The sequence below is a fragment of the Glycine soja genome, chromosome 7, assembly GCF_004193775.1.
Source record: "Glycine soja cultivar W05 chromosome 7, ASM419377v2, whole genome shotgun sequence".
Classification (NCBI taxonomy): Eukaryota; Viridiplantae; Streptophyta; class Magnoliopsida; order Fabales; family Fabaceae; genus Glycine; species Glycine soja.
In genome coordinates this window covers 11,121,664-11,193,752 of record NC_041008.1, presented here as the reverse complement: position 1 = coordinate 11,193,752, position 72,089 = coordinate 11,121,664, and the positions used below count along the sequence as shown (strand labels likewise).

The window sequence follows — 72,089 nt, the reverse complement described above, 5'->3', positions numbered from 1 at the left end:
TCTTGAGACGGGAACTGATCTCTATCGTCTTACCAACCTTATTTAGGCCCCTAATGTTCCAAGAAATCATCATGGCACTTTCTCCTGCACTACTAGAGAGTCATTCACAACTCCTAGTAGGCCAAATCCATTAGAGCAATTCAATTCAGAGGTACCTGTATCAGTAATTATCTTCTTTCCAGCTTTCTGCATTGTACCTGTATCAGTAACTGTCTTTTTTCCTGCCTTCTGTACTGTAGTCCACTCTGAAACCAGGTCCTCAGTATTAGTAGTGTTGATCATCTGTGTCTCCTTATTGCTAGGCCCCCCTTCCTCTTGCTCATTACTTTTCAGAGTAGGTTTTGGTACCCAAACTTTCTCTTTTCTGACTTTAGGTTTTTCACACACATGTCCAAACTTTTTACACTTTCCACAGTACTTCGGTTTCCATTCATACTCCACAGCTTGAATTAACTCATGCCCTTCATTATCAGCAATAGTGACTTCCTTTGGCATTTCTTGGGTGATATCAATCTCCACTAACATTCTAGCATAAGAGATTCTCAGCCTTTGAGCTGTGCATTCATCTGTAACTATCGGTTTTCCCAGTATACTACCAATTTTCCCCATGGTTTTCGCACCCCAAAGGTATAAAGGTAATTGAGGAAGCTTAATCCAGATAGGGATTGTTTTCGCACCCCAATAGGGATTCTTTTTCATAATTATTATTATTATAATTATGTGTCTTATAAAATTAGATTCATATTTTTAATTATTTTAGAATTAAATTAATTATTTTATATTTTTCTCTTACTTAAATATTAATTAATATGAAATATATAATTAATAAGAAAATATTTAATAAGTTACTTTAATAAACTATATAAAATTTCATATATTTTATTTTATAATGATAACCTCATGAAAAATTAACAATCAATATGTTTAATTTAAAAAAAAATACACATAATACTTTAAAATACCATTTACAATTAATTGTTAATAAGATATTATAACATGGTAACTTTAATAGGCTTAATACCTTTGAAGATAGTATTTTCTCAATTAAAAATATAATTAATCTTTTTACTCAATTTTAATGTAATTATATTTAATATAATGATAAGGAGTTAAAAAATGATATATTTATTTATTTATTTTCATATATTTGTAAATAATATTAAATACAATGTACAAATTTAAAAATTTAAGATAGTGAAAACTTTAATCAAACTAGTGCATGGTATATGTATAAATCTAGTATATACAGTATGAAAGTAATCAAAGTTTTTGTTTATAATCTTTTTAAATTAAATTAAAATAGTGAAAGCTGGTTGGATGAAATGGTAAATTTCATTTAGGTTTTCATATATAGATCACCCACCAATTAACCATTGTGTGCAGAAGCTACCTAATAACTAAGTTTCCCTTAAACTCTCACACAACACATACTCACTAATCACATCCTTTTAGCAATAGGCAGAGTCTTAAACCCTAAAATGATAGATCAAGAGAAACAGAGGAGGGAAAGCTACAACAACATAAAAAAAAAAGACTTTAGTATGCACCCTATAAAACCAAATTTCACAAGTGAGGTTGAATTGTAGTTTTAGAAATTTTAAAACATTTTTCTTAAATAATAAGGTTATTGTTTGATGATAAAACCTATAAATACAAATATCAGATGAAAGCCTTATACTTTGTAAAACAAACAGAGTCTTTCAAAAACAAAAATCAAATTCGACCGTGGGTTAGTTTAAAGTACAAAGGGGAAGATGAGAAAAGATAAGACACAGGAAGTTATACAGGTTCTTCTCATCCACCAAGGTTATGTCCAGTTCTTGACAAACCACCAAATTTTACTAACTTCACAACAAATTACAAGTATTAATCATTGTCACTTCTAGCTCTACAACTCAAGATCTATTCCAAATTTGTTACAACCAATATTCTTTGTCCTATCAAGTCACTGGTGACTCTAGTGCAAATCAAAGGATTTGTTGTTTAGCTTCCACACTAATTAATACCCAATCGTCTTACAGACATATATAAAATTTTAGTAATTACTTTTTTTCTCTCAAGGTGTTCAAGGTGATTTCAGAGCTCTTCAAGAATTTACAAAAATATAGTTTTTTTACAAAAAGAATTTGAACATAAACGTGTAGGTTAGTTTTTCATGTCTTCAAAACTTCTGGTATTTATAAGCCTTCTTCAACAAGTCTATGTTGTCTTTAAATGGATGGGTTTCTTCACTTTAGTTTGTGTCTGAAGAATGTGACTGTTAAAACATTTAATGCTTGCAATAAAATGCATGTACTTCTTCATGCTGGAAAACCATTCTTCTTAGCTATTGTGTTGAACACTTCAGTAGGAAACCACTTCCTTTTGTGTCAAAGCATATTTTCCTAGTAGAGCACATCTTTTGATGAAGATTGATAATTTTCATATCTTGAACTTCATTTACTCTTCATAGGATTTGACAAATCTTAGGAGATTGTCTTTGCAAAATAGATCTCTGACACAAAGTATTAAATGAAGTCTTAAATGTCATCTTTAAAATGCTATATCAGATCATGACTTTAGCTAACTATCACTTGATACTCATAGATAGTGATGCAATCCTACCCCGCAATGGCATTGGATAGAAGACTCCAAGTAGATTAGGCCAGAGATGCAAGCGAAGGCCCTAAGGCTCAGAGAGAGGAGACGCCACTTCAAGGAGAAGATGAGTCTAGAAGAAACTCACCATCATAGGAGGCCATGGATAAGAACTTGGAGGAAGAAGGAGATGAATGAAAAGAGAGGAAGAGAATAGCACAAAATTTTGTGCTCTAAAAGAGCTCTAAAATCTGAAGTTTAATTTTCAAATGATCAAAGTTTAAAAAAATGCACACACGTGACCTCTATTTATAGCCTAAGTGTCACACAAAATTGGAGGGAAATTTGAATTTCTATTCAAATTTCAATTGGATTTGAAATTGAATTTGTGGAGCCAAATTTTGGAGCCAAAATTTCACTAATTATGATTAGTGAATTTCAGTTATGGTTCAGCCCACTAATCCAAGATCAAGTCCAAGATTCTCCACTAATTGTGCTTAGGTGTCATGAGGCATGTAAAGCATGAAGGACATGCACAAAATGTGACTATATGATGTGGCAATGGGGTGTAGCAAGCAAATGCTCACCCCCTCTAAAATTTAATTGGATTGAGCTTCTCTCAATTCAATTAAATTTATTTTCCAACACACACATCAAATATTCACTTAATGCATGTGAAATTACAAAACTTCCCGTAATACAAAAACTAGTCTAGATGCCCTAATTAAAATATAAGGGCTGAAAAATCCTACATTTCTAGGGTACCCTATCTACATTATGGAGCCCTAAATACAAGGCCCGAAAATAATAAAACCTTAATCTAATATGTATAAAGATAAGTGGGCTCATACTTAGTCCATGGGCCCGAAATCTGCCCTAAGGCTTATGAGAACCCTAGGGCTTCTCTTGCATCTCTGGCCCAATCTACTTGGAGTCTTCTATCCAATGCCCTTGCGGGGTAGGATTGCATCAGATAGACTCGCGAAGCATGTTCTAATATCGTATAAGACATAAATTTTAACATTTGTAGTTGCATCTAATCAAAATAATTATGGGTTGTAATTCATCTTAAGACACAAATATCTTTTGACTTAACAATTTCTCCCTTTTTATGATGCTAAACAAACACAAATGTAAAAGTTGAAGGCAGGCTTATAAGATTGTTCATTAAACAGTTAGTCGGTCTTACAAAATGCAGAGAATATATATTATAATCCAAGCACAAATCATCATAAGACTTTGAGGAAAAGTCTAAACAGATAGTAGAAAACATCTCATTTTATTCTTTTAAGAGTTTTGACATCAAGAAGATGTGTCTTGAGTACAAAATAAAATACTTCGGGGCAAAAATAATAAAGACTTTAAACATAAAGCTCCCCCTGAATCGATACTTTCTTCAAACTTTGGCTCTCCCTCACATGATGAAATTAGCTTCAACTTTTACTTTTTCTCTCCCTTTTGTTTGGCAGCTTCTTCATCAAGGTTCCTCACAAACTCATCACCATAATCATCAAATGAGAAATTAATAGGAAAGATATGACTTCCTAGAGGCATAGGGGTTCTAGGAGGCTCTCATCCAATGATTTTTGTAAAGTAGTCCCCAATAACAAACCCTTTTTTAGCCTCTTTCTCACCATGAGCACAATCTTCCAAAGCTTGAGCAAGTAATTCCTTTGACTTTAATAGTTGAGCCTCTTCCAAACAAATATACTACATTAAGGGTGAAGGATCATACACTTCAGCAACCATGACATCAAGAGCAGCTTCAACTTCAACATCAGAATCTACTTCTTCAATGATAAGTTGTACATGATGAGTGAAAGTGAATCTAGAGTAGGGCAAAAGCAACATAAAGGAGAAGGTACAATTAGACACAATAGAGAACTCCCTTGTCCATGGGCAAACCATGTTGAAAAGAGTTTCTTGAGTGAAGCTTGAATGGTTCAAGGTCTAATAACAACGCCCTATCTCATGATGAATTGCATCTGCATGAGGCTTCGCATCAGGTTCCAGACCAGAGAAATGATATACCTTTCTTATTGTTAGCCTATGCTCAAGTATAAATTTTTTGGAATTGGAAGCAGTAGTCTGCCTGATGGGAAACTCTTGAAAAGCTAGTTCCTTTGCCCCATAACACCCTAAAGCATCAACTTCTTCATTAGGATTTACTTCCCTAGTGTAGCTGTAGGGATAATGGAAGGGATCTATCTCAAGGAAGTCTTGTTTCCATAGGTTCAATAGGCTAAGCTTAGCAAGCTCTACCTCTTGGATTTTTGGATAAAGAATGTAAGAACCAACTCCACTTTTCTCATTCAAGAACTTTGTATCCTCTAAAACCAGGATACAATCTTGAATGAAGATTGGGATGCACAATAATGTTTGGTTGCTTCTAAACAAGTGGTCTTGATGATAAGATCCACTCTATCACTCGTTTTATCTAGCCTCATCAGTCTTCTGTCAAGCCTATTGAAAAGTTTTGTCACTCTAATAGGCTTTTTAATTAGCATCATTAACTTCCTTTAATCCAAATACTCAGTCATGATTGCTATGGAGACAGATTCTGGCGCTCCATATATCTACTCTAAGCGTTTGAGTCTATCAGCATCCACTATATCAGGCTGAGCAACATCAATAACTTTTTCATCAGCATCAGACATTGGCTATGGTCGAACAGGTTCAGTTATAGAGTCTATTTCAATAATATTTGTAAGAGATGCTTCAATAATAGTCTGAAGCATGGCCTCCTTAAGAGCTTCCTTTTCTACAGGATCTATGTCTTCAAGAACAATGACATATTCCATCTCTGCTTGTCTTTGAGCAACATCCAAAGACAAGATCTTAGTTGCATATTCTGCTATAGATTGAACTCTCTCCAATTCATTCATCTCAACTTTCTTCATCCCTTGTTCTGACCGTGCTTGTATTAAATCAACAACAAATTCAAAAACCAGTTCACCATCTATGTTCATCATGGTAGCCTTTTCAGCATTTTGCCTATAAACTTCTGCAACAGACAATGTCTTTAGAGATTCTAGAATAACTTCATCGGAAATTTCTTCAAATAACTTGCCCACCAATGCAGCAATCATTGCATCTTCAGCCAGCTTCCTTTTCCGCTCCTTAGATGATAAAGCTTTGTTACATGCAAGGACACCTTCTTCCAACTTCAAAGCCTACTTTCTTTTAAGAGTATTATCTATCTTGGCCTTCTTGCATGCTTCAGCCAAAGACATCTTCTTAGCCTTAGCAAAGGCAAAAGCTTCCTTTCTGATGATGGGAGAAAGACCAATTTTAGGTTGGGTATAAGAGGGTGGATAAGGTGGTGAGAGCTATAGAGGATGAGGGTTAAGGAGTAGAAGTCTCAAAAATATCAACATCAAATTCTTTGTCCTTTAGAAGTGATGTTGTTGAGGATTGGGAGATATAGAAATATAAGATGCATATTCTTGCGGTTTGGGTGGTGAGCGAGATGTAGCCTAAGGTTGAGGTTGGTGGTGTTTGATTTTGATGGTTGGTCTTTTGGTTATTGGTTGTGACTCAAGTTCAGACTTAAAGTCTGGGGTTAGGTTTTGAGGGTGATTGTTTCTTTGGATTTTTGGCTTGGTCTAAAGGTTGGGTTTAGATGATGGTTGAGGGATTTTTTCTTGTTTTTCTTAGGTAGTTTGGGTCTTGGTTGGTGGGGTTTAGGTTGGGCTTGCTCCCCCTGTATTTGTCGAGATGTAGATCTAGACTCAAGATCTACAAGTTAATCCTGAGCACCCATCGCTAGACCAACCATAGACTCTGGTTCCTCTTTCGGCTCCATCTTGAACTTTCACTATATATGATTCTAAGAATACTTTGGTGTTTTAATTATGACAGACCTTCTAAACATAAATCATAAGCCTTCTAAGGTTATGCCAACTGATGAGTTTGCTTAAGTATATCTAGAAAAAAACAAGTTCTGTAAAGAACAACAATTGAAGTAAACTCAGAGTTATTTGAGTCACTCAAAAAGGATGACAAGCTTGAAAACTCAAAAGAAGACTCAAAGTGTCCTTGGTTGTGTACTACAATGAAGAAGTCGACATGTTCATTGGATGAAGAGAAAAATTTCAAGCCATAAGAAGTAATCAACAACTAAAGGACAAGAAAAATGTTGTAGACATGAAGATTTGCATAACGAACATGACATGAAGAACAACATTGTTGCAACACACTCAGATTTGAATTTCATCAATAGGATGAGTTCATTCAAGAGTTTGTATCCGAAGTTCCAGAAATGAAATTGAGTTGTTCTTTGTGGCTATGGAAATATTGAAAAAAACTCTTCAACTTTCATAAACAAGTTATGGTCTAATACAAGTTGGATCATGGACAAAATTGAGCCTAAAGTTGTAGGCATTGGTTTGCCTAGATAGTTTGATATGTGTGCAATAATTTGAATATACATCTTTCATTTAGAAGTTGTGGGATAAGGCTTGGATCTTAGAATAAAGTGATCATGAAGATAAAGATGTCATTTTGTCCTACAAGATAACACAGATGCAATACTTTGAAGATTTCCTATGTTGTACTTGTTCAAATTACACGAGACTAGTGCCTAAATACCAAGGATAAAATTTTCTATAGCTTTCATGAAGACATAAAAAGCTAGTTTGGTCATTCAAAGGGTCGTAGAAATCAAAACAATAGCAAGCATAACATGCTACAACAAGCTTACACCAAAATGTTTGGGATACAAGTCTATCATGTCATCTCATCAAAGTATTCCTATAAGAAGAACATTCAATGCCTTTCCATCTATATCAAAGAACTATCTCTATGCAAAAAAGTTATGCAACATATATGCAAATGATACACATACAAAGAGTAAAACATAACAAATGTTCTGATGAGTTTAGAACAAGCTCATAATAGATATCTCAACTATGCTTTCAAGTGAGAAGCTTCAGAAGATTTAAAAGAAGCCCATATGTTGATGAAGCCAATGCTTCCCTCTGAAGATCTCAATCTTATCATGTTGCAAGGATATCAAGAAGGTTTTACTCAGAAGATATATCAAAGGTTACATTAAGCATACAATATTAAAATGAAGATGTACCAAAGTCAACATCATAATGGTGTAATTGAGGACTCTAAGAATGAGAACACTAGAATACTACTTTGGTGAAAAACCAAAATCAAGACAACATATATTATGAGATGACTACATCACAATGATGTATTGTAGTCAAGATCATCCAATATCTATGCATCAAAATGAAGCTACACCAAAGTTTATATCAAAATGATGAAGATTTTAACTCAAAAGACTGAACTTCAAAATGGCCCAGAATGTACCTTAAAGACAACATTAGTTATTCCATATGTTGCCGCACAATAGAGGGCACAATAGAAAACTTAGGTTAGAAGCATCTCACTTTCCAAATGTTTCCACACACATTGAGAGCACATCAAAAAGTGAATGCTACCTAGATTAAAAGGTGCACAGGTGGAAAACTGAGAATGTCCTTGAGATGATCTGGTGTGCAATATTAGAATGAAGATTGAAGAGACTTTGTGAAGTTTGGACCAAGGACATAACACTAACACAACAACAACCTTCACATGTTACTTATGTTGAAGTATGCTACTTCAAAATGATCTGTGTTGCAATGTGTTTGGATTCATACACCTGAGCTATTTGCATTGTCATATCATGTTATCTTTATTAGAATGAACCTATATCATAATAGGTCATTCCTCAACAACATCATCATATATTTCTGAGAGACAATAAAAAATCTGCTCAAAAACTAATCTTAGAATGGCAACATCTTTATAGACTGATCAGAAAGGAGCTGACAACTATAAAGTTAAAAGTAGTCTATCTACTTAAAAAATAAGTCACATAATTGTCATAAAAATTAGATAATGACTAGTTTGACATGTTGGGGTTTATAAAAGGATAGAAGATAGCTGCAAAATAGAAGAGAAATGGTAGGAAACAACTTACACTATGCATAAACAAAATTCATTTCCTCTTTCCACCCCCAAATGGGTTCCGAGCTCATAATGGTTGCAACAGAAGTGTATACAACTTAGAGCGTCAAAGAAGATTCACCCCAATGAGTGTTTTAAAGTTGTAAAAACCCCTCAAACACATTCTCCTTGTTTATAATTTCTGTATCCCAAATTAACCATGTGGGCTAAGTTTGGATATGAGAGAAATGATAAGGAGAACCCATGGAAGGTGGGTAGCTTAGATAGAGTCTCTAAGATGGCAGCCTAAAAAGGCTAGAGTGAAATAATACTTGGGTAGCCTTAGGTGAAAGAAATACTTGTATTGTCTCTCACATGACCAAGTTGATGTCGTGGTTGAGTGGGTTTTTCTTCCCAACAATAAGGAGAATCATTCTATGGGTTAAGCCCACCTGAAGAGGTGAAGAATGCTTGAATTATCTCTTCCATGGTGTTGTGGTTGAGAAAGGTTATCTTCAAGTTAAGACCAAGTGTGGTGCTATGGTGAGGGAGATGTTAGTGAAGTCAAACAAGTAGCAGTTGTAAAAATCCAGCATGTTGTTGGTTGTGTTAGTGGAAATCTCATCAGTTTGGGAGAGAATTGGATGTAGCCCAAGTTTGGGGTGAGCCAGTATAAAAATCTATGTGTTGAATCTCCTCTTCCCTTCCTCTTTCCATTATGTTATTTGTTGTCTTATATGTTGTATCTGGATCAAAACATTCTCAGCATCAAAATGACATATATCATAATGCATACATAAGAAGGTTTTCATAACAAGCTTAACTATTTTGTTAAATGACATATCTAAACTAAATCATCTTTGTGATAACAAGATCCATTTTAAACTAGTTCAATCATATGTATCAAAGTATGAAAATTTTCAGAAAACATGAAAATGATATTGTGCATGAAAAGCTTTAAACAGTATTTTCAATAATGTCTTTCTGAGTACAACATTCTAAGTAATAGAATTCTAAGTATTGCAGTCAGCACAACAACTTTATAAGTGTTGAATCATTATTACATAATATTTGTTTTCATAACAACTAAGATATATTTATCTATATAATGATCTTTTTAACATGAGCAAATGCATATTGACATTAGGTTCTCATAATCATATCAAACATTTAATAATGAGTGTTGTGACTAACCACTTAGAAAGTTGAACTCTCTAAGTGCTTGAATCTTTGTGTCAAGACCTTCTAAACACCAAGGTTATCTTGAGTAAACGTTTAGAGAGATTACAATTTTAGGAAAATTTGGCAAAGTCACAATTCAACCATTCTTCTTGTGACATTCTTATCACTTCAATCCCTTTAAGTTGTGTTGCCCCTCCAGACAGTGCCATACCAAACATGTCAACACTAACATCCCTCATAATTTGGGTGAAAAGCATACCATAAGGAACAAGGTTCTTATTCACTTTGGGGTTGAATTTGTCTTTGAAGGCTGGCATCCAGTAGTAGAAAATGACTTTAGGCAGATTCACCTTCTCCCCCACCATTACTTTATACATGCAAAACCTATCATGTCACTGACATAGTCTTTAGACCCTAGTAAGGGCATGACCATGTTGAACAGAAAGTTATGGATAAGTCTGCACATATAGGTTAGGTTTCTGTGCTTAGGAAGATGATCATTTCCTTCCTATCATATTTTTCTAGCCTAGGTTTTCCATATAGCATAAAATCAACAGTTTTTTTTAGAGATATCCTTTTCCTAATCTTTGTCAAAAGTAAGACCCTTTTCAAGACATCCAGATGTAGTGGTGATGGTTGCTAGAGATATCACTACCTATGTTCCTCTAACAGTGCCCCTAATACTAACTCTTTCTTGACAAGTAGTCCCCCAGAATAAAGTGTAGGGACCATAGTGCAAAGCACTAGACTTTTGCAGAAAACTTGTCCATCCAACATGATCAATGAGACCTTTGACAGTAAATCCCTCTTCTTCTAGAATTTGGAAGTTCAGCCATCGTCCAGGGATGAAAGAGTCTTTTAGAAATGCATTCTTGGCATATTCTTCATTGGTGATTGTTGGAATCACAACAACTTTGTTCCTCTTGGGTGTCATTGTTCACAAAGATTGAAACTTTTTAAGTGAAAAGATGAAATTTTTTAATTTCAACTTCTCAAACCTTTTAGTTACAATCTTTGAGAACATGTTTCCCCTTCCATCTATACACTTGAGTGCCCATTAGTCAAAATAGGTTAACAAAAATATATAAGATGATACAACCATATGAGAATAATAAAGATGTATCATTACTTTGATAGACCAATCATATTTAAATGTTCCCTAATACAGATGAAACAATCTACAGACAAAGGTTTAGTTCAGATATCAGCCCATTAGTGATATGTGTCTACAAACTTTTTGTTAAAAACACCATTTTGCACATATCACGAATGAAATGATATCTTATCTCAATATGCTTGAGATGTGACTACTAGATAGCATAAGATCCTTTTAACAACCTTGAGATGTGACTTTCGAGGATCAAATTGAAATCTAGCACACAAATATACACTATAAATAATATCATGTCTACTAGCAATCAGACACAGAAGTGAGCCAATCATACCTCTGTAGATCGTATGATTTACTAGTTTACCTAATTCGTCTTTGCTTGGAGGATTGGAAGCATGCATAGGTGCTTTAATTAGTTGTGCACACTTCATCTTGAACTTCTTCAAAAGCTCTTTAGTGTAGTCTTATTGATGAATATACATACATACATATACCTATTGTCTTGCTTGATCTGAAGTCCTATAAAGTATTTAAGTTCTCCCATCATGCTTATTTCAAACTCAATTTTCATTAGATCAGAGAAATCCTTGCATAAACTTGAACTATAATGAAATCTTTGCAAATTTCTCTTCTGAAAAGAGTTATATCTACTTTGCCTCTTATAAAACCATTTTCATATAAAATAATTTTCAAACCATACAAAACCTTTTTAAGTTTGAAAACATGGTCTAGAAGAGTATGATCTTCAAACCCATGGGATTGTTTGACATACACTTCCTCTTCAATAAAGCCATTTAAAAAACACTTTTATCATCCATTTGAAAAAAGCTTTATGTTTTTAGGAGTAGCAAAGACAAGCATGATTATTATAGCTTCAAGTCTAGCAATAAGAGCAAAGATTTATGTGAAATCTATACCTTCTTGTTGGTTATAGCCTTGAGCTGCCAACCTAGCTTTGTTTCTGTAGAAGCAAGATATCATGATGTTTTGATGATGCCAAAGAAAGGTGCTTCTCAAGTTTAATTCATGACAAGACTTCAAGAGATTCAAGATAAATGATCAAGTTGATCTCTAGAATCTTAGGAAGAAGTTTCCAAATTGAAAAAGCAAAAGGTTTGGCCAAAGAATTTCATCTAAATCATTTTAAATTGGGATTTACTCTCTGGTAATCGATTACCAGAGGATGTAATCGATTACCAGTGGCCAATATGCTTTCTGAAAAGGTTTTAAAAGGTTTTAAATATTTTCGAAATCATGTAATCGATTACACAAGGCTTGTAATCGATTACTAAAGGTTTTGAACATTTTAAAACAACCATAAGAAATTTGAATTTAAATTTCAAGTTGTGTAATCAATTATAGTAAGTTGGTAATCGGTTACCAGTGTTTAAATATTCAAATTTCAAATGAGAAGAGTCATAACTCTTCAGAAGTAACTGTGCAATCGATTACACCATTATGATAATTGATTACCAGTGAGGAATTTTCTAAAATAACTCCCAACAGTCACATCTTTTCAAATGATTTTGAATGACCATCAAAGGCCTATAAATATGTGACTTGGGACACGAAATTCCTAAAAGAGTTTTTCTGAACTGAAATGTCTTATCCTCTCAAAAAGATTCCTTGGTCAAACACTTGCATATTCAATAAGGAATCTTGATTGATCTTCAATTGTAATATCCTTCTCTTAAAGAGAGAAATTTCTTCTTCTTCTTTTTATTCAAAGGAAATTGTTTAAGAGACTGAGAGTGTCTTAAGTTGTAAGGATTCCTGAATACAACGGAAGGGTTATCCCTGTGTGGTTCAAACTTTGTAAAAGGAGTTTTACAAAGAGAGTGGAAAATCTCAAGTGGGTTGCTTGAGGACTAGACGTAGGCACGGGAAGTGGCTGAACCAATATAAATCAAGTTTGCATTTCTCTCTTCCCTTAAACTTATTTTATTTATTTCTATTTATCTTTTGCTTTAAAGAAGTTTATTTTGAATTGTCTTTTGAGTAATTCATATTAAGGGTGCATTGTTAATCCAAAAAGAGAGAGTGAAATTTTAATTGGGGAATAGTTTTTGTATCTTAATTCAACCCCCCTTTCTTAAGATAACTGAGACCATTTGTCTAACAGTTTCTAACCACTTTACCTTGTTCATCTAGTTTGTTTTTGAACATTCATCTTGTTCCAATGATGCTTTTGTTTTCATGCTTGGGAACAAGTGTCCAACCATCATTTTTGGTGAACTAGTGAAGTTCTTCTTCCATTACAATGATCCAACCATCATTTGTTAGTGTTTCATCTATCATCTTAGGTTCTATTTCAAACATGAGAGCGTAAGACATAAGATATTCGAATGATGATCTGGTTCTAACTCCTTTAATCTAACCTCCAATTACCTAATCTTGAGGGTGATAGTTAACAAATTTTTAGTCCTCCGTCTGAGGTTGTTGGCAAGATGAAAATCTAGTTTAAGGAAGAATTTCATTAGACTATTTCACTTCGTCTACCTTGGGTGCAACAGACAGACCAATATGCGTATCTACAAAATCATCCTCAAGATCTGATAGCTTTCTATCAGTTGTTAGACCATCATTGAACTTAACATGGATGGATTCTTCCACGACTAAAGTTCTTGAGTTAAAAACTTTGTAAGCCTTAGATGTGTCAAAATACCTTAGGAAGATTCCTTTATCCACCTTTGAATAGAATTTTGCAAGTTGATCTTTGGTGTTAAGGAAAAAACACTTACATCCGAAAGGATGAAAGTATGAAATATTTAGCTTTTTCCTTTCCATAGTTCATAAGGAGTCTCTTTGATCAACGGTCTTATCAACATTCTATTTTGAACATAGCAAGTTGTGTTCACTGCTTCTACCTAAAAGTACTTAAGAAGTGGGTTTTTGCAAAGCATGGTCCTAGCCATTTCTTGTAGAGTTCTATTTTTTTTAACTACCCAATTCTGTTGAGGTGTTCTCAATGAAAAGAAGTTGTGAAAAATATCATTCCTTTCACAGAATGATTTGAACTCGGCATTCTCAAACTTAGTTCCATGATCACTTTTGATGAAAGAAATACAAAAATCTTTTTTCATTTTTAACCTTTTATAGAATATTTCAAAGACCTTGAAAGACTCATGTTTATGTGCTAGGAAGTATACCCATATATATCTTGAATAGTCATTGACTATGACAAAGCCATATTTCTTTCCTCCCAAACTTATTGTTCAAGTTGGTCCAAACAAATCTATGTGCAACAGTTGTAACAGTCTTGTGGTGGAAATAACATCTTTAAATTTAAAAGAAGTTTTGATTTGTTTCCCTTGTTGACATGTTTCACAAAGAATATGGGGTTTCAAAAATCTTAGAAAATCTTTTTAGATAGTTTTCAAATGTGTTTCAAATTGACATGCCAAGTTTTTTTTTGCCAAATCCATCTCCCATCTTCTCTAGAAAGCAAACACAATACATTTTGTTTACTTAGATCTATCAAATTAATCTCATATAGATTGTTGTATTGTCTGGTAGAAAAGGACTTGCATCTTATGTCTTGACTATACATTGGTCTTTGTTGAATGACACAATATAACCACTGTCACAAAATTGACTTATGCTCAATAGCTTATAATTAAGACCTTCAACATATAAGACATTGTCTATGGAGGCTAGAAAAGGAATACCAATTTTACCTATACTAGTGATCTTCTCTTTACTCATGCCTCCAAAGGCAAATACTCCTCCTTCATTTGGCTTTAGGTTGAGTAACATAGACTTTTCCTCTGTCATGTGTCATGAGCAGTCACTGCCAGGTACTAGCTTAAATCCTATCTTTTTCCTACCAAGATGTGTGCACTGGAGGCTACGGATACCTGACGTGACTAGAGGCGTGGATCACTTTTTTGGGTATATCTGTTATGCGCAGATGCTTTGATGCAATCCTACCCCCCAAGGGTATTGGATAGAAGACTCAAAGAGGCTTGGGCTAGAGCTACTAAAGAAGGCCCTAGGGTTCTCATGAACCTTAGGGTAGATTTTTGAGCCCATGGGTCAAGGTTGGATCCATTCTTCTTTGTAAATGTTAGAATTGGTTTTTCCTTCTTTTGGGCCTTGTATTTTGGCCATTCTAGTAGTATAGGGTTTTAGCCTTGTATTTCAAGACATTTTGAGTAGTCTTTGTAATAGGGATTTTTTTTTTATATTTTCATGTATTTTGGCATGGGGGTGAGCTTAGCTATTATACGGGGTGTGTGTAGCTAAGCTCTAGCTTCTTTAGGAATCTTCTCAAGGAAGCTTATCAAGGAGGTGAGCTTAGTTATTAGAGGGGTGTGTGTAGCTAAGCTCTAGCTTCTCAAGGAAGTTTTCTCAAAGAAGCTTTTCAAGGAAGTTTTCTCAAGAAAGCTTCTCAAGGAAGCTACCTAGTCTATAAATAGAAGTATGTGTAACACTTGTTGTAACTTTGATGAATAAGAGTCTTGTGAGACACAACTCAAAGTTCAACTTCTCTCCCTTTTTCTTCCTTCAATTTCGTGTTCCCCCCTCTCTCTTTCTCTCCCTCTTTCTTTTCCTTCATTGAAGCATTCTCTCCAAGCTTCTTATCCAAGGCTCATCTTGGTGGTGAAGCTCCTTCTTCCATGGCTTATTCCTTAATGGATGACGCCTCCTCTCACCTCTTTTCCTTTGTCTTCCGCTGCATCTCCATGGTGGAAAATCACCATTAAAGGACCCCATTGAAGCTCAAAGATCCAGCCTCCATAGAAGCCCCACAAGCAAGCTTCCAACAAGTGGTAATCAGAGCACAAGAGCTTCAAGTAGGTGCTCCTTAAACCTCCATTAATTTTTTGCTTTACCTTCTCTTCCATTGTTGTTTCTTCATTTTTTCTCCATGTATCTCCTCACATGTCTTGTGCTAAATGTTTTTAACATGATTATTTAGAGTTTCCACCGATTAAACTTGCTATAGAAGCTAGATTTGATTTTCGATGGTTCAAATTTCTTGTTCTTGTTCTTGAACCATGAATTGTGTTGAGTTTAGGTTCCTTTGAGTTTTGTCTTGTTATTTTTTGTGGCTGAAACCTAAATCATAAAATTCTTACAAAAATATTAAAGTAGAAGAAAACCTCAAAAATCTAGAGTGACTTGTTCACCTATTGTAGTTTTGTCATAGAAGTCATGTCTAGTCATGAAACTTGTCACATAAGATTTTTTATGTTGTGCTGAATTTTATTTTCTTGTTTCTTTGTCTAACTCATTTGTTCATGAGTGTATGAAATTCTTTTAGCCTATTATTTGATTTGATTCAAATCTTTCATGTTAATTAGTCCTTAACATGTTCATGCAAAATTCTTAGAGAGTCTTTGATTGTGAACCTTTTCTTGAACTTTTAGGTTTCCTTATGATTGTGTCTATTGTGAATTTGAGTTTTCGTGATTGAATTGCTGGCTGAAATGTTGATCCTAAGTGAACATTGAACTCCTAAAACTGTGGTAAACAATACTAGTGAGTTCAACATACATAGGAAGGTTGAAAGTAAGCCCAAGGCAATCAATATACCATGCTTAAAAAAAAAAAATCGTTGGTGCTAGCAGCATGGACATACAAACTTGTAAAAATTACTGAGAATTGGTTACTTCGAATTTTGAGCTGAAATTTTTACTGAATTTTCTAGACATATGGAAAAAATTTAGAAAAAAAGAAACAAGTGATTTGGATAAAAGGAAAAAATACGAAAAATCACACAAGTTGGCAGGAAAATCAATATCCAGAAAAGAAAAAAAAGGTGAAAGGGAAGTGTGCTTGTTGTTTTGGCTCAAAATTTATTCTATAATTGGAAATTTCAATTGAAAATTAGTGTGAAGACAAGTGCCAAAGCTACACGTTTGTTGAGTCTTTTTTTTTTTAGTTTTTTTACTCTACTCTAGAGCCATTCTAAGTTTCTCTTTGAGTCCTAGCTTGCTTCTATGTCCTTTTCATTGCTTTAATTGTTGAATAATCCTTGAAAAATTGTCTTGTTAAAACTCCATTGGTTTAGCTTTCATTTCATTTTTTTTGGTCTTTGGTTATTGCTTGTCTCTTTGTTTCCTTGTTTGTGAGTTGCCATATAGGGAATTGGAAAGGAGGATTGGTGTCATCCCTTGAAGAATTTGAGTCAAGAAGCAAGGGGCCAACCACTTTAAGAGCTATTGGACTAAGAAGTACTCCAAATTGAGTGAATCACCAAAGAGAGAACAACCACCAAAATTGAGGACATTTTGTAATTTTTTAATTTGCAATTTACTTACCTTCATTGCTTTCAAGTTTTGTAACAAAAAGGCCTTTCATTGGAAGTGTGTTGGGAGCCTCCAATAGGTTACCAAACTTTCATTTGTGTGTAATAATTTTAGGCAATTTTTCCTTAGGATAGTGAGTGTTTTGTTGGGAACCTTGAATGTGGTCATCCAAACACTCTTAGGATTCACCTAGTTTACTTTTCTTGCTTACTTTCATAACTTATTTCCTTTACCTTCCATTGTCAAACCGCCTAGATAGCTTGCATTTTACCAATTAGTTTTTTCCCTTATCTTTCACACCTCTTTTAGTGTTTATTTTGGCTAGTTTCAACCATAGTTTCTTTTACCTTTTGTTTTCAAACCTCCAACAAGAAAGAACCACAACTTAGGAACCAACATGAGTCATCATTCATCTAGTGTTAATGGCAAGGGTACTAGTCATAAAGACCCTTTATCTAGAATCTTAGATGAGTTGAGTTCCCTGAAGTTATGGAAAGAAAAACAAGAAAGAAAATAAAAAGGAAAAAAAAGAGTTGAAGAAATAAGTTGAGGTGAAAGAAAGAAAATAAGAGAGGAAGAAAGAAGAAAAATAATGAAAGAAATGAAAAGAGAAAAACATGCCTCCTATAGTAGTCATAACTCTTGCAAGAGCCTAAGTGAAGAACTTCGTGACTATTACGAAGGAAGGCATAGGTCACATCTTAGACCTCACTCCCATAGAAGAGAAAAGGAAAGAAAGCCTCAAGAGGCTAACATTAACCTCTCATACTTCCATGGGAAGGACAATGTAGAGGCTAACTTAGATTGGGAAATAAGGGTAGAACAACAACTTAAAAAGAAGTCTACTTCAAAATCTTATGGCTCTCACTCTTATCCAAAGAAAGACCAAGGTCAAGGCATCTTAGGGGTGACACCTTTTAAGCCCAAAGATGATAAGGGGAAGACAATAGAAAAGCAAGCCCCTAAGGCTAGTATGCAAGAGAAAACTAGCTTTACAAAGTGCTTTAAATGTCTTGGAAGAGGACACATTACTTCTCAATGCCCCACCACAAAAACCATGATTATGAGGGGCCAAGACATTTATAGTAGCCAAGATGAGGCTACTACTTCACCTTCCTCTAGTGAAAGTGAAGAAGCAAAAGGGGAAGAATCTGGTGAAGAAATCTACCCCCAAGAAGATGGACAACCATTAGTGGTTAAAGAGAAATGTAAGGAGGTAAGTATCTCCTCCAAGAGGTTAGCTAAGAAGGAAACTCATTTTACAATAAATACAAACATTAAAGAAACTTTCCCTCTTAGACAACCTCCACATTTTCTCTTTTGTAAAAAGACACTTGTTAGCACTGCCACACCTCTTGGGCTTGAGGTTATTCCTCAAGTAAAGGAGTTGTTGGATGAGGGTTTGGTTCGTAAGAGCTTAAATCCTTGTGCTTTGTTGGTGCCCAAAATAGGTATTATTAGGCACCAAATCCCTACAATAAGTGATATAATGAATGTGTTGAGTGTTGCAACCCTCTTTTGTAAAATCAGTCATGCACCCAACGTCTTCATGATTGATGTACATAGGGACTCATTAGGTAGGTTTGTTCTTATTTTTGGTTTTAATACAAACTTAGGTGCTCATATGGGACACCTTAGGTTTGTCGTATTTTTTTGTAGGAATAATCAACATAAAAATACAGAAAAAGGTACGCTTTATTGCATTACTTTCCTTAATTTTTTAAATAGTGATCAAGGGGTTCCCACGGACCCTAAGAGAATAAAGGTCATTCTTGATTGGCCCCCTCCACCAAGTATAAGGGAAATCTGGAGCTTCCATGACTTAACAAACTTTTACAAAAGGTTTGCCCCATATTTTTCTATACTTGTAGCACCACTCATTGAGTTGGTGAGGAACCATGTTCCCTCATGGGAAGATGTCCATGAAAGGGATTTTCAGACCTTACCCTACTCTAACATACCCAACACCACTAATACATATGTTTTTTTTTACAGGTGTCGAGTGAAGGAGCCTAGAGTATGAAGAACCTCGGGATTTGAGGTCAAATCCTTTCCAAGGTGGAGGGGATGATGCAATCCTACCCCCCAAGGGTATTGGATAGAAGACTCCAAGAGGCTTGGGCTAGAGCTACTAAAGAAGGCCCTAGGGTTCTCATGAACCTTAGGGTAGATTTTTGAGCCCATGGGTCAAGGTTGGATCCATTCTTCTTTGTAAATGTTAGAATTGGTTTTTCCTTCTTTTGGGCCTTGTATTTTGGCCATTCTAGTAGTATAGGGTTTTAGCCTTGTATTTCAAGACATTTTGAGTAGTCTTTGTAACAGGGACTTTTTTTATATTTTCATGTATTTTGGCATGGGGGTGAGCTTAGCTATTATAGGGGGTGTGTGTAGCTAAGCTCTAGCTTCTTTAGGAATCTTCTCAAGGAAGCTTCTCAAGGAGGTGAGCTTAGTTATTAGAGGGGTGTGTGTAGCTAAGCTCTAGCTTCTCAAGGAAGTTTTCTCAAAGAAGCTTCTCAAGGAAGTTTTCTCAAGAAAGCTTCTAAAGGAAGCTACCTAGTCTATAAATAGAAGCATGTGTAACACTTGTTGTAACTATGATGAATGAGCGTCTTGTGAGACACAACTCAAAGTTCAACTTCTCTCCCTTTTTCTTCCTTCAATTTCGTGCTCCCCCCTCTCTCTTTCTCTCCCTCTTTCTTTTCCTCCATTGAAGCATCCTCTCCAAGCTTCTTATCCAAGGCTCATCTTGGTGGTGAAGCTCCTTCTTCTATGGCTTATTCCTTAATGGATGGCGCCTCCTCTCACCTCTTTTCCTTTGTCTTCCACTGCATCTCCATGGTGGAAAATCACACCATTAAAGGACCCCATTGAAGCTCAAAGATCCAGCCTCCATAGAAGCCCCACAAGCAAGCTTCCATCATGCTTGTTGATTTTTGCTTTTGTGTAGTTTTCACACTAAGTTAAGTGTTAGAGATGATTGCTCTGAGTTTATGACCTCTTCTTGTATATGTATTCAATTTGGGTAGGCCTAGGTTTCAATACTTTTGCTTATGTGTATATTTAGTCATCTACCTTGTTATCATATACAATTGTACCTAGAGGTTATACTTATTATTTTACTCAGGGAAAACACTTATGCATATTTATATATTTTGAATTTCGAATATATTTCATTTTTATTATTTGGCTTTAATTATATGAGTAGTAAGCTTCTAAGCGAAACTACACTATGCTTTCTTTTCGAAAATATGAATGTGTCATCTTATTTATTACACGATATCAACTTTAGAAAGTAACTAATGAAATGTTTTAAAAATTTACTAAAATTCGAGTTCATGTTTACCTCCATTTTACATAATTGTGAAATTAAATGGATTAACACATTTTACAAAATAAAGAAATAAAATAATTAAGGTATAATTACAATCTTAAAAATTAGGGTATTACAAATAAACTTTTGACTTTTTAGCATAAATTATAAAATGAATGTAATTGGGTTACAAGACAATGTTAACCTCGTATGGGATAAGATGTTTAAGAAGACCAGGAAAGTTGCTAAAAGAGAATTGGACGAATTAAAAGGTTTTGGTTTGAGAGATAAGGAATCTTGCTGGTGGGATGAAGAGGTTCAAGATAAGGTTAAAAACAAAAAAAAAATGCTTTAAAATCTTGCAATGGTACAATAATGCTGAAAATTGGTTAGGAATGAGACAAAAAATGTAATAAGTGAAACACGATCAATTTTATTTTTAATTGTATTAAATGACATTGTATCATTCATATAATCGACCTTACATGATAAAATAAGAATTTATTGTTGTTACTATAATATACTCGAGTCTATTAAAAGAAGAAAATCATCCTATATTCTAGGAACAACAATGTAAAACTTATGAGATATATGCATATAGTGAAGTTACTAAAAAAAAGGCCAATGGTTTTTCTTTGTTTTTCTAAAGTTATGTATTTGATTAACATTATAACCTAAGGCCGTAATTAAGAATGTATAATGAAGAAACAATTAAATAGAGTATTTATTATATAAAAATGTTATATATATATATATAAAAGTTACCAAAAATATTTATATAAACTATTAAATTTATTTTAATTTCTTAAATAAATTTTCTAATAAAAATTTAAAATGTCGTTTGAAATGACTTTATTTGTAAAATATTAATAAAATATATATTCAACGTTAACTTAATTTGAAATCTATTGTGTATACCAAAAATTATTATTGAAGTGTTTTTTAATTAATTTATTTTAAGAAAATAAATATCATTACTTTTTTTAGAGACATGCAAATTCATTTAGAAAAATTATTGTATTAATATATATATATATATATAATTTAATCAATTCCCATTGACATGGAACGGATTTGCAATCTGTTCCTCGTTGTCGTTCATGTTAAAACCTCGCTAGCTTGTTCTGAATCTGATCATCTGTTCAAGCTAATCTTCTGAATCTGAGATTTATTGATGTAATAAATAATTTTTTGTTCCAGGCATTTTATATTTATATACTTTATTAGTTTATATATGTGTGTTGACTAGTAAATAGAATGTTTCAACTTTGAGTAACATATTATTTTTGAATTTCAGAAAATTATAATCTGTTTGATATCAAATCCATGGTTGAGGACCTAAAATATATTTGCAAGGAAGCATTACAAGTGCTAGAATTACAATTAATTTTCTTATAATTTCAAGTTCTAGAATTTTGAACTTGTTTATATTTTAATATAAGTTTCTAATATAATATTAATGACAGAAGTAAGCATTATTAATTAAAAATGACATGCATTGATGTAAACAATAGTTTGTCTCTAACTTGTTAAAAAAGACATGCATTGAGTAAGTTCATGAGTTATTTATTTTTATTCATATAAAGTTATAAGAATTGTTACAAAGAAATTAAAATGACATAATATAAGGAGTAAGAACTTGTAACATTTACTTACATAGTTAAATGGTAATAGTAAGTACGATAAAAAAAAATGATAATAGTAAGTTTAGATATAAAGTCTATATAATTCGTGTATCAGCTTTCATGTATTAAAAGGCAATTGTTGAAACAAAACTCCTTGAAGGAGAATCAGCAGATCATAGAAGGGGTTCTTCTAAATTGGTTTTTCAATATGCCTTTACAGAAGAAGATTCCTTAATCAATATTTTCACATCCTCTGTGGGATTAATCATCGATTTTGGATCGGTTGATTTCACATTCAACTCAGGAACATTTTCAGCTTTACCCCAAAGCACCACATATAAGCCAATGATCACTCCAGTTGAGCCTATCAAGCTAACATATATATATATAGAGAGAGAGAGAGATAAAACCGTAGCGTCTGTTAAATAGAATATAGTATATGAATTTGATTCCTGCAAAATAAGAAATTTATTTTAAAAAATAAAGTAAAGAGTTTACAATTATTTATCAAAAATAAGTTTAATTTTTGTGCACGGTTAGTATAAAAAATACATTATCAACCAATCATAAATAATCATTAATATAAAATTTAATAAATTTATGATTTATAATTAGATCATAATATAAAAAAATTCATTTACATTACGGTGCATAGACTATTTACTAAAAATAATTGAGTTTTAACTGAATCTCAATTATTAATTTTTTAATCAATTGTTATAATTCGTTGTTTTATTTCCTGAATGTATTGCGCATATGATCTTAGTTTCTTGACACTCAAGTTAATTGTGTGCAAGTCTTTCAACATTACCTTCCGAAGTATATTTCCTCATGAAGTAATAAAAGCAGCCAATACATGACAATGACTATGAAAAGAGGATTGAACATTGCACAGAAGAGAGGACCTCTCAGCGAAATGCACCATGCTTGGATAAATAATAATACTACAGATCCGATAACTCCCTGCATACATATTATTAATTATATATAGTTGCAATATGAATTAATAAATTAATTAGGACACTATATCTATATATATACATATAAAAGTTTTGTCTCTTGTTATGGGAAAGAAATTAATCATCCACGTTCTGGATATAAGGTGCAACCAAATTCCAGTAGAGAATTAATCTTCCATGCATGTGGGTCTGGGTGTCACTAATGTTGTTGATTGTAATGTTGCCATGAAACACAACCAGGCTGAGAACGATAAGTGATCAGAGTGGATTGCAAAGGCTGGAACATGAAGAATACGTAAAGGTAAATTATATTTGGGTCATATATATATATATATATATATATATATATATATATATATATATATATATATATATATATATATATATATATCATAATTGAATGAATTAAGGACATTATATAATTAATTAAAATGATCTAATCAATATAAAAGTATGACTAAAAATATATATGTCATAAAAAACTAATTACGTAGATATCTGATATTATAATTTAATGAGAGACCAAATTATAATTATTAAGTTTGAGATAAGTGATGAAAGTTATCAACATAACCGGACATGAATATTACATTGCATAAGACTAAAATTGAAAGATATTGATTAAAAAAACAAACTCTTTGGATTTTATTAATCAAATTAAATAGTTTATGTATTGAATTGAAGTGCTTACATCGTGATCCAATAAAATAGTTTATATATACGGGAAATTTTTTACTTTTATAAGAATTACTTTAAATTAGTTGATAATGTAAATATTTTTACTAAAAATTAAATTATTGTAATTAAATTTATATATTTTTGGATGAATCAAGAATATCTCACATTTAAAAATTTAAGGACTAATCTCTCAATTGATACATATTAAGTCGGGAAACAAACAAATCACTTCATTCATAAAAGATAATTTTATCAGTTAATCATATCACATCATATTAATAATTGATAATATGTGATTTTATCGAAGATTTTGAATTGTTTAACTTCGTTTTGATTTAAATTGAATAATTTGTCAATGGAATAAGATATTATTATTATTATTATTTAATTTTAATTTCATTACTTGCTATATATTAAAGTTATTAATCAATAATTAATTCAAAAATAATTTTTACCTACAAAGATTATTATGTGATGCAAATTTTATATCTTATAATTTAATTGTTATAAGTATTGTTTCTATACAAAATATTAAAAAGTAAAAATAAAAAGAATTGGACGGGATCCACCGCTAGAAAAAGCATAACACTTCAGAAATTTCTCACATAGGGTTTGGATTTTTCGAGCAATATTCTCTCTCTGTCACTTCACCTCACACGATCTCGTTCCGATTGCACGCGTTTTAATGATCTTCGTCTTCCACGGCCTCTGATTTGGCTTTGATCTCTCTTGTCGCACCTCTCTGCCAGAACCATCATCTCCGTGCAGGGCGACCACCACCACTACCACCACGAGATTGGGTTTTCAATTAGGGTTTTTGTTGAATCGTTTCTTTGGGTTTTGATTCTGGAATTTGAAAATTGAAGGGAAAATGATGGAAAGAAGAGAGGAAGAAGAGGGAGAGCGTATGTAGTTGTTTTGGGGGACATTGGAAGAAGCCCTCGAATGCAGTACCACGCTCTTTCACTCGCTAATTAGGTTTTTCTTTCTTTCAATTTCTATAATTTCCTTCAGTAATTTAATTTTTGCTTAATTTTATTTGATTATCCCTTTTTTATGTCGGAATTCACGTGAGCATTTTGAGTTAGTTGTAAGTTTTCCAGGACATGGATAGTGACAAAAGTAGTAGTAGTTAATGGCTTTTGAATAATTCTTCTGTTTCTAGTTTTGGTTTGAGAAAAGTTGTGAATGGTGATGTTTTTTTTTTTTTTTTTTTTTTTTTTTTATGTTTGGGAGTAGGATCATACCAAAATTATAATGTTTGGGATTCTGCACTGGGTGTAATAGATGTTCTCTTTTTATGAGCATGATTCTTGAATTTTAATGCAGGCTTGATCAGGTTATGTATTTCTTCAAGTTTTTATGTAATCAATTGAGAGCTCCTAACCTGGTAGCTGTTGCTGTTAGATGTTTTTGAGATTCAGTTGATGCTCATGATTTCATTTTTTTCCTTTTCTTTTTTTGGTAATTTAATGTTTGGGAAGTGCATGATGTTGTCAAATATGGTCATGACTTGAGTATTAATTTAATCACGGTGGCTAACTGGTTATTTGTTTTCTGGAACCTTGTTGGTATTGCCATGCAATATTGAATTATGTTGTTAAATATATGTGTACAATATTGTTTGGAATTTTAATTTCCTCATCTGGGAATAAATGGTCGTTCTTTCCCGTGTAGGCATGATCATTAGGTATTTTGCACATTTAATCATGATTCATGAGCTCCTCGTAATGTTTAAAATTCCTACTCAATTTACTTTTTTTGTGGGATTTTGTGGGATGAATCAATGCCTTACATTAGAGCCCAACCATCAACAAGCATTGACCAATCTTGGAAATATATACATGGAATGGTATGTGATCCCTTGTATCATCATGTTAATGGTAGTAATTTGTGTTGTACATGTAGGAATGAGTTTTCTTGGTTAAATGCAGGAACATGGTAGTTGTTGTTGTTGCTGCTGCTCAATATTATAAAGCTACACTGAATGTAACAACTAGGTTGTCTGCTCCTTATAACAACCTTGTCATAATCTATAAGCATCAGGATTACATACGGGCTATCCAGGATGTTATCCAGGATTACATATGGGCAATTGTTGTCAGGCCCACCATGGCAGAAGCCCATGCTAATTTTGGCTTCTGCTTATAAAGATAGGAACGCTAATTTTTAGTTTTGCTTCATGGTAGTGAAGCCCGCAACATACTCTTAAACTTTACAGAATAAGTCAAACTACACTCTTAGCAGCACGAGCTTAAAATATAGGTATCCTTTAGTCGGATATTGAATTTGAGCCTAGAACTTGCATCTTCTACTTGGCTGCATTATTAGTTAAGTTCCTTGTGTTTTCTAGACTTCATATCGTTGCATTGCACTTGCAAAACCTTTATGTGGCTTGTGTAAACAATGTGATCTCTCTAGATACTTGGTTATAGTTGTAAGCTAATCTAAATTATGTCACCTATTTCAGTGGACATGTAGAGGATGCTGTGAAGAGCTATAAACAAGCATTGATTCTTCGTCCAGACTTCTCTGAACTAACTTACAATCTCCTTCATACACTTCAGGTTTTGTCCATTCTTTATTATAATATTATTTATTATTTTCAGTGAGTTTGGCAGAGAACCTTTTGATATCATCATGTTCCTTATGTGTTACATGAATTCATTATCCTATATCCCAATGTACCACCCATATGATTAAATGGCTATTGCATTTATTGGCTTCAAATAGATGATGTTGGTCAGGTCATGTGGTTAGAATGAATAATAAGTATAGCTTTCTGTATGTTAGAGCTGGTTGGACTATATCATAAACTTGGGTTTTTAAAAGCAAAGTGCAATTACTATAAATAATTGAAAGCTTGAAACTGGACCGTAAGTCATGATCCAACAAGCAAATAAATATTGCAAAATCATTCATATAGGCACGACAATGATAAAAATGAACATCATATACACTTATCACAGAGTCGTTCCCAAGAAGTTATTGGTCTAACCTTATATTTGTGTTTGTCCCCGGATAATTTCTTATTGCAGCAGAAACACAACAAAGATACCAACAAAATTAATCACATCAGAATCACCTCTACACAATATATATAATCACAACAGAAACAAAATTTGTAGCTTTTATATTGTTGGAGCCCCTAAACAAGTTAGCTTAAAGTAGTTTAAATATTTTTCTCTTTATTTTTTATTTTTAATTTTACGTGGCACTATGACAATTGATTCCTCCCTTGCCAATGTAAGTGGTTATATCTGTTGTTCAGACTAAGAAGCTATTTACAACTAAGTTATTGTTTGATTTTCTTAATTATTGTTCCTGTTGTAGCTTGAACAAATAGAATGCAGAGTTAATAGTGCTGAGAGAGAAGCGAAGTTGCTAACCGAACAACTGAAACATCTTATATGAGGATCAGCATGATGAGGTTTGGGAGTCTAATTAGCTACTAGTTGAATTTTATTATTCCTTTAAGAATGTCATGTGAACAACTCTACAATATGAAATTTGATTTGGTGTTAAGCCTTTGAAATTCATATGTATGGACCTTTTTCCGGTAGATTAATGTATTGTACTTGCTTCATTTCATTGTTGTATTCCATTTTCGAGTAGGGTTATTGACTTATATAATGTTTCTATAGCGAGTAATGTTTTAGTTTAACATTTGCAACAGAAGCTTCAAAACTATCTTATATATCCTGTCAAGTTTATTTTTTGTTACTGTGCTTCATAGATACTACTTGTTTAACTGCTTTTACTGTAAAAATATCTTAGTTACTATAATAATGCTAATTTCTAATAATTGGTTGAGTATAAACTTTTACAGTGTAGCCAATTTAGATTCATTTGAGATTGTTATTCCCTACTCTTAAAATGCATTTGTTTATTTTCAATGGAATTAAAACTTCACAGTTTGTGATTCTAAAGTCCTTATATCTAGACTTTTTACCTTAATGAAATTGAGAATAAGATTATATTTGTATCTTTTTAGGTTTAGCTTTCCAATTATTTTTCTTTCCTAGCACCAAGAATGACACCTGTATACTAATAGGTCAGGCACTGCATTTTGTGCCATAATTGATTTTAACTGAAGTCAGAAGTTTTTTTATTTCCTCTCTATCCCTTTTGTTGGTTTGGAGAAAAGATTCTCCAAAAGTGAGAATGCATTTCCCTTTTTGTTTTAATTATTAGTTCTTTGCTGGTCAGACTGAAAAAAATGTATTATTGCTCTTTGGATCGATCTTAGATTAGTTTTTCTCAGACATGTTCACTTTAACAATTTATTTATTCATCTCCAGATTAAGAAAGGAAAAGGTTTATACATGCTTAACTTCATTGCACTTCTACATTGTTTTTGCAGCCTGCAAAACTAACATTGCTGATTACATGCTAGCTGCCGTTGAAAATTAAGAGACACATATCAGACCTCTGTTTTCCAAGGTAACTTGTAATTGCATTTTTTTAGCATTTTTATTATTTACTTTTCGTGTTTCTAGTTATTTCTCTAGTTATGGTTTGTTTGTAAGTTTGAATGTTTTGTATTCATTGACATTTCACTGTGTGAGAGAGATCGATATATTAGATTGATAATTGCTGGTTTATACATTTTGAGGCTTTAGCTTTAGGTATAAGAGAAATCACCCTATGGTTGAGTTTAGGTGATGAAAGTCTTGTGGCGAAATGATCTCTTACTACTACTAGAAGTCTAGAACATATCCTTGCCTAAGAAGTCCCAACATAGGTATCTTCCCCTTTGGCTGCATTCATTATTGAGAATAACTATCAGTTTTCTCTATGATTTATTCACTAGAAATGCATCTGTTAGGCTCAGCATTCATTTTATCTGGGGTCACTAAGTGATAGAAATGAAGTACTAGAAAACTAAGCCACCTTAATCTGCATCTTTTCTCTGTTTGCTTTAATCGTGATTCATAAAATGGAAAGGAAATTAATCAGAATAAGCATGAGAATTGATAAAAATAAAATAAAACTACAAGGTAGCCTTTCATTTATGTATTTAACTTGTGTTGTTGTCAAGTTAACTGGGAATTCAAGGGTGGGAAAAGGAAGTGGAAGGGAACACTTGTTCAACTTGCTGGTTTCCCTATTCAGCTCCTTTTTTCTTCATTTCAGCACCCAAAAATCTCACCACAAATAGTAGCATTCATCGAAAACAACCATCTGCTATGTCTCAATTGGCCTACTTGTGGCATTAAATTGTTATTTATATTCGGTTGGTCTATGGTACCGTCCTGTCTCTACCTATTCACTCATTTGCTCTTCACAGATGGCCTTAAATGCTTTCTTCTCCTACTTAGCCACATTTGCTTTAAGTGTGGCAAAGTAATGCACACATGGAAATTATGCTATGGATGGCTAAAGCTGTCTATTTCCTTATATTCACTTATTAGGCCTATTAAGCTCAGGTACTGATTGATATAGACAGCTATATACCTTCACAAAAAGAGAGTGCAACCACCCACAATTTGTTTTTTTCCTTTCTATTTCTCTTCCTTTTATCTCAAAATGAACAAATTATATTTTTAGGGAACAACGCACCAAAATCTTGTGTTCCTTAAAATCTTGGTGCAACATATTCCAACAAATTATATTTTTCCAGTTCTCTTAATATGAAAGTAGGGAATGCAGAGCTAGAAACTTCTATTGAATAACTATCTCTAGTGCCTTAGGAGTTATGATAGGACATGATTTTGAATTTTATGTAACAAGGAGACTGTCTAGTATTTTTATTATAAAAAATACTATGATCCACCGCTGCCATGCCCCCCCCCCCCCCCCCGCTCCTGGTCCGATCCCATCTCCACCTACGTCTCCAGTGTTCTTTTAGGTTGTGGTTGTTTGTTAAAAGGGTTAGGTTTGGAAAGAACTTATATTTCCCAAAACGAACCCTTGTGTTGTGCCATGTGTGTGCGGGTCCATTACGCTACGCTTCACTCACATTGCGGTGCTCAATGAATTGTAAGTAACACTGGTTTGTAGACTATTCCTTCATCCTTATATTTGGTTTTCAGTTCCATTTCATAGTTCATTTTTTTTTTTATCAACAAATGTTAGTTGTGAATTGTTAGTTTTTTGTTAGTGGAGGGAATTGAACCCATGAGTCCATGACCTTTCCCTCCCTCCCTTGTCCTTTTCTTAGTTCATATATAAACAAATAGCATTATTTTTCCCTTTGGATTCAACTGAATGCTTGTTGTTGCTGACAATACTTTGTGCAAATTTCTCTAGATAATATTTTCTTTACAATTTTACAGGAGTTTCTTTTCTTCAAATATGGATGAGAACATGAAACAGTTCCAAAAGAAATTAACAGAACTGGAAGTGGAAGCTGAGCATCTTCTTTTAGCCCGACATCAGGTAATTCAAATTGATGGTGATTAACGCTTTTACAAAGACTTGGAAACATAATAAGTAAAAAATTCATTAAAAAAGAGTAAATTCTAGCTTCTATTGCTACATTGAGGACTATAGTTGGTGACGTAACTAGAAAGCACATGGTCAAGTTTATAATTATTATTTGGTTCAGCTGTAACTTTTTGCTTGGTTGGTATGAAGTATGTGTGTTAGAATAATAGAATCTATTGCTGCATTCAAATATTCTCTTGGGAACATGATAAGGCTGAATTTGACACACCTTCCTCTCATCTAATATCTCCACTTTTCCATTCCTTATCGCCCATGTTCTTCCAATATATTTCTTTTACACCTGTTTTTATGGTGAAAATATCCTGTTCATCTCATTAGTGAATCAATATAACCAGAGTCTGTTACGCAGTTCTTCACATTTCAATGATGTCTAATGTCTTCAAGATGAAATAGTTTTGTAGCATGTTAATCAAGGAAAAGTATGAACCTGGAGATTTGCGTCCTGTACAACTTAGTCTCGAAACATTAAAAAGGTGTATTTTGACCCTTAAGTTTTTTCAATGGGTTCAAAACAACCTCTATGATAATTTTTCCATTAAAATTTGACAAACTCGCAGCTAACTTATGACTAATTTGTTTTCAAAATTACCCAAGAAAAAAATGTAAATTAGCACCTTGATGTTTGAATCATGTAACTTAATCTTAATTATAGGACTTTAAAATGGTGTATTTCTGCTAAGTCACACATGATTCAAACTATAGGGTGCCAATTTGTATTTTTTTTCTAGGGTTAATGTTGGAAACATATTACTCACATTACATGTTATATGTGTGACTGAATCTGTCAAATTTTGATGGAAAATTAATAGAGGAGTTATTCTGCACATACCTTTTTAAAGTTCAGTGACTGAGTCGCTGACCCAAACCTTATGTTAAGTTGCATTTTCCCCTTTTAATCATACAATTTAAGTTTATAAACTTGAATGGACCAAATCTAAATCCTGTGAAAACATCTAATTCTACTATAAAAAAATACCAATGTTTCTTAACATTTTAAAATGTGAATATAACCTCCTTAGAATGCCAAATCCATTCACAAATATTGTGTCAAAAAAACTAGTATGGTGACTGTTGTCACCTTTCTTGAATGATAAGATTTTTTAGGGGTAGACAGCTGGGGAAGTTGGGGGGAGGAGAGGGACTCAGCAAATTACTTAGAATGGCTCACTTGCACTTTTGCACAAGACTCTTATGCCCTTAACCTCGAATTATATGTATTTAATTACATGACCTGCTAGTACTTTTCATTTAACTATGTTCTTATCCCTCCCCCTCCTCCCTCCATGTTGAAAGCTTGCTAAGCTTTCAGCTTGTCCGGAAAGGAAACCCAAACTTACAACCCATTCATTTGTACACTTTTTAAGAAAATGGTGCATTTTAAATGTAAAAATGTTTTGTTATTTGAAAATATTTTTTTTTAAAATCCCGGTAAGTATACATGTAGGTGGTTTGGGTATGTATGGAGAAAAACTGCAGGCAAAACAATTAATGAAGATTCAAAGGTTAACCGTTTGTCTATATCAAACAAGATTTACTGCAAAACATAACATTGTTTGATCAATGTATGTAGCCAACCCCACCTAGTGGTAAAAAGGCTGAATTGTTGTTTAAAGATTTTATGGTAATTATAATTTTTTTAAAAGATAAAGCTAGTCTAAAAAAAACCCTGTTCTAGTGCCTCTCTATAAAGTTAGAAAGAGTAGCTTACTAGCTTTTGAAAAACTAAATTATAATAGTTTTTTTTTCCTTTCAAAAAAGCTTATTTAAACTCACCCTTGAATGACAAAAACTATTTAATCTCGACCTATCAACCAAAGTAGTTGGGCCACTAACACTCCTAAACTATGAAACTTTGGCTTTGTCCGTGGTAGATAGTACTCTTAGATTAGATATCTTTTATTGATTTGAACTACAGCAGAATTGTAATCTGTAATTTGTACCTTTAGTACCTCTGGTACTCAATTAATTCAAATAGATTATTTTGGCTGATAAAAAAAAAAGATTAGATGTCTTTGGTGTTATATATATATTTTTTTCCCCATTATCTTTGCTATAGTGCCCATCCTACTAGCAACTATCTTACTATGGCATTTTTGGTGTATGCTGCCCTGTGTTTCTACTAGGATTAATAACTATAAATCAAACCTGAACTCAATCAATTCCATACCAAAAGCTACAAAGAAGCAACCAAAGTGCCTAATGACTAATGCATTCAGTTTGGATACACAAAGTAATTAATTACTTAATCCCAAAGTAATTTCCTGATTAATATGCTATGCCCTAAAGAGCAATCAATTCAATACCATAGTTTCAATGAAAAAATCGTGTTTATTATGCCAATAAAGCCTTTTTTTTTTCCTACTGGATGTTTTTAATATCTTTTCTATGAAATTAAGTTGCTATGCAATTGTCCCTTTTGGTAAAAGTACAGCTGGTTGAGAACGATAGATTGAGAAATGGGAATAGAGAAGCACTTACTGCATTAAGGAAAAGGGCTCGAACAACAAAGAGCAGTGTTCCATCTCCTTTTGAATCAATAATGAAGGGAGTTGCAGGGTCCAGCTCAAGACCTTTGGTGCAAGAGGTTTGCACCACCTGTGGCAAACATGACTCTTCTGAGCAGACGTGGATGATGTTTCCAGGAACTGATCTGTTTGCCAGAATTCCATTTCATGCGGCTCATACTATATTGGAAACAGGTTTTTTCATTGTTGTCCTTCCTATCATGTAAAGATTAAAAAGAAAATACTAATTTGAAAAAAAAGCAAGAAAATGTATTTAAATGTTTACCCATGTTTGTTATTTTTTTCATGTGCTGGGGCATAATGCTTGCTTAGCTATTGCTTATTACTCCTGTATTTGTGGGGTCATTCTATGGTAGTAATGTTTGACCATAACCCCTAAATCCTACCATATTTTCTACAGTGCAATGGGAATACTTGTGAGATAAATGTTTTCCCTCTCTTATATGTTTTCCATATTATAGTGGATCAAATAAAAAGTTTGGAGTCTTGGTTATCAACAATTTTGGTATTTGATGTGAGAAACGATATGCAATGCAATCATGTCTCGCTGGTGCTTTTGACTGTGTCACTTTTCTTGTTCGTAAATCTTTGTAAGATATTTAAATTGTCTGCCTGTCATACTATTTATTTGTTCTACCTGATTGTGAGAGGCAATTTCTTTGTGATTGCAAACCCTGCTACACTGAAATGAATTTAATTTTACCTAAATGTGGCCTTATCTAGAACTAAATCTGAATTGTTGACAGAGGAACTTTCTGATGATTTTTATAACTGATTTTTCATCCTGGAAGGCTGGAACAAAGAATATGTACTTAGTTAGATAAGCAAATGATTTAGTATGGATGATCATTATTATGCACCAACTTTATAGTTTGGGTAGAAGTTCTGATGAGACTGACTATCTGCATTCCTATTCTTTAATGATCGTTATTATTAATATTGGGACTGTCCTCAGTTTGAATATAGCTATGCTATGAGTTCTTGCTTTATTGAAAAACTAATTTCTGATAACAATTAGTTGATATTTCCTTTTTACTGACCATGTAATTATGTACAGATCAAACGCAGCTTGACTTCGAGTCAAAGAGACTACAGAGCATTGTGAAGGAAAAATCTTACATTATATCAGAGGCAGGTGTTCTTGCAGACAAGATAAGTCCTGGAGTGCTCAAATCACTTGTATCCTTAAACGACAAGCCAAAGTAAGATGCTTTGAGCTGACTATTTAGTGAGAAACCTTGTGGTGGCAGTATCAACTGGGTGGAAAATGGCAAGTGTTTTCTGGAAGTCTTTCATGAGGCATTTAGGCTGAGGTTTATCTATTCTGTTGCTGTGATTGTGTAAAAAAGTTCCCATGTTTATACTATGGCTGCTACATTCAATCCTAGAAATGGAGCAATTGTTACACATTCAGAGCATGGTTGGTTTTAACTTTTTTTTTAAAGAAATAACCATTTATTTTTACAAACTCATATTATTTTTTTTTCAAAAATAAGCTATACCAAACTTGGGCCTTATTCTTTAAATGTTATGTGGGCCATGCATTTCCTCTAAACTTCCTGAGCCTAATGTGATGTCTTTATTATCCAATGGTGTTAAACCCAACCTCACCTCCAACCTTCCGACCAAGTACTTAATTTAGAATCAATGGATAAGAATGTTCATGCTCGGGGGCTTATGTAGTTATTGCTTGGTTTATGCAAATCTAATAGTAGTGATGGTAGTTGGAGTGTGTAGGTGGGGACTAACACGAATTGGGTCGAGTAGAAGGGACTAATTTATGATCATGTGGCAAATTAAGGTTTAAATCTCTACGAGAGATGTTTACTTTTAGTTTTCAGTTGTATCTCCAACATAATTCTCTCTGAAATTGGATACCTAAGGGAAACAAAAAGGGGGTAGGGGTTTGTTAAATTAAGCTTAACCATTGACTTTGATAAGCTAAGACGATCTGGCATTCAGCAACCATGTGCTTTCCACGTTCACATTTCTTTGTGGTCCCCTTGTGAGAAAATGAGTAGAACAATTGCATTGGTACGCATGTTTCACCAAGAAAGATTTTGTTGGACAGTCTGGAAAGGATAGCAATATAACCAAAGGGATTGTGATCTTACAAAGTGTTTCCAGAAAAGTAAGGTGTGGTAGAAAAGAGAGGAAAAATTAAAGTGTTGGCATAATTCCAACACTTCATGCAATTGAAGTTTTAGGGGGTGACTGGCTTTTCCTGTTACTTTATTTCCCGGTGAGGTGGTCCAAACCTGTATCTTAAGTTAGGGATAAAGATATGTGGGAACTAAACTAGTTTGGTTGTACGAACGAGGCAAATAACCCTGTTCATAATAAACCGATTTAGGGAATAATTAATGCTATATCCTTTTCGTCCACTTTCTCTTACTAATCTTCCAATTACCTTAAGAGAGTTGTAAATGAAAAAAAAATTGTATTTAATGTCTTAAAAATATGAAATGCATTTAGTATTTGTCATACAAAGGAAGTAGGGAACCGGTAACAGGATATTGTAGGATTTAGAATTAGTTTTAGGGAACTCAAAGTGTTCAAGTGCTTATCAAGATTTGTGTTTGTTTGGTAAGTAAATATGAAGTGAAATTGTAATGATTCACACTAACATTCTATTTTGAGAAAATATTTAATTTTAATAAGACTAATTAATTTTTTTGGCAAAAAAATAATTGAATTGTTCTGTAATAATTAAAATTTGTGTAATTTTCATTTCCTATGTAAATTATGTAATATTTTTCTTATGTAAAATATTTAGATTGTAGTATTCTAGTTTATTCTAAGTGATTTTATATGGATTTTTTATAGAAATTTATAAGGCTAATATATAATAAAATGGATTTATACAAATAATAAATTTGTAAATAATTTATTATAACATTTTTATATGTAAAATAAGATATATTTGAAAATTGATTTTGTCAAATTATAGGTTTGGATAAGTTTTGTTGTAAAAATAATTTTTTTGTAAATTTTTAAATAATAAAGTATATTTTTATTATTAAAATTTTTTATTTACTTTTAACATCATATTTTAAAGTCTCTCTACTTTGGACCTTTTTTTTTCCAATTTTTACTTGAATGCGCTATAATAATATTTATGCCTTGAAAAATTTTAAAGAAGAAAAAACAAAAACATTTAAAATTATTGCGTTTAATATATTAAAAAATTAGTAAAATATGTTATAAAACGTTTTTATTTTTAAAATTATAATAACCGTACTAAGCATATTTATCAGTACCTCCTATTCTAAAATTTAATTATTTATCTCATTTAACAAGAGAATATTTTCAAAACTTTATATAATCATATTGAATGGGTAAATGGAAGGTATTGTGTTCTTTTTCATCATTAAAACTTAAAAAAAAAACCCTGTAGGAAACAGCGTTTATGTGATTTTTTTTAATATCAAATATGAGAAACTAACATTCTCAACTTTAAATTCTTGTGAAACTAAAAACTTTTCTTCTACCAAATGCCACCAATCAGAAAGGAGGAAAAACACTACTTTCAACTAAAAAATTATCATTTTAGAAAAAAATGAAATACTAGTACGTGAACATAGCTAAATCTCAAACTGCATTTAGTTTAATTGGAATCATATCTATATTTAGTAAACGTCTTTTTTTTTATAATTAATTTCGATACCACGAATCCAATGTCTATCTATATCCGATATGGGAATGAAGTGTCCATGCTTAAGATTTTGTTAATGCATGTCTTAACTAGATCAATGAAATGCTAAAACATTTTTTTTCTTCTTCTTTTTTGGTACATAAGAAAGAACTTATTCTACACATGAGAAATCATAAAAGATTACAAAGTAGAGGGAATCCTTGTACAACTTTCCCAGAAAAAGGAAAACAACCAAATGAATGAGTTATATTTAATGTTTAGTCAATACTTTAGACATTTCAAAATCACGTCCGTGGCAAATTTTGATTACACAGTAACTCATTAGTATGGTTAAAAGCTTATATTCTTTAAATAAAATTAATTCTCGGTATAAAAACTGAAGCTTCTTTTAGATGAGTTCTATTTACCCATAACCTTTTAATTTTTCTAGCTCGACCCCTTTACACAGAGTAGAAAAACGCAAAATTGGGTCAAGAGACATACCTATGGTCCATAAAAGAAATTGGGCTTACCTTATATTCAAGAAAGCCTAAGCTCAGCCCTTCTTTACTTGTCTCATGGGCTAGGTCATTCTTGTGTTAATATCTAATGGGTGTTGCTAGGTGCAACCAGTACCATTGCTTGTGCACCCTTCATTTAAGTGAAGTGACAAAAATGCCCTTCAATTAAATCTTATAAACCCTCCATCTTGTGTGTTCGTTCATTCGTCCCAACAGCCCACGTTCTTCCTTTGTTCTCCGTTTGGCGTCATGTCGCCGCCATCCTCCACTTCCATTGCCGCCATTAAGGTCGTGTCCACCACCGTCGTGCCATTTCCGCCATCAAGTTAAGCTTTTTGATTGATTTTAATGGCTGAATGTGGGGGTTTGGAATCCGTATAACGCATACAAATATGTTAATCCGCATGAGTTATATGAATTAATCAATCCGTATGTTTTTTTAATTATTAATATATTAATTTTAATTCTGCTTTTAATTAGTTATGGTTTATTTTTAAATAAAAATAGATTATTTTGAATTTTTTTAAAATAGTTATTGTTTTTCTAATTGTAAACATATTAATTTTCTTTTTGTTTTTAAATCGTTATTGTTTATTTTTTAAATAAAATAGATTATTTTGAATAATGTTTTTACATAGTGATTGTTTTTTTTAATTGTAAATATATTAATTTTATTTTTGTTTTGAAGTAGTTATTATTTATTTTTAAAATAAAAATAGATTATTTTGAATAATGTTTTTAAATAGTGATTGTTTTTTAATTATAAATATATTAATTTTTTTTTGAAATAGCTATTGTTTATATTTTAAAAAAATAGATTATTTTGAATAATTTTTTGAAATAGTGATTTCTTTAATTGTAAATATATTATTTTTATTTTTGTTTTGAAATAGTTATTGTTTATTTTTTAAATAAAAATGGATTATTTTGATTTATGTTTTGAAATATTTATTTTTTTAATTTTAAATATATTAATTTTTATTTTTTTGAAATATTTATTGTTTATTCTTTAAAATAAAAATATATTATTTTGAATAATTTTTTTAAATAGTTATTGTACTTTTAATAGTAAATGTATTAATTTTATTTATGTTTTTAAATAGTTATTTTTTAATTTATAATATATTATTTTGAATTATGTTTTGAAATAGTTATTGTTTTATTTTTAATTATAAATATATTTATAATTATTATATATTAATTTTTTGTAAAAAAGAATAGGCAAGGAGACATAGTTTTTGTTTTTTTATGTAATTAATTAATTGTAGTTTTTTTAAGTTTTTTATACAAAATTAATTAAAAGTACATTTTGAATATATATATATATATATATATATATATATATATATAATTATTTTCTTATTTATGAATTATTTTATAGTAATTGATTGAAGTATTGTTTGAATTTTGACATAAATTTTTATGTATGTTGAAATTTGCAAATTATTGTTAGAACCAGAGGTTTGAGTTGTGCTTTAGGCAGAGTTATTGGAAGAGTCATGGGGAGTGAAAATAATCGTGACTCAGATGAAGCTCCACAGCAGCGAAGACCCACAACATCCGCATGTTGGCAACGAGAAGCTGCCCCTATTGCTGAGGATGCTCATCATGTGGATGAACATGATGAACATCCCGGGGATCCAGTCCCTATTGTTGAGGAAGACCTTGTCTCAAGAAGCAGCTATTGATGCCCAGGGTTTTCTAGATGGGTTGCATGACACATCAAATATGACTGCTATTCTGATCATGTTGTAGTCATTGTTTGAAATGGACAAATATTTATATTTCTAAATAAATTATATTTCAATAAGCATTTGTTATTATTGTTAAAATTATTTAATTTTTTATAGGAATGTCCTAAATTGAAGTTATCCTCCAATGGAAGGAAGATTCAGAAATTCGAGAGACCTGTTGTAGAGATTGAAGGGTTAGTTGTTGCCACAAAATTAAGTTCTCTGGTCACATGTTCATTGGACACTGACGATCGGGGACTCATATCAACTTTTACGGAGATGTTGCATAAAGAAACTAGTAGTTTCCATCTTCCTGTAAGAGAGGTTACCATCACCCTCGATGATGTGGTCTCTTTGCTTCATCTGCCCATTACAGGCACCTTCCATAGCTTTGAGACTGTGCATGTTGACGAAGCGGTGTTGTTGTTAGTGGAATTACTTGAAGTCAATGCAGATGAAGCCAAAGTTGAGACAGTACAGTGTCATGAGGCATATGCACGACTATCATGACTACGAGACATTTATCGTAGCAAATGTGATGTCACACACTGGACTATAGCAACTCGAGCTTATCTACTACATTTGTTAGGTTGCACTCTTTCTTCTAACAAGAGTGCAACACACGTGCATGTGGTGTTCTTGGACACCTTCCAAGACCTCAGTTAGAGTGAAAGCTACGCATGGGGAGCTGCCTCCCTAGTGCATATGTACGATAATTTGAATAACGCGTCTAAGAGTGGGCAGACAACTTGCTGGATATATCACACTAGTACAAATAATTGTAATTGAATTTGATTTTTTTTTGTTTTTTGATTTTTTTTTATGTATTGATTTGATAATCTTTTTTTGTTTTGAAAAATTGTGTAGTGTTGGATTTATGAGCATTTTCCATCTGTTGATGAGGCTATTACTACTGAAGACTATCATAGGAGACTTGCCAAACAATAGCTAAAAGGTTGGAGCGGTTGCTCAACCTAAGGATAGTGAGTGAAGGCACAGAAACATACGATGTCATGCAAGACTGCCTAAAGATTACTAGAGGTGTGACTGCAGATTGCAATGTATATGTGCGGTCGCGACGAAGGCGACACATGAAAATTTGTAGATAATGTTTATCATTTTATTTTATTTGACAACATTTTTATTTTACCAATTTTATTTGAAATGTTTTTTATATTACTATTGAACCGCTTATATCAACACATATGAATTAAACCATAAACCCTATATTCCACATGTAACAATTTTTTTAATAAGTTTTGAATTAACCCTAAACCGTAACACTAAACCCTAGTTGGCAAAACCCTTACTTTTTGATGTTCTACTAAACCCTGGTTTTCACGTAAGAATTAACCCTAACAACGCACATAACACTAAACACTACGTATTATAGTAACCCTAAACCGTTTGAACGTAAGGTATAATACATAATTATGTGAATTTCCAATGAAACAGTTGCATATTATTGTAGTACATGACAATGACATAAGTACCTAAATGTTCACTCTTCACTTAAATCAACATAGTTTATTTTGAACACCATCAAATTTTTATACTGCTGCATTCTACTAACATATGAAGTTGGCCACTGCTTTGCCTAAGGATGACAATTCCTAGACCATAACAAATTTAGAGGTGGTAATGGACAACGGTCTCTTAAATAAACCTGTTACACATGCACAGGCAATTTCAAGTTATTATAACACAATTAATTTCATGAATCAAAAAATAGGATTATGATGAATCTACCTGAACAAAATGATTGTCATACACGTGACCGATACATATTATGAAATGCAAAGAAGAATCTGTTAGTGGTTGACTTCTAAGAGGAAAAATGTCATGCTTTGTTGTAGAGACAGAGATACAAGAATGACATTATACCTTGAAGCAATGACATATCCCATATCGATTATATTCATTCACTTATCCATGATAACCTACATGTTACAGTTATACGGATAACATTTATTTAAATTAAATTTTAAACAAAAAATAAAACATAAATTACATATCGTGGATAATCTATCAACAAGTAAGGACCTCTTTAATTCCTCAAATCTGTCTATGCCACCGAGGATGCTGATATATACTCATCAGACCATTTGACAAGTTCTTTAAGAAAATGGTTGCACACCAAAGACCATAAATCTTCACCCATACCTAATAAGTCAACAATTACACAATATCCATAGTTACCATCAGCTTTGACATCGACAATGTTTTCAATGGAATCGTGAATGCACGGATGAAATTGATCCAACATCGGCATAATCCTTGTTGGAATTTCCTGGTCAAATGATGATGCACTATGTTTGACTGAAGAATTACTATTTTGCAATAAATATAAGGCATCAACTTACTCCCAGTATGATGGATCACGCTTTGTTGATCTTTGATGTTTGGTCATCGATTTCTTTTGATCACCTTTGTTGTTGACCTTTTCTGGAGGAGGACACATATAGTTTAGATTAGGGTAGACAATTTCCCAGAGTTTACTCTTTAGAGTAACTTTGCCACAAACATCAAGCTCTTCAAATCGCTTGGATATGATTTCCATCTCTTTGGTTATGCTCACTTAGGGCTCAGATAACCTTGGTTTGAAAAATTTAGTCTCCGCCAAAACATATGGATTATCTCAAGTGGTATGATACCAACAACATATTTGGATAACTCACATGCCCATGGAAGACCGTGAGTAGTTCTCATGATTCATTCACAATGAGAAGGGTTTTTGTCAGCATAATGTACACATTCAAACTCAACAACAATCTGATTTAAAGCATACCTTGATACCATGTCAAGTAGTTTTTTGTATAAGGTAACTTTAAAAACATGTCCAACCACATGTATACTTGTCTCAAATGATGCCTTAATTTCAGTGTGTTGCAGCGTGATCATGTTGTTCATGACTTCCCAAACACTACATAAGTCTTCAAGGCTATTTTGTAATAGTTTTTTTAAAGCCCAATGAGCAGATTCAACCCTGCATATGAAATATACAAAAAACAATAAACAAATACAAGTATTTGTATCCATTAATTCCTAAACCCTAATAAAAAAATGACAATTTTCATACCTGTTTGTTGTTGTGTTTCCTAAGTGCATCATCTTATTCGTCCAGGCTTTAACAAATTTTTCTTTGTGGGGAACTATCCATGTTTGGTTGACATAGTCAACAAACATTGGTTATGGTGAACAAACAATTTCAAACTTCTTAAGACAATCATCTAATTGATGCTCGGAAAGACAATTAACCAAACTCTCTTGGGCATCCATCACATAATCCCATGCATTTTTTGACCAATTATGGATTTATATTTTACCTTGACATTCTTGTCAATGTGAAACCTACACAACAAGTTGATACACTCAGGGAATACAGTTTTCACTGCATTCATCAATGTTAGGTCTCTATCAACGACAATAACTTCAAGGAGGGCATCACGTCTTAGAAAAAGACCCTGAAATCGTTCTAGAGTCCATACGACATTATTTAGACGTTCTCCCTCCAAATAGACAAAACTAGCAGAGAACACCAACAAAGTCAAGTAGAAGGAGCCTGTACCTGTTTGTTTTGTAGGTACTATCTATAAAAAAATACCAAATTATAGGCATTGCATAACTTCACTACATCAGGATGACACCAGAAGATATCACGTATAACATCTTCATCCTTTAATCTATACCAATGAATATACTGATCTCGTTCAAGCAACTTCATTAGTTGTTGCAATTCAGTATCAATGCCTCTTACAGAAGAATGATATGCACTTCTTACATGGTATATTTGTTTGATTGTTGTATAATTATTGACATTGTGCTCGTTTAGCGTTAACAAAATATTTCTTGGTTTCACCATTGACTTTGTCATATCAGCAATAACTATTTTTTCATCCTTAGTCTATCGACCAGCGTATGGACTCCAACCAATGACTTTTTCATTTCATGATTATGACTCCCACACATTAACTTCACCATCTATCATTTCCCTCCAACCACTGGTTTCCCACAAAGCTTAAAGGGACACTCATATTTCTTACTGTCAGTATCTCTTCTTACAAAATCTTTCTTTCTAGACCTATACTAACCACTCCTTTGACAATCAATTAAGACAAATGAAGTCTTTCCTTTCATACCAATGTTTGTGTTTGACCTCATAATCACCGTCATAAATCCAATTTCATATGCAACAGATCGAGCCCAATGCAAAACATCATCTAGGGTAACAAACACATACAATGCAATCCACACAAGTTTAGTCTTCAAGGGAAATTCATTTAATAACAATAAATCATATTAATATCTGAGAAATATTGAATGCATTGGAACAATTAGCATGTTCTTCATTCATACCACTTTTGTCTTCATTTTGTTCATTCATATCAACTTCTTCAGACATTATACTGTCATACATTCATTGATCTTCGTCCATCTTAATAAGACAATTAAAATTTTCAACATCACAAACAAACAACCCCTAACTGCACCATACATACTATCACACAAAATGCTACATAATTTTTTACTGCATATAATATTATAAAACATTAAAGTTGATAACCCTACATATTAAAAACCAATAACATCAACTTTTTCAACTTAAAATTGATAATCATATAATAGATAAAAATTATAACCTAACCATATGTGGTAAAATAAATTATATTATTCAACTTAATTCTAATTAAGGAAAATATAACCACAAAAAACAATCAATTTTAAACCACAACAATTCAAATAAATTATACATAAATTAAAAAGTGTAAATTATTTTACAATTAATATGATTTCCAAAATATAAAAATAAATACTTACATTTAAAAATATTTAAAATAATAATACAAATCACATTTCAAATAAAAAAATAAACAAATAATTTTTTTATACACATTAATTTTTGTAACAATCATATTAATATATTTATAATTTAATAAAAATTTCAAAATTTTAATATTTCTTTAGTTAAAAAAATTAAAAATCTATATAACTCATGTAGATTAACCAATCTGTATGAGTTATACGAATTATTCAATTTGTATAATTTATACAGATTAACAATTCGTATAACTTATACGGATTTACGGATTGACAATTCGTAAGTTATATGAAACTTACGAATTCTTTAATTCATATTTTACGTAAAAAAAATCAAATAACATCAACATACCTCCGTTAATAATCAAATCAATCATTATTACAACCATCACCGACATACTTTTATAAAACTTATATCTTGACCAAAGTGGCATAATAAACCTCTCACCACAATTAAAAAAAACTAGAATAAACCAAGAAAACAAAAAATGAATACACTACCATACAAAAAAACTTTAAAAAAATACTACATTTTTAAAATTTTGTTTTATTATTAGGTGCCCAAGCAATATAATCACCCATACCTAATTTAATAATTTATGCAGTGAGATGAGTAATGAAGAATAACATAATAGCATGATGTAAAAAAAAAAAAAAATGTTGATGTAAAGCAGCTAGCAGACATTCCGTACAGAGGGTCAACGTCTGTGTCAGGCTTTTTCTTAAGATAAACACTTTCTCTCTCTTCATCTCATCTGCCACTACTCTGCTCAATTTTGGACTCTCATGCACACTCTCTCATCGACACACAACACAACACAACCATTTCATTTCCACTACGCAAAAAATTTAATGTACTTTGCCAAGTTGTTGAGGCAGGAAGTGGTTACCCTTTGACACATGTTCAAAGCCTGAGGCGAGTGAATGGGTTGTGCGAGTGGGATTGTCATATTAATTTGGACAAACTATAATACTAGAAGCTTATTTTGTAGTGAGTGAATCTTTTATATGAGATTTTCACTCATGTAATAATCTTTTGATTTTTAAATTAAATTTAAATATTTACGAAAAATAATTTAAATAATAAATATAATCAGGCAATTTCAATATTATAATTTATAAGTGTAAATGCTATATAGTTTGCCAATAAGTTAAGCGAATCGGTAACTAACGTGATAATTTCAATCAAATTGAATTTGAATCTTTTAAACAAGCTTTCACCTTTAAGTTTTATAGGTGAAAAAAACATTAAAGAACAAATCTAAAAAAAAAAATTAATCAAGTTTTTTTTAGCAAAGACGAATCTTTGATAAAGCTGATATATATTTTACATCAAAATGGTTAAAAAAATGACCGCTACGACTAAAAAAATAGCATTTTAGTTCAATTTTTAATTTTAAAGATAATTTTTTAAAAGCTACCAAAATAAACGAATGATCTTAATTTCATAATTTGAATACCTATCCATTTAATATCTATGTAAAATTATAAAAAAAGAGCATGATTAATATATAATTACATATTTACTTTATTATATTTAATTCAAACTTTATATTTTAATTTTTCATCAACAACTTGCTTAACTCAAATTTATTTTATTTTTTATCAACTTTATTTAGTTGCATAATTATTCATTTTTTGGGCAAAATGTATTTTTTTTAATCAAATCAACAGCTATGGAGAAGGTAAGAATTTAAATTAGGACATTAATCCCTTATGCCACTCAGCATTTGCATTAAAATAATTTTTAGAAACTATAGTAATTGTGAAGCTTATTGAATGATTTTTTTAGTAATAGTTTTTTGGTTTAAAACTATAGATATTTTTCGTAGCAAACAATTATTTTCAGGTAGAATCATTATAAACGAATAAATATTTCTTTTTTGGTATTTAATGTAACTAATTATTATCTAGGATTCGAACTAAAAATCACTCTTATAAGTTGAAGCAAACTCAGGACAATTGATTCATGCGTTCGGTGATTCACATTGTTTCATAAGCTATAAACAAAAATTAGAGTAATTCATGTGTTCTACACAGATATGTGGAAGAACAAGAAATCAAAATAGTAGAGCCTGGACCCGTGCAAGAGAGAGAGAAAAGTGCAAAGCAATAAAATATTATAAAAACGATGTGCCAACATGTGATAAGCAAATTGAAAATTGGATGATTTTTATAATTCTATTGATTAGAATTTAATTAAAATATGCTCACAATTTAAATTACTTGATAATCATTGATATGTATGTATAATCTTCTCAAAAAAGAAATTCATACATATAGTAAACTTATTCAATTTTTTCCAGTAATTATCCTAAGAGTTGTTGCAAAGATGATTTACGTTAAGAACATAATGAGTGATGGTATATAAATACCTATTCATTACAAACACTCTATTACCACTCATAATTTTTCTCTTTTAATTATATTACATCACCTATCATACTTAGAAGTAACATAGATCCACTTATTATTTACATCAAAGTATTATATATAATTATATATGACGTAGATTCATATATATCGGATGCTACATGTGAACGAGGGATGTAAAAAAAAAAAATGTAAAAAGGAAGTCACACTCACATAAAATATACAGAAAAATAAAATTATATATTCTTAATATACCTTTTCTTTCTTTAACTACTGAGTTCAAATCTTGTTCCTGCTAGCTATAGTTGCAGTACATTGTCACATCTCTAAACAGGTTTGGCATTTTGCGTGGTTTACCTGGGGTAACCAACTTATCCCGCACTTTCGCGCCCTTCATCAGCCACAGAGTTTTCATCCTGCAGGACCTTGGAACCAAGTTAAGGTTGCATATCCTTGTAGGGCATGTCCAGCATAAATTCAGGATCAATATAACCCACACAGTATAAATATAAATATATATCTCTAAATTGATCTTATCACTTTATTACTTTTATTAGAATATATATATATATATATATATATATATATATATATATATTAATTGATTCATTATTTGAATTTGATCATCTAATTTTGTTGAAAGATTTATTGTATGTGTGGTTCTGTGGTGGCACAGCGGAAATCAACAAGTTATGGTGTCTTTCAACAAGTAAAAAAATATTTTCACCACACCATGGAACCTAAAACTATTATTTTTTTACATGATGATACTTCATAATAGTAATTAGATGATACATGTACAGTATTTCATAATAGGAACATGCAATTGTGTGATTCATTTGACTTTTTTGAGGAATGATAAATGTCTAATGGAGGCAAGTTTGATCTGATTGTTGTTTTAGATCTAATCAAAGTTCGATCTTGGAATTGGTTATCAAGGAATTTGAAGGGACTGCTTTGTTTTTCAATGAGTAGTGTATTGATACTTTTTCTTATTTCACTATAGTTGAAAAACCTTGATGGCTTAACTTTGTACTCCCTTTTAATGTTAATTTTGCCTATAAAAAAAACTCTAAACACTTCATTACTAAATAGTGATAAGAAGTATTTAAAAAAATTTAAAATGTAAGAACTAACTAAAATTAATGGGAAAAAAATTGAGGGATTGAAACTAAATAAAGTCATTTATAAAGACTACACACATCTATGTAAGTCTTTTTGGTTGTGCATCGAATATGTTTAACATTGGAGAGATTTTACCAATAGACTACAATCAATTACATAAGTCAATTGATATTATACTTTAATAAAAAAATTTAAAGTTTTCATCCAATGTAAGATTTTACCCCATATTTATAATCAATATTTTTTATAATATATTGATTTACGCAATTAAGCTTTTAAACAGAATAATAAAATGTCTGTCTTTTTTAATATAAAGAGATAATCGATACCAACAAGATTTGGTTTAGCGAGAAGATAATTGAGTTCTTTATGCGTATTGGTTACGATTTAATTTTTGATTGAGTAGGAAAAAAAAAATTTAATGGGTGAATTAAAATTTACTTTATATTTGAATAAACTTCTCTATATTGTTTATAGGAAAATCAAGAAAATAAGAAGGTAAAATATATTAACTTCTCTACAAGATAAAAGTAACTTAAAATATACAATTTAACTTTTGGAGAAGTATTTCTAAAAAATAACTTTTGGAGAAGTAAAATGAAAAAGACTTCTATATAACTTCTCTGTTCTTTTTTACCTGTCTTATTTTCTAGAAATTAAGAAATGTAATAATTTTTTTTATTTTAATAAAATAATTGAAGAGTTTTCTATCTTATTCCTTTTTCATTTCATAATAAATATATGTATAAATTAATTAAAAATTATGAGATAAATAAGAGTATAATTAATAAAGGAATAATTAGTATGCTATTGAACTTTGTGAATGATAAATAAATAATTTTAAAAAAAATCAGACGATTAAAAACGAACTAGGGAGTAATTACATAAGTGGATTTTAGTTTACGCAACTCATTTTTTTTTTTTTACCTTTTTTCCCTTTTATTAATATTTATGAAAAAAATTATCAAAATTGGATCTTAATAATCTTTACGGTTTAAAAGACATTAATCTTAACTACGTTGAAGTGTATTTTTAGTGACAGAAAAAATTACAGGAGACCATTTTTGGTTTTCAAAACTCTAATTAATCGCATTATTGCAATAATTTAATTTAAAATTATCATTGATCGAAGAGGGGTAGGATGGGTCATAGACTACACTTACAGCTTTTAAATATTTCTCTAGGGACAGATTTAGGTTTTCAATTTTTCATACCCCCAAAACTTTTGAAGTGGGTTTAATTAGATCCAGAAAAAATAAACTACATTTAGAAGCCTACCTCCCAGTCCCAACCCTAACTCAATTATAAAGAGTTTGGCAATCAAAATTCAGGTGAGGCATACTTTCCCTAACTTCAACATGATCACTGATTACCAGCCTTTTTGTCAAGTTGTTATTTTCTTACCATAATGCTGTCAATTAGGATGTCCAATGCCAGGACTGCACCAGTACTTTGCACACATTTTCTTAGGCATCATTTTCCGTCTTCTCAAAGTGATCAAACATTATTGTAAGATCAATGTGATTCGGCCCACGGAAGGTTCCTTATATAACTAGTTTCCCCAGAAGCCTATGAGTACAACTACCATTTAACTTTGGCCTCAACCATTTTTCACCTTCTCAATTTTAAATCCCCCTTACCCAACAATGTTCCTAGCCTCTCACATTAATTTGGTGTATATTTAGGAGAATTATTTCTCACAAGTATTGGTATTAGCTAGCTTAATGTTCCAACATGAACATTCCAAATAATTAAGAAGGACCACTTTGGTTTGGTATAGATTTGTTCATCTCCACATAAAATATGAAGAATGGAGTAATTGCTAGTACATGGCAAGTAATTTGGAATTCTATATAGGAAATTAACATTGACGTAAGATATATTGCAAGGGAGATTAACAAATAAGGACTAGGGAACCCTACTTACTTGACCTTTTCCTTTTCTTTTTCATCTTGTTCTTTGTTCTCATCTTTTTTGATTTGGCATTTTAGTTTCTGCAATTGGGTGACTTATGCTTTGGAGTGGTACTTAGCAGTGAGGCTTGCCCTATTTCATGTTATAGCTTGTTACAATAATGTGATCCAAAGGACAAAAGAATATGTATCCATAGTTGCATATAATTTACAAATTACGGAATACGGAGAATAGATAGCATCCAAGACATCGAATCTTGCTAATAGCTACGGATTAATTAACCAAGTGGGCAAGCTATAGAGTAATGATACATGAATCACTCTTTATTTTAAATATTCTATCAATCTCTCTCTCTCTCTCTCTCTCTCTCTCTCTCTCTCTCTCTCTCTCTCTCTCTCTCTCTCTCTCTCTCTCTCTCTCTCTCTCTCTCTCTCTCTCTCTCTCTCTCTCTCTCTCTCTCTCTCTCTCTCTCTATATATATATATATATATATATATATATATATAAAAATAAAGAGAAAGAGTATATGAGAATGATCATAGAAAGAAAATGATTAATATCAACTGTTAGTTTGAAATAAAAAGTCAAGATTAAAAATATTTTAAATTCAAATTAAAATTTTGTTTAATGATAAAAATTTTCATAAAATTTATCAAACAAAAAATTAAATATTTTAAAGATTTAATTTATGATGTCGTAAAATATCTTAAACCTATCATCACTTTAACCACCACAACCGTCATGACTGTTTTCACCATAATTGTCATGACCGCTACCCTAACTACCATCACGATTGTCAACTGTCTCCACCACTATCAGCATGATTGTTGTTACCTTTATTATCGCCATCATTACTGTGATCGTCATCATGGCCATTATCATCGTCACCAACATGATTGTTAACTGTGATGATCACAACGGTGATGATGAATACAATAGTAGTTATTTTATTTTGTAAATCTTATGAAGATTTATGGTTAATGAAGTTTTAATTTAAATTTAAAATATTTTAATCTTGATCTTTCATTTTAATTTAACGGTTAAGATTAATCATTCTTATTTTTTCACATAAAATAAAATGATAATTCTCATATTATATATATATATATATATATATATATATATATATATATATATATATATATATATCCCATAACTTGAAATTTTTAGATGGGTCCCTGTGTATAGTTACAATATTATTTATAGTAAAAGTTTAATCTGTATTAGATAAAAATTACATCAATAGGTTATATATATTTTAATTTTTTTATCATCAATAAATCATTTGTATAAATAATATATTATATGTTAAGTCTTATTATATTTATTCATTATTCAGTTTTGTAATAAAACTAATTATTACTTTCAATATACTACACTACGATCGAGTTTATAAGAAAATAAATGCATTAGTATAACTGCATTGAATGGTAAAAGAATTTGCACCAACTCGATCTCTCTCGATCGGTCTCATGTGATTTGGCTAGGCCACGTGATAATTTCTGAAATTCCAGCTGAATTCTGTTCGCATGGTGTGCTTTGGGCCATAGAAGGTCCCGACATTTGACTCCATGCATAGAATAGTCCTGAATTGACACTTTTTTCCCCTTCTTAATGTGGAAGCATCATCACCACAAAATGCGAAACTACGTCCACAACCCTCTAATGATACTATTTTTTGACACATTCAACATCATACATCTTTTTCTTTCTTTCTCTCTCTCACTCACATCCAAGGTTTTCTTCTTAGTTTGATAAATTTCCTTTTGAGATAAGTGAGCACGCCTTGTTCTCCGCTCAGGCTTCAAAAATGGCCTCTTCCAACACAACACTAATGAGTAGTAGTGGTAGTGTATGGTACAACAGATGCAATGAAGAGCAATATTGCTAGCTAGCTGAGTGAGTGAGAGAGAAATAGAATAATATTTTGGTGCATGTTTTGTTTAATAAAATAGTACTATATATTCTAGCTATTCCAATATTGGCATGATACCATTTTGTTTCTTGCTGGAGTTAAAGATAGCTTCATCTGCATGCACCCTTGTATAGCACATTGTCAACTGACCAGTACTGAAGATACGCCCCTTTGTTTTTGTACAAAATCAAAGTGCACAGCACAGATATATAATTACTGCTATTCATTGCTATACACACTTAACCCTCCAAGGTAAACGGTAAGTCAACCAACACACATATTGTGCTCCTCGATCCAATGCCTTTTGTGTATTGGAGTTTGTGCATAGATAAGAAGAATTTCAGAGAAGAATTTCAAATCTAAGTTTAATTTGTTTAACATTATTCTTGGATATATATGATTAATAAATATATGTAATCATCAGTATATATATTGAATTTTAAAAAAGCCAAGCTAAATATTATTTATATTTGGTTGACAAACTAAGATTATTTTCCATCATGATTAAATTTTCCAAACTGGTATCTTAGGATGTTTATTACACAGAATAAATGCTCATTTTATATAATTAATTTTTAATAAATAAATATTTTTAAATATATAAATTAAGTTATAATTATAATTCATAATTAATAATTATATCTGAATACAATGAGCAACTTTAATTGTAATAAAGGGTTATTTTAATTTAACCATTAATAATCTAAAAATAACTATTATAATTCTAATTATTAGAAAGAGAGATAAAAGAGACAGACAATTTAATTAAAAGATCAAACATACACATAAAGATAAAAGATATAATTTGAGATGGTTGTGAGAGAATACGTTTTACAAGTTGCAAGTGTAGTATGTGAAATGCAGTTCCAAAAACAATAAAAGAAAGTATTTCTAATTTTGAGAATAATAGTAAAATCTCACTCTACATTCTACAAGTCGTGTATTGTAATTTAAAATCTAGAAAAGATAATTAAGTTTTCTTTATTTCTCTCTCTCTCTCTCATTTTTTATAAATAATTCAGGAAGAGAAGTTCATAGATGTTGAAATTTTGAGTCACATTATTTGAATTTGAAAAAGCAAGGGCAAAAACTAAGTTTCTTATATACAAATCTATCCGTTTAAATTTTTAATTAGTTAAAAGGGCAATTAAAAGTTTGGTTCGAGAGTTCTTTACTCATTTTGCAAACATGTCGGTTGTTTTAATGGTGATTTTGAAAATCCATCAGTTCTTGCAGTAATATTGTAAGAGATAAAGATAAAGACCTTATGTTTCGCAGTATAGAGTAAAAAGCTGTTCATATTTAAGAAGTCAAGTAAGATCTGATTTATGCACTGACAACTTTTCCTTTTTTGTTTTCACTCCCTTAAAATTCTTTGGTGGACTGAAACTGATTAAAATCCACTTTGAATTGAATTAAATGGTGCTAAATGCAGAAAATCAAGGACTAAAAGTCCAGAACTAATCACCATTTCTGACTTGTAAATATTGCTTAATTAGAACATCGAATATCAATTATATGGTTTCCAATAGTTGAATTAATTTGAAATTGGTGGAATTATATCAATTACTTTAGAAATTAATCAAACTAAACCGTATGCGTGCATTATATATATATATATATATATATATATATATATATATATATATATATATATATATATATATATAAAATTTATTTATTCTGTTAAGAAGAAGAATCACATGGGGTTGAAACTTTAAATGTAAATACATGGTGCATTTACACTGAAATAATGAAACAGATGCAGTTGCACTTGTTATAAAGAGTCCCTTTCAAATGGTTCAAAAACGAAATAAAGGGGGGGTGCGTTTGTAAAAGCAAGAAAGCGAAAATTCAATTAAGCAAGCAAGCACACAAAATCCACCTAGCCATATATATATATGAATTAATCATGACGATCATCTGACCTGGGCACCCCTGATCAAGCGGACCAAACTCAAATCAGATCGTGGGTCCAAGAATTTAATGTCACCCTCTTCAGATTATTAACCCTATTCTCTCTCTCTCTCTCTCTCTCTCTTTTTTTTCTTTTCTCTCTCTAGCTTCTTATTTTGTTGAGTTCAAAATTGAGTTAATTGCTTTTTTGTTTTATTAGTTTGTCCACTTCTCACATTGCTAATTAATTACTGCTGCCATGCCACCCATCACCGATCGATGCTGCTTCTTCCTCCATTAACTTAATTGGTACAAAACCATGGGTAAATTGCACCTGTGGAGAAAATATCTTGAGTTTCAATGTGTGTCCGTACGTGCTTGTTCATTCCATTGAATTGAACCAGTGGAAAATGATGCTTGCACGTCAATTTATTATATCTTTCTAAATTAATAAAATAAAAAGAAATAAAGTTCTCATTTCTTTTCTTTTCTTAGAACAACTTCTGCTTCAATCTCAGTCCTCCTCTTATCCTCTAATATAATTCTTTTCCCTTTTTAAAAAAATATATACATTTTAAAATATCCTTCTCTTTTTTCATAAATACTTAAGACTGTATTACAATCTTTCTTTTCTTTTAGGAAAAGCAACATTAAATTTTTCTACCAAAACTTACATTGAACTCATAACCCTCTTTGTCGATCTCCTTTTCTTTTCTTTAGTACGTTATTCATTGTATATACTACTACTTTTTTCTTCCTAATATAAATATATCTCATGATAAACAAAAGGGACAGACTATAGATTGAATATTTTAACATTATTTTTCATTAAAATTAAAATTTCAATCTTTAGAATTTACATACCAAAACTCAATATTAAAGTTGGTTAAATTATCGGGGTACATTTTTAATTTTGATTGTACAGTGTTAAAGATACATGTATCATTTTCTTTTACTTTATCGAAGATAGACTGTGTTTAAGCTTATAAAATTACTATTATTGCTAAAGTCCTCTCTTTAATTATTTAACATATTTGTATATTTAAAAATTAATTTTAAAATATCTGATTAAACTAGAACAATAATAATATATTAGTTACTCTAGGTGTTCGAATGTTATACGGTACTAAAGTTTTGTTTATAATCTTTTCAAATTAAAATAGTGAAAATGTGAATATTGATCGGATGAAAAGGTAAATTCCGTTCAAGTTGTAACATATCCGAGTACAGATCACCCACCAATTACCCACTGTCTGCAGAAGCCGCTTCATAAACTGAGTTTCCCTCAAACTCTCACACACTCACAGTCACACAACACACACTCATACTCACCACGAGAGAGAGAGAGAGAGAGAGAGAGAGAGAGAGAGAGAGAGAGAGAGAGATGGAGAAGGGGACAAAAGGGTTCAGCTTTTTGAGGGTGAAAGTGAGATCTTTTAAGCGCACATCTGTTTAGCAAGAGGCAAAGTCTTAAACCACCCACAGAGCGATATAGAGAGTGAGAGAGAAAAAATCACAACGTCATAAAAAAAAGACTTAATGTGCACGCCATTGTGGTGAGATAGAAAGAAAGATGCAAATGGAATTCCAAGTCTAACATCACAACTTCAACAAATTAGGGCTTTATTCTTTGCAATCATATCATATATTCTTCACTTCACTCTCAAAACTCCCCCAGGTAACAACACACAGCACTTCTCCATAAACCCCTTCCTTAAAAAACCAAAACCCATGTTTTTGTTTTTCTTTTCTTTATTTTTTATTGTTCTTTCTTTCTTAATTACTTAGTTATCACTTTTGTTTTCAGTTGAAGAGACATGTTGGACTATGAATGGGGGAACCCGTCCACGATAATGCTCACCGGAAATGAAGACAGCTCCGCCGCGGGCTCCGACCAAACCCACCGTCAAATCTTCGACCACTACGCGTCCCACACGCTCATCCCCGACCACTTCCTACACGCGCCAATGCACTCCACCGCCACCACTGCCGCGGCAACCACCGCGGATTTCACCCACCACCACTTCAACCCGCAACCCCACCACCATAACCACATGAACCACCACCACCATCACCACGCCTTCTTCGACCCACGCGCCTTCCATGGCGCGTCGAACACGTCCTACCCCCCACCCCCTTCCATGCTTTCCCTTGACCCACTGCCTCACGTCAACGCTGTTGGGTCTGGGCCTGGACACGGGCCCGGGCCAGGACCCGGGCCAGGCGGACTTCTCCTTGTCCCCAAGTCTGAAGAAGTCGGTCGGCCCATGGACTTTGTCGGCTCACGAATTGGACTCAATCTCGGAGGACGAACTTACTTCTCGTCCTCTGAGGATGACTTCGTGAGCCGGCTCTACCGTCGGTCTAGGCCCGTGGAACCGGGTTCGACTATCTCGTCGAACTCGCCGCGATGCCAGGCCGAGGGTTGCAATGCTGATCTGTCGCAAGCCAAGCACTATCACCGCCGCCACAAGGTGTGCGAGTTTCACTCCAAAGCCGCCACCGTCATCGCCGCCGGCTTGACTCAGCGATTCTGCCAGCAATGCAGCAGGTTGTGGTGGTGCTAGTTTGTTCCTCACCGTCGGAAATTGCATCAATCATTGAGTTCAGCTCCCTCGGGGGCACTTTCGTCTTTTTACACACCTACCTTTGCTTCTTGCCGTAGAGCTATTTTATTTCACTTTGAACACAAAAAACACAATACTGACTAACCGGTTGAATTTTCAGTTTAAATTAAATGTTCATTAAATTGAAAGCCTTTTCAAATGACAGAAAGATCCTTAATTTTGATGACTATTTTCGACTGAATTATGAATGCAAACATGCAGTTGCACAACACAATGTTGTTTTGTTTTGTCCACGAAAAATGTTACACCGCAATTTTTTGAACACATTGTACTTATGATTCAAATTTATTAAAAATTGTGTAATTTTTGTGTGAGACTTATTTTTTACTTGATAAATGATTTTATAATATTTTTATCACCTTTCATTAATAATAAAAAGTGTTAAAAATATGCATTAAAGAGAATGCTGTTGTTGCAATCATCTTGGAGCCTTGGTTTGGAGGTGTGGGTGGAAAAGGCCGAAAGTGCCCTTGGGGGAGTGTTGATAATGATTGAGTTTGCCGTACGTGGGGAAATCCCGAGGGCATTTGCGTCCCTAACATGTTTCTTGTTTGCTCTTACTCTATTTTCAGTTTTGCAACCTACGTACTGCATCGTTTTGCTCCTTTTAGTTAGTACCATTAAAAACCGCTGCATAGTAGTGCATTGCATCAAGAAACTTTAAATTATTATTGTAGTAATAATAATTATTTTTTTAGGGTACGTGTTTACTTAATTATTATTCTTTTGATTTTGACGTGCAGGTTCCATCTTCTTTCTGAGTTTGATAACGGAAAACGTAGCTGCAGGAAGAGATTGGCAGATCATAATCGCCGCAGAAGAAAAACTCAACAACCAACTCAAGAAATTCAGAAATCTCAGCCTTCTTTGGATAATGTTGCAAGTACAACCTTCTCTCTTGAATTCTTAATTCCCCTTTCTTAATTATTCTGACACTCGCCACTAAATTAGTAAATTATTACTAATTGTTATCATGGGTTATAAAATAAGTACTAATCAAGAGCCAAATTATCTTTAATTATCTTGTTATCCAAAAATTAATTACTTAACAATAAAGTTTGAGTTTAAAACTTTATATGCACACTAGTTAAATTTCTTAGTAGAAGCTAGCTCAATTTTATTAAATTTTGTGTTGGACAAGGGGTTACTAATTAATTATTATTACAAATTTTTAATTTTTATTTTATGGAGAATGAAGGTTTTCTCTTTCATAATTTTCCTTTCTATTTGCAAAAATTTTGCACTTTTCTTTGGCAGGATCTCCACCGGACTCCGGAGCTCAGTCTTCATCGTCGGTGACGGTGGCAGTGTCGCCACCGGATTATTTCCGGCAGAGGCCATACCAAAGCACAAACAACCCTTCATCGATTTCAAGCTCACTGTTTTTCTCAAGCGGGTAGAGTTCACGTTGGAGAAGTTTAATTTGCATGGCTAATTAATATTTGCAAGAAATTAACGGAGGAGCGTCAACAATAATATATAGTGAACTACTACTTCCACTTGTAACTCCCAATTTAATTTCAAACTCTTAATCTCGCGTTATTAATTTGTACGAATTGTGATTTAAAGCATCTATGTTAATCCCTCCCCTTAATTTTCTATATGTATTTAATAGTATTTGTTTACTGTTGATTATTATTGGCCCCTTTGGGGTGCTACTAGTACAAGCTGATAGCCATAGCACAAATGGAATTCTGCCCAATGGCCCCTACTTTTTATGATCTGTTCAGCTTTTTTTTCACTGCTGTAAAATTTAGTTATGGTAAACCGTAGAAGGGAAAATTGGACCCCTCAATTTGGATTTTCCCGGAAATAGGACCTGTTTGGTTCTGGGGGGGTTGTTGCAGCGGAGCACGGGTGTTCAGGCCTATACACATTCATTTTGGAGCATTGAATTATTTTCCTTTTGTCTGGCCCTGGAATTTTTCCGGAAAAATGAAGGGATCATGTGAATTATGAACATGTATAATAACCTATAGTATATAGTATATAAAAATAAAAATAAAAAAGGTAAAACTAATAGAGTTGAATGTTAATTTGTAGCTAGGAACATTTATTGGAATCCCTAGCCGTCAAGCTGTCTCCTCTATGGAAGCTATATAGCTGTACTAAACCCAGTTATTGTTTCCAATATATCAACCTGCAGATGCCCCTTTTCTTTCTCTGGCTCTCGCTTTCTCTTTAATTTCTCTCTCTCTCTCTCACACACAAACACAATGTCATCATACATGTGTGGCTATTCCTTGTTAAGTACCTACCGGTTGGGTCTACCCAAAAACCAAAACCAAAGTAGAGGGAGGATATCCTAATCTTTGAGGTGATTTTAGCATTTGATTGCATATGGGACCTTTCTCTCTCCTCTTTCTCTCTTAAACAAGTGAAATACACCTTCAATTTGAAGTTATGAGATAGTTCTGAACTATCATGATTTCTATTAACCTTGTAATTAGATGTTATTAATTATTGGTTAAAATATATTTTAGATATTTAATAAATATCTGAATTTTGTATATATTGCTGATAAAAAAATTTACGTTGAATCTTTAATAAAATAATAGTTTTATTTTTTATTCTTAATATTTTTTTCATTCTTGATAAATTAATAAAAAAAATTTGTTTGCTCCATGATAATTTTTTTCATTTGTTATTTTTTTAAAGGAATCAATAATAAATGAATACTTTTTTGTCATGAAACAAGCAAACACAAAATTTGTTATTTACCGGGAACTAAAAAAGTGAAAAAAATCAAAATTTTTGTTTTCTTAGTAACCGAAAATGGAAAAAAAATATTAGTAAGCAAACAAAAATTTGAATGTTTATTAAAGATCATAAACATATTTTAGCCTTAATTATTTATTGTAAATTAAATTTTTTGAATGTGTTATATATACATATTAGTTAACATCGTGAACACTTGATACTCCTTAATTATCCAGTATTTTTTTTTAATTCTATTCTTAAGGTATTATTTTTTCTCTTAAATAAAATCTAAAATAAATAGAAATGAATAATCCCTTTAAATATTTGAAATTATGTTAAGTAAATTCTCAAATATTTTCAAATTGATTATTAATATATATATATATATATATAAACTTTGGGACTAAATTGATATATATTCAAGGAAACATTTATATAATTTTATTACTTTAGGAACTACGTAACAAGAAGGATAATTCCCTAAAAAAACAAGAAGGATAATAGTTGAGGAACTAAATTGATATTTTATCAAAGAAGTTGTGTTTTTGGAACTAAACCATTATATGATACAAGGTTACTATCTATTTGTTTTATTCATCAACAGTACTATCTATAATCTGACTCATTTCTATATAATATAACTGAACTTTTTTCATTTATATAAAAAAAAGTTGAGAAAATTTAGTTTACGTGCATATATATAAAAATTGGTGGAAACTGTGACAATTATGAAGTATATAAAAATTTAATTCTGGTGTTTTGTGGGGGATGTGTTTGGTGTCAACATGGTCATGACTCATGAGTGGCAGATGGATGGAGGTGTGCCTAAAGATGTCTAACGCGTTTGAGGTCACCCACCCATGTGGCGCATCATGCTTTTTAATTTGGATAGTGCAAACAATAAAAACGGGAAGAGACACGTAGCTATATCAAGGTCTAAGTTACATCAAATTATCATTAATAGGGCCCTGCCATGCATTTCATATATATATTTTTTTAAATTTTCTTTTGAGAAAGAGAGAGTTTCTTTGAGTTTTTAGTACTCTGATCAAATTAGGCAATTGTGTGTGAGGAGCTAGACAGCTTTTGTCGCAATTATAGGCAACAAATTATGCTCTATTCGGTGAACCCTTACTGTAAAAATATCTACCTACCTAATTAATGACCTAAATCACTGCTGGCTCATTCATTTAGGGGTGCATGCTATAGATCTAGTTATGGTATTTGATTTGATGAGAAAGCTTAGCTTAATTAGATGCATCATTGACATTAATTTAGTTTCATGTTGCGTGGCCAAATTATTTGTAGAGCCTACAGTTTTGTTTTCTTTTTCAGATTCTACAAAAATGTGTATTTGGTCGAATTTATTGCATTGATTATTTTCTTTCTAAAACTTATATAGTATATGTGAATCTTTTTTGGAAGTTTGAATTATTGCTACCGTTTCAATGTACATTTTGTTAGGGAAAGTAATTGGCATTAGTAAGAAAATAATTAGAACTACTTACACTGTAGTAGTGGTAGCTAGTGGCCTATCCACAAACATATATATTTAATTATCAGTGTGTTCGAAACATTTTTTTTATGTATGTTCGAAACATATTTAAGTATTTGAGCAATTGAGCCCATGGCTTCGTACTTAATTAAAATAGAAAACCATCTATACTTGGTTTGATCTTCTGCTAATTCTCTTTTTATGTTCCTTGAAAAAAGTTTCTAACTATAGATATTTAGGTGATTGATATGGTGTTTCTTACCTTGAAAGGGTTTTGGAATTTTTTTTGTCATTAATTTAGTATGACATCAACATGCCTTATATATTATCCAATCATAATGTCACGTAACTTACATCATCATATTAAATAAATCATTTAATCAAATTTAATAAAATATTATATAATTAATTTTATATTAATCAACCATAATTAAATATTATCTAACAAATTTTAAATTTATCTAATAAAATAATATAATTTAATTATATATAATAAATTAATCTCATAATTATCTTTTATCCAACATTAGAACAAATATATCTTTTATCAAGATTAGAACAAGTATAACTAATAAAAATTCTAATGTAATTAAATTTAATATAATTAATATGTAATAAAAAATGTAATTAATTTTTTATATAATTTTAATGTAATTATGTTCAATATGATGCTAAATATTTAATATATAATTAATTTTTTTACACAATTTTAATGTAGTTATATTTAATATGATACTAAATATTGTAAAAAAAATAAATTTATATATATATAATAAATATTATTAAATAAAAAAATATTAAGTATAAATTTTAAAATTTATAATTTAATCAAGTATCTCACAGATATAAAATCTAGTATTTATTTTTATTTTAAAATCTTATAAACTCATTTTTACTTAGCAATCGTATAAAATAATTTTATGAATAAATAATGTTTTTGAAAATATTTATATTATGTAGTTAAAATGTTTATATTAAAAATTAATCAAATCTAATTATTTAATATATTTATTATAAAATAATATTTTGTTTCTATGTTTAATAATTTTATATATGAAAATTTTGTTAATTAATATTTATAAAATAAGATTAAATATTTTTTTACATGATTATATAATAAATATTTTAATATTAATTTATTAAATATAATTTAATTATGAAAATATTACATAAAGAGAAATATCATAAATTAAATTAACTATTATAGTGTTGAAAGTTTATACATAAATACATTTGGATAAATTTCATGAGATTTTTTTCTCATACTTCCTTTTATTATAAAAATATATATATATATATAATTACCTTGATTAAAAAATATACATGTGTGATAATTAATTTATTTAAATTTTAAATATGAAGATATACTTGTTCTAATTAACTTAATTATATTTAAATGATTTTTATGAACTAAAAAAAATATTTACACTTTTTTCTATCAAATGGATAATATTTTCCTTTTTAACTTGTTTACTACAAAGAAAATCAAGATAAATATATTTCAAAATTTTATTAGATATATTTTCTCTAATTTTGATAAAAATATATTTATTTTAATGTTGAATAAAAAATAATTATAAGATCAATTTGTCATATATAGTTAGATCATATTATTTTATTAGATAATTTTAAAATTTATTAGATAACATTTAATTATAATTGATTAATTTAAAATTTATTAGATAATATTTTATCAAAATTGATTAGATAAACACAAAATTAATTAGATAATATTATATTAAATTTGATTAAATCAATTATTGTGACGATGTAAATCATATAATATTACATAATTGAATAATATATAAGTTATATCGGTGTGACTTATTTAAGTCAGACTCAAATAATGACAATTTTTTTTTCTAATCCAATGAAATTAATTATGAACGGTGTGTTTTGTTGCCACATCAATTCTAACCCACTAAGTAGGTAACATAATTTTTAAAAGTTATACTTCAATCCCAAGGTCTTATACTCTTATTTGTGCTGACAATAGAGTGTCTAATGCGATATTCTTGAAAAGTGTAGATCATTTGCTTTTATTCTCTATTAAATATTTTTTCAAGAGATTAATTTAAAATGAACAATATTATAGAAATAAAATGAAAAATGAATATATTTCAAGGATTAAAATAAATAGCATGAACCAAATCCAAAAAAATAAATTTTGCAAAGAACTATTTTTAAAAAAGAAATTTTATAAGAACAAAAAAAACAAATATTTAGAGTTTTATTTATTTATATCTCTAACTTTTAAAACTAATGTGATTTTATCCCTTTACTGGAAGCATATAAATAATCACTGGTACTACTATAATTTTTAGAGAATAAAATAACCAGTATCATCAGGATGTCACATTAGATATATAATTAATTGATCTATACCAAGTTAGGTAAGATTAACTGGCTGACCCTTGATCTTGAAATCTTTCATATTAATATAGTCTCTTGCCAACTAATCTATCCGCTCAATCATATGCTCATTAGTATAATGAAATCTAATATTAATTAGGATCCTTCTAAAAACGCTACCAATATTATAAAAATAACTAGCATACTTTAAAATAATTAAATCTTAGTGAACTAAACCCCAACCCGTGATTAATTCACTCATTGTTTTTTTTTATTATTATTTTGGTTAGTTCCTAATTTATCATAATTTAATGAAAAATTGAATATTTAACACAACTACACAGGAAAAAATCAAACTCAAAAATATTATTAGTTAATTAAAATAATCTATTACCTTTTCAGTTCGAGATCTACTAGAGATAAAAAAATTATAATAAAAGAACAAAAAAAAACATCTTATTTTTTATGGACAATAAAAAAATAAAAAAAATAATGAATTTATTTAAGATAATTACATATTTACAAAATACTATTTCAATTCATCCTATTTCACCGTGATACATATTTTTTTTAGTACATGGCTGCTAAAGCATTGTTTAAAACAATAGCTTAGCAAATTTTCAAAAAAATGCATGAAAAAACAAGGAAAAGAAACGGGTTCCCCCATGCACACGGTGCAATAACGCGGTACATACGTTTTCTAATAAGGAGTTGCATGCATGATAAAACATACATTTTTTCCCCGAATGGGTGTTAACTATTCACTAGCATTATTACACACTACTTGTTTAATATTTTTCGTAGCAAACGATGTAATGGTTTCGTAAGCTCAAATCTTTAAAAAGCCTTTTATATTATGCTAATGCCATGTTGTTGTTTCCTTGGTTGTTATTCTTTGAAAGCTATTCGCACCAAAGTGGGTGGCTTTCTTTGTTTACATGAAGTAACCAAACCACACCACAATATGAGAAGTCTCCTTCCCATGAACCTTCCATGAAAAATGTGGTGGGCCACGTAGCACTTTCATTAGTTTACTTTACTTGCTCGAACTCTTTGCTATTTTTTCACTTTACAAGAATGAAAGCACGTTATTTTGTAGTCACTAGCTAAGCTAGTTGATCACCAACAACAAAAACATTGTGAGATATCACCATCAACCTTGCTTGTGCTTAAGACTTTGTGTCGTGACAAAAGTTTAAAGCAGTAATCAAACTCGGCAACAAAATTTTCATTGGTCATGTAAGATGCTTTTTGTCTACGAAGCTTCGTACGAAATTAGGCTAATGTTGGATCAATCTAAACTGCCAAACCTTATAAACGTTTTACACTAGCTGTTTGATGACAATCATGCTCAAAACAGTTTAAGATGTTATTAAGTCAATTTATTCATTCAATTTTTCTTTCTCGTCAAATTAAGATACGCATTTCACCTAAGAAAAAGTCAGATAAGCAAAAATTTTAACATTTTTTGCTCACATACTTCACACCATCTTTAACTTTTTGTTCTTTTTTTTCGCTTTTTTTTTTCTTACAAATTATTAACGTACGAATCGTATTGCCTAATGTAAATTATGTAAGTTGCACGCTATATTACTATAATTACCCAAAGTTTTAGACATGGTAGATAGCAAATAACTTTCACAAAAAATTCTACAAGATTATAGCAACGTGTTATGAGTATATATAAAATTATAAATTACCTGTATAGACATTGAACCGCGCTGATGATGTTGATTATGGTTTTTGCTAACGGAAGTATATAAAAGAAAATTAGCAAAATGACTGTTCATAAAAAAAAGAAGCTCTACCATATATAGAGCTTTCATATAAACAAACAAAATTTAGTCAATTTATCTACCAAACGTGTGTGCTTGAGTTGAAGAATGTATTATCCATTCCTTGGTTTTAGCCAATATTCTTTTTTTCTTAAAATAGAGTGATAGAAACAATAACTTTATTTCGGGTATGTAATATAATATGTTGTGATTAAAAACCTTTAAGAGCATCTATATTACATTACCTGTTATAATTTTATGAGTCTTATAATTTTACATAAATTTAAACACTCTACATAAAAATCTATTCTAATATTAAGATTGTTAAAATGAATACTTAACTAAATTTTGCGGGTTTTATAATATTTAAAAAAATATTTTAGTTATGATATAAATTTGTTTAGTAATGATTGCTTAGCATCATATCATTTGTTTCAGTGGACAAAAAAATTAAACAACTTTATTTAAAGTTAAACAACTAATGTAAATACTTCATATTGGAGATGTTCTAATTAAATAGTAAATAGTATATGGATGCAATTCAATTATAAATTACAATACATGATAAATTTATTAAATTTTATAATAATTATTTTAAAATTAAATATGACAACAATAATTTCTTATTGGTTGAGCATATTTTATTTTTACGCGTGCATAAAAATTAAATTAAAATTTATTATTGCTCAAGGCATCGTTAATCAGACTGTGAGAACAAAAACCACTGGAATTTTGTTACAATCATGACTTATAATGCCATCCACGACCTTAACGAAATGTTTGATTGAGAGAATGGGAAGGAATTTTAATAGAGAGAAGAAGTTATATTCTTGTTTGGTTCACAAGAGAAGAGAGATTTTAAAAATAAATTTACTTTTGTATATTTGTAATTTTAAATTTCAAAATATAAGTAAAAATATTTTTGACATTTCAATTAAAATGTTTTAAATCCTCATTTCCTCTCCTTCATGTCTTCCACTATTGAAGAGGAGCAACAATCAGATCAGTAGGGGGTTGACTCCTCTCTATATTCTTCTCCTAAAAATTGAACTAAACAACTAAAATTTTAAATAATTTATCCCCTTCCCTTCCTTCCTCTCCCATACATTTCCTCCAACCAAAAAATAAAATAAAATCACAGAAAAAAATAAGTGACAAAACATGAATAGTAAATATTTAAGAGTTTAATAATTATGCATTACAATGTAAAATACTTTTATGTGATCAACCAATAAAAAATTATTGTTAATATGAATTTTATGATAGTTATTTTTACCTTAAAATATAATTATTGCTGAAACTTAACAAACATTTCATATATAGTAATTTATATTTGAATAATAGTGTAAAATTATTTTTTATTGTGGATTAAGTTCAAATTAGATCATAATCAAATTGAACTAAAAATACATACATTTCATTCAAAATTCAAAATTCAAGCTCTAGATTTCGTTGGATAGATCCAAGCAAACCTGCTTAGTTTATTTTGCCTCTATTTAGAATAAGGCCACTAAATCCCTTCTTTAAACTCTTACAAATCTTGTTAAGAGTAAACTACACAAACCTCTATTGTTATTATTACACTCGATATCTCTTAATTTTCTTACATGGGGGAGGGAAGAGATTTTCTATAGAGGGATATCTTGGATGTAATAAGAACAAACCTTAGGGGGTTCTTGCAATTTTCTCTATTGTTAACTATTACTTATTTTGTCCCTCTTCTAATTGTCGGATTTTGGAAGAAAAAATGTTTTTATTTATCTATAGTTTGTAAAGTTTAAGATCACACTAATTACTATTTTATCAATTATACCATTACTTTGTCTCTTAATCTTTAATTAATTTACACATATATTTATAGTGGAGTGAGAAAATAGGAAAAATCACATAAATGATTTAATAGAATCAAATATTTTTATTATATTTCTTAATTTTTACAAAAAACCTTAAACAACAAATAAAAAGAAACAGAGATAATAATATTTTATGATTTAGACCATAAATATTCTCTATTTGAGATCATCTTATTCACATACTAAACTCAAATTCTAGACTTTGTTGTTTAAGGAGATTCAAATATTTATTACTCAAATAAATCACTTATTGTTATTATTAATACTACTTCATTCTTATATCTTTTATTTTAATGTTTTATTTTTCTATTTATTTTCTAAAATATTTGATGTTTTAGAATTTGAAAGTCTAATTATTATATTTTTTTAAAATATGTCTTATTTAATGTATGGTACAAGTATCAAACATATGGGAAGAAAGTAGTACTATTTTTTAAAGAAAGAAAAGTATTAATTAGCCTTTGAATAATGTGTTGGTAAGTCTTTTGGAAATCTTATACGCTACTTTAACCCAAATTAAATTAATTAGCTTATAATTTTTTAGTTTTTTTAGCTTTTAATTTATGGTTTATAAGCTTTTAACTAAGTTGATCTTAGATCAAATGATCTTAAAAAAAATAAGTTACTTAATTTTAAAAAATCAATAAGATAATCATATCATGTCGATGCATGACAGCTAATTAATATTTAAAATAGGACATAGAACTATCTTGATTACCACCAAATAGATCCAAATACGCTTTGCAAATTTTTTAATGTTATTTTTCTTTCTTTCTAAATTTGCTTTTAAAATTGAATGTTTTAGAAGAAATCATATAAGTGATATAGATGATACACAAATGAAGGTACTTAATCAATTAAATAAGAGGACGTGATTTTTTTGTCTTCTCAAAATCTTAATTACAAAATAATACTAACAATTTCAATAATTTTGACTTAGAAAAAGGAGGTTTTAAAATCTAAATTAAGAAAATTTTATTTAAAATTAACAATGTAAGAAGATTAAATAGATTAATTTTATCAATGATTAATAGAAAATATTAAATAAAATTAATTATGGTAATTTCATAATTAATTTTACATCTAAAAAATCTGAAAATTCAAATAAAATTATAATAATTTTAATAAATTGTTTTAGTTATATTTTAAAAGATTCTGTTTTAAAGTTTGATTTATGTTTAAATACGCATTAAACTGCCTTTGCAAATTGGGTGGAACAATTCCTTTTAGAAACCAAAGTGGAACATCAATAACAATAAAGTCATGAACACCCTTCGTCTATGTGAAATGTCAAGATTTCTCTAGACTCAATCAATTTGCGCGCCAAAGTGAAACTTCCTTAGAATATGAAACCTTCTAGCTTTGATTTGCATTATTCGCAGGAAAAAAAATTCACATTTACGTTAATTTTGACCAAGTTGAGCATGAGGTCTTGCCACCTTCTTTGTTCTCCAGAGAGTTAATTATGATAATGCACGCCTCGTTTTAGAATGTATGAATATGTAGATAAGAGAAATAAAAAGAAAAAAGGGAAAAATAGCAGATGTAATAATATAATAAAAAAAATTAAGAAGAAAATAAAGTGAGAGAAAATAAAAAATGGATTTATAATTACTCATTTTCAACTTCGCCACGTGCAACTTCATAGTATAATTATGACCTATTCACGAATTGCCTAAAAATATTAACACACAGATCCCGACTCTAAGTTCTAGGTTCAGTAGGTTGGTCGAATTGCCTCCCTTTCATGACATATTCCATTTTGTCCATCGTTCCATCATCATCATAATATTAATAGTATTGTATTTTAATTCATTTGCGTGTTCTAATAGGTTGAAGAAGTTCCGACTCTTCCACTTTTTTTTTTTTATATATAAAAGTCATTTTTAATTTAAATTATTAAGTAAAAAATTTAGTATACTATTTTGTGGTTAATTTGTTAACAAGATTATACATTTAGAAAATCATACTATATTGTAGATTATTCAAGAAATTTTATTATTCATTTAGAAAGTCATAGAAAAAATTACTTTACATTTATCATCAGTTCAAACAAAAACAATGACTTTGAAAATAACATAAAGATTAAATATTATAAAAAATAGTATCATTTGTATGATTATTTTGATGAAAATGATAGTGATGAATCATTCATCTTGTTAAATATTAGTTATTTTGGTTCTTATAAAAACAATTCTTTATGTTTTGATTATTTTATATACATATCAAATCATTTTTTTCAACTTATTTAGACAAATTTTAAAATATAAAATCACTTTTAAAAACTTTTTATTTGAATCTCAATAGTTAAATTTTTAAAAAGAGAATAAATTAAAACTGTTTTATTAATCTTGAAATAAATTTAAGTTTTTAGTGAATGTGAATTTGATATTAGTGGTGTTGACATTTTTTCCCCTAAATTGAAGTCAGTGAAAGAAAATGTCTTATTAGAAGTTTTAAACTATTATAAAAAAATCTTTTAGTGCATACAAATTTTTTTTTCAAGATTATTATTATTTTATTCAATTTGAGATCAACTATGTTGTAAGATAGGGATTGAATGAATCATCATAGAATGAAATATTAAACTTATTTGATTATTACTATTTTGAATTACTAGGTTTTTTAAAAGCAAAATTATATATTTAAACCTTTCAAGAAGGGCTATCTACTACACAAGGTGTACATAGATACATGTACATAGTGGAACCATCCAAAAAATAAAAGGTAACTTTTAGAGTTCCTATAACATGCCTAAACCAAAAATCATATAACACACCATACACACCAATTTAGGAATATAGACATTAAATTGGGTTCATACACCATCTTGGGAATCCTATACCCAGTTTGAGGCCTTTCCTATATAAGAACCATTGCCATGAGATGGCCTTAATACATTGCAACAATTGTACAAGTTCTACTTCACCTCCTCTATAAACAACTTGATTCCTCAAATTCCATAAACACCAAATAGTAATGTGCCAAAACAACAACCTCCATCTACTTATTCACCCCCTCTAAAGAAACATTCCATCTGTTCATACAGTTATGTAATATATTATTGTAGCACTGTAGTAAAACCAAGCCGTTTAAAAACTTGATCCAAGAAAAATTAGAGACCGAGCATAGCAACAATAAATGATTGTTGCCTTCTTGTAATCTCTTAAATAAATAACATGATTGCTTAAAGTTTTTGATCTGAATACCACTCTTATGCAGTTGGTCGCATGTTGGGAGAAGCTTTTGCAGCATTCGCCATGAAAACATCAGTACTTTACACTACTACAAAATGTAGATTTAACATTGCTAAGTTAAGATCGGTTTTTGATAAAATCATGTTAACAAAAACACGGTGGCATAATGGTAAATAGCGTGACTTTCTTAACATCGGTTATCCAAATAACCGATGCTATCACAGTAGGTTAACATCAGTTTTTTAAAAACCGATGTTAACATCACTTCCTTAACATCGGTTTGCCCAAAAAACCGATGTTGGTAAATGATAAGTTAACTTCGGTTTTTAAAAAAACCGATGTTAATGTTAACATCACTTCCTTAACATTGGTTTGCCCAAAAAACCGATGTTGGTGAATGATAAGTTAACATCAATTTTTTTAAAAAGAACCGATGTTAACATTAACAACACTTTGTTAACATCGGTTTTTGGAGAAAACTGATGTTAATGAACTCGATTTTTTAAAACTTATTGGCTCCACACCCTAAGTCAGTCACGATTCTTCGTCTCTGCCGTAGCTTTGGTTTCGCCCTCGTAGGTGTTCCTCTCCACATCACGACTCTTCTTTCTCACTCCCACTCGCAGCCAGGTCGTTGGCATTATTGTTGTTGGTGTCGTGGTAAGCTTCATGTGTTCGTTCTCACTTTTTGTTGTTCTGCTTTTGAATTTAGCGACATGTAAGGTAAGGAAGATACAAGATTGTATATAATGACCAAACAAACAACCCCTTGCAAGGCCTTCGGCTAGGGCACCCTGCGTGCTACTATAATGTCCAATGTCGGTGTTAAAGGGTGTTGTTTGTTTGATAGCATTGTAGGGCATGGTACCTCCATTAATATATTCTGGGTGTTGTTGATGAGAGATTGAACAATGAGTCTGATGTGGATGAAATAACAAGCATGAAGCACCATTGTTTGTGCTTCCGCTTGATATGCATAATACTTCTCATTCTTTACTAGTTGGGCCGGAAAACCTTTTAGATGTAGTACCTAATTTAAGTTGAATATTGGCACGAAGAAACTAGAAACACATGTTGTTTTACTAATATTTAACTACTTGTGTAGGAGTTGATATTTTGTATAGTTGAAACTCCTTTTACTCTACCATAAGCTGCATACTTGTTAAGGACTTATTGCATCTTTGAAGCCATTCTCACCATTTTGAAAGCTGCAAACCAGGTTTCAATTAATGTCTAAAATTTAAACTATTAAATTCTTAATTGTGTTTCTATTGTGACACAATAGTTGATAATTGATTATGGTTTTCTAGTATCTGTGTTCTATAATTGAACTATTAAATTCTTAATTATTCTATATACAGAGACTAACTTGTAGTTGCAATATATATAATTGTTGTTGTGGGCTCAACTTGGATTGCTTGTGAGCTGATTCACTTATTGTACAATCTGACTGTGGGTGTAGCTTTCATCTATTTTTGAAGTTGTGACAGACAGGAAACCAGTTAAAGACAAGGCAACTGTGGATAGTGGAAGCAAGTCTAAGGGAAGTGGCAAGGTTAGTGTAATTCTTTTCTAGTGGTAATTGTTTGTAATTTGAATTAAATTTAAACCAATAGTGAAGAGTGTGTTGCTAGAACTGCTATTGTTTTTTGGGCTAGTGCAGTATGGATGAGTTTGCGGGTTTGGTTTGATAGTGCTTGTGCATAATGAAAATATCATAAAAAAATCATGAAAGTCAACATATCAATGTTATATGCTGTTTTTTTTTTTTGTTTAACAAACAAAAGCACAAGCAGCTTTTAGAAGTATGCCTTAGCTAGCTTATTGTGTAAGGTGAGAACAGTGAATGCTGACCACTGACTAGAATACCAAAAAGTCCATCTAGAAACCAACCCTAGTCAGTAAACATGAGTGTTCATCCTGGACCTTTTACTCAGGCTCAATCAGTAGCATCTAGCAACTATCCAATCACTAGAGAAAGCTGATCCAACAGTGGTGTCATTGGAGTACAAAGTGGACTTTGTGGTACCGATTCCCTTTCTTTTCCTTTATCTTTACATTGTGCTATATTGGTTTCCTTTCAACTGACCCAGGGTTCTGTTATTGGATTCCTTGCTTTTTTCTTTTTCTCCCTAAACTTAAGGTTATTGAAGATGAAGTTAGAGTTTACACTTTAGAGAAGCACATTGATTATTGAATAACATTAGTCCCATTTAAGACCCTCTAGTTTAAGAGTTTAAAATCACTGATGTCATAAAACCCTCCAACTTAAGATTAGCCACATTGATTAAGATGAGATCAACAGTTTCAGCTCTGTTTTTCAATATTCAAGTATTTAGGACCTATAAAATGCTCCACCTACATCAATCTATTGTTCTGTTGACATGATTTTGGTTTCCTTTGTTATTATTCAAAGAAAGAAAGCATATAAACTAATTTACTACTTTCCCGTACGAGTAAAGAACAGGTCTACCTTGTCCCCTATATATGAACAATATATTCCTTGTTTAATTCCACTTTAAGTTGGCACCAAGTAAACTGTGATTGTTTGCAACTACTGATATAAAAGACTCGAGTTTTATGAAAACTACATTGATATTAGTTATTTTGATGCTTTAAACCATTAGTTTTAATTTTTAACTCTCCTATCCATGAATGTGATGATATATTCAAACTCTGTATTGATACTCACAATGCCTCCTCTATAACTAAATACCCTTTGTTGTTCACATTCATCAGATTAGAAGAGTGCTTGTTTTCATCTTTTGTTACTTGTGTGTGTGTGTTGTGGAGATTAGAGACCTATAAAATGTGCTGGCACATATCATATGGCAGTAGAAACATGGAGAAAAATCAGACAATTAGTATTAACAAATGCCAATGCTAGAAGTTTCCATTAATTAGGAAAAAAAAGAGCTTATTTATTAAGTTGAAATTGCATAAGAGCTTGTAGGAACTAGCTAGGAACAACCATAACAGACTACAAATAGCAGATGCACACACATGCATGCACTTTAAAGATGGAAAATTTTATTTGCTTGAATAAGTTAAGGATCATGCTAGTGCTTTCACAAGGTTAGATGGGAAATCCATCACCACAATCTTCTTAATAGCAGGTGAAAATACTCCAGTAAACTCAAGGTCATACGGGTGAGTTTGAAATGCGTTGAACTCGTCCTTCCCATTGAATGCCATCAAGAAAACATGAGTGAAACCTTGTCTTAGCATATCATGACTTTCAATGTCCTTTCCCCTGCCTTTCCTAGCTGCATTAAAACCCCCTATTGGAGCTGAAGCAATAAAATCAGCTTTGCCTGAAGGGTTTAATGAGATAACAAAGGGAAGAGGGGTGGTACATGGGGATTGGGTTCAACAGCTATAGATCTTGAGTCACCCATCTGTGGGTTGCTTTGTAACTCATTGTGGGTCTGGGTCATTAACAAAGGCTATGGTAAATGATTGTCAATTGATAAAGGTCCAGAAAACAACATTCTTAGCCTTTTGTGTGTCTCCCAAGTGCTTTGTAGCAAGCTGGTGTGGCCTAGAA

At 31.1% G+C, this 72,089-nt stretch overlaps 3 protein-coding genes across 5 annotated transcripts; all 3 read left to right on the top strand.

Annotated features, from left to right (window-relative positions):
* The first annotated feature begins 24,203 nt into the window (after positions 1-24,203).
* On the top strand, positions 24,204-34,084 carry LOC114418739. Of its 3 annotated transcripts, none has more exons than XM_028384223.1 (7): positions 24,204-24,617; positions 26,110-26,206; positions 26,973-27,069; positions 28,003-28,082; positions 29,918-30,020; positions 32,521-32,788; positions 33,672-34,084. In XM_028384223.1, exons 5-7 carry the CDS (start codon positions 29,937-29,939, stop codon positions 33,818-33,820), a joined length of 501 nt encoding a protein of 166 aa, XP_028240024.1. In that variant the 5' UTR covers positions 24,204-24,617; positions 26,110-26,206; positions 26,973-27,069; positions 28,003-28,082; positions 29,918-29,936; the 3' UTR covers positions 33,821-34,084. The 3 variants fall into 3 exon arrangements, with proteins under 3 accessions (XP_028240024.1, XP_028240026.1, XP_028240025.1); XM_028384225.1 differs by lacking the exon at positions 24,204-24,617 and adding an exon at positions 25,473-25,491; XM_028384224.1 differs by lacking the exon at positions 24,204-24,617 and adding an exon at positions 25,621-25,639.
* A 4,184-nt stretch (positions 34,085-38,268) lies between these two features.
* LOC114420350 lies at positions 38,269-39,450 on the top strand. Its single transcript, XM_028386268.1, has 3 exons — positions 38,269-38,436; positions 38,620-38,976; positions 39,370-39,450. Exons 1-3 carry the CDS (start codon positions 38,269-38,271, stop codon positions 39,448-39,450), a joined length of 606 nt encoding a protein of 201 aa, XP_028242069.1.
* A 14,382-nt stretch (positions 39,451-53,832) lies between these two features.
* LOC114418738 (squamosa promoter-binding-like protein 8) lies at positions 53,833-56,888 on the top strand. The gene is made up of 4 exons (XM_028384222.1): positions 53,833-54,221; positions 54,351-55,094; positions 55,914-56,053; positions 56,428-56,888. The coding sequence occupies exons 2-4, from the start codon at positions 54,361-54,363 to the stop codon at positions 56,568-56,570; spliced, it is 1,017 nt and encodes a 338-aa protein (XP_028240023.1). The 5' UTR covers positions 53,833-54,221; positions 54,351-54,360; the 3' UTR covers positions 56,571-56,888.
* The last annotated feature ends 15,201 nt before the right edge of the window (positions 56,889-72,089 follow it).

Bases quoted from the DNA above. Each gene is read 5' to 3' on its own strand.
- LOC114420350 (XM_028386268.1), top strand. From the start codon at position 38,269: ATGGGGAGTGAAAATAATCGTGACTCAGATGAAGCTCCACAGCAGCGA. The intron at 38,437-38,619 runs GTCTCAAGAAGC...AATTTTTTATAG, and splicing joins CTATTGTTGAGGAAGACCTT to GAATGTCCTAAATTGAAGTT. The intron at 38,977-39,369 runs GTACAGTGTCAT...AAAATTGTGTAG, and splicing joins ATGAAGCCAAAGTTGAGACA to TGTTGGATTTATGAGCATTT.
- LOC114418739 (XM_028384223.1), top strand. From the start codon at position 29,937: ATGGATGAGAACATGAAACAGTTCCAAAAGAAATTAACAGAACTGGAA. The intron at 30,021-32,520 runs GTAATTCAAATT...GTAAAAGTACAG, and splicing joins TTCTTTTAGCCCGACATCAG to CTGGTTGAGAACGATAGATT. The intron at 32,789-33,671 runs GTTTTTTCATTG...AATTATGTACAG, and splicing joins TCATACTATATTGGAAACAG to ATCAAACGCAGCTTGACTTC.
- LOC114418738 (XM_028384222.1), top strand. From the start codon at position 54,361: ATGTTGGACTATGAATGGGGGAACCCGTCCACGATAATGCTCACCGGA. The intron at 55,095-55,913 runs GTTGTGGTGGTG...TTTGACGTGCAG, and splicing joins TTCTGCCAGCAATGCAGCAG to GTTCCATCTTCTTTCTGAGT. The intron at 56,054-56,427 runs GTACAACCTTCT...TTTCTTTGGCAG, and splicing joins TTCTTTGGATAATGTTGCAA to GATCTCCACCGGACTCCGGA.